Genomic DNA, 72,089 nt, shown 5'->3' on the forward strand with positions numbered 1-72,089 from the left:
GCCACGACTTGCAAGGTTAGTGGGCCGCGGTGACACACTATACAGCATTAGCTGGGAGATCGCCGAAAAAAACCCGTTTGGGGCTTTGATAGGGAGTTGCAGGATTACGCTAATTATTTATGTACACCAACACGCTCCGGCGTACATGATTGTTTATGTAGGCAGACATGCTCCGGCATTGCCCCAAGTTTATGTACGTGTTGCCGTGAAGACTGAACATTGGTTGGGGACCCGCCGGGCCGGCGAGGGCGGTGGGCCGTCCCGGGGGATCTCTAGAGGCGAGTTAGCTACGTACGTGAAAGGCCTTATATATCCTTTCCGCCACTGAACAGGGACTGGGGGTGCCGCTTGTACATCTACACTTGTCTCTGGGAGCCGTTCTGGCTTCTGCCCACGGGGCATGAACCGGTAAGCCTGTCCACTTGAGTTTTTTTGGGCGATTGTGTACGTACGTTGGAGCCCGTCTGTCTACATAAGTTTTTGTGGCAATTAGTTATGTACGTCGGAGCCCGTCTGTCTACATAAGTTTTTGTGGCAATTAATTGTGTACGTCGGAGCCCGTCTGTCTACATAAGTTTTTGTGGCAATTAGTTATGTACGTCGGAGCTCGTCAGTCTACATAAGTTTTTGTGGCAATTAGTTATGTACGTCGGAGCCCGTCTGTCAACATACGTTTTGCGGTGATTGTGTATGTACGTGAAGGAAATGCTGTGCCAGAACCCGCTTTACATACACTACTACCGTGGTAAACTCATGGCTCGTGTAATTACGCTTTTCACAATCATTTCTCACACATAAGTACAGGTATATAAGAAACGCACGTGATTTTACTCTGCACAGCCTTTCTTTATTACTTATATAGCCTGCCACATTTATTTGTTTGTTTATTTTACCGGTTTTTAACACCGTGCTCAAGAATTTTCATCTATTTGACCATGGTTAGGTTCATTGCTGAAGGAGAAAACCAGAAGAAACGGAGAAACTTGCCACTTAGCTCGCCAATTACAAGTATACCTGACAAATATCCTTACGTGCAGTCGGAGTCAAACTACCGAGAGCTGGATTACAACACAACTATACCGCCTGTTGTAAACTTAAATCTAAATATGTTTTACCTGATTTCAGGAAAATTCGTCCAAATCTCACCCTTCGTTCCAAAGAGTGTTTACATATCTGTCATGTTATTCGATGTCTGCTACGTTAATAGTCAAAGGTGAGAAATGAAAGTGAAAGCATTTCCTAACAGTCAGTGCTCAGAAATGATACGAACACGTCTACCACTCTAGTCTCTATAGACGGATCGCTGCGGGGTCTCAGGGGTGAAAAGCATGGGGTTTCAACCCTCCCTTTGAAGCACAAACTTACAATTCCGAGCTCTTCTGCCTGGGCCCACGGTAAACAGAATAGGCCTTTCTCTTTTATAAAACATAATTTTATTCTCGATGTAGGCATAGCCCAGGGTACTTTCCACGTGATGTCCAGGATGATATCATACCCGTCATTATCGACTATATGCATGTGGATTTCGGCAGTTTGATCGGAGTCAGTATATTTGAATTACTTCCCAGCTTCACTGAATGACAATACTGTAATTAGACACTTAACATACAGGTGATTTTTTAATTGTAACTCAACGCTGTGGTGTTGCATATAGCTGACGTAGGAAAGCTAAAATATGAAGTAAGGTTCATCAGATATGCAACTGGAGATTATGCGTAAAAATACTTTCATATAGTTTTTTTTAAGATTTTTTTTTAAGAAGGAATTCAGAAGTTTAAATTGTATGGTGAGCTTTACGAGCCATTCTGAAAGTATCCAAGTGAAATATTCTTTAGTACGGCGTAAAACACCAATCAAATAAATAAATAAAATATATGTAATGTGTCCAGCTTTCTTCAACACGTCAGTTCAGTTGTGCACCACATCGACATGCTCTACATATTATATATAGGCCTATATCGTAACATGTATTGTGTATTGTAAGGATCTTTTCTGGATACAACTCTTGCGAACTTACATGTTACATAATACATGTTATTAGAAGCTTACGACAAACGTGTAACAAATTTTTTATTCTGTCGTGTACACATGTAGACCCCAGGAGAAATATCTTTGACAAATTGCCATGCTGTCTGTTATGAAACGTTTGGAAGAACTATGTTTTCCAAATTTATAATTCATTTTTTTAAATTATAGAAGACATAGGTGTGTCATATTTATTATCCAGTCTTTAATGGAAATTACACAGATTTGTCATCACGTCTTTTATAGAGGTTACGCAATATTGTCATCACGTCTTTCATAGAGGTTATACAATATTGTCATCATGTCTTTTATAGAAGTTACAAAAATTTGTCATCACGTCTCCTATAGAGGTTACACATTATTGTCATCACGTCTTTTATAGAGGTTACACAATATTGTCATTACGTCTGTTATAGAGGTTACACAAATTTGTCATCACGTCTCTTATAGAGGTTACACAATATTGTCATCACGTCTCTTATAGAGGTTACACAATATTGTCATCACTTCTTTTATAGAGGTTACACAATATTGTCATCACGCCTCTTATAGAGGTTACACAATATTGTTATAGAGGTTACACAATATTGTCATCACGTCTTTTAGACGTTACACAATAGTCATCACGTCTTTTATATAGGTTACACAATATTGTCATCACTTCTTTCATAGAGGTTACACAAATCTTATCTTATTCAAGACATCATGAAACCGAACAAATGAAACCATATTGGTCAAGCTTTGCCTCTTCGAATTAACTGTCGTTGTCAGTACTGTGGCATACACATCTAGTGTAGTACAAGTGTCGTAAAGCATACCTGATGATAACCCTGGCAGACCAATGACTCATGCATTTGAAAAATACGCGCTTAAGATATTTTCCCACAATTAAGTGTATAAGATTCATGCATGATTCCACTTCCCAAAGCTTATCTTTATTACCTAGCTGTTATATTTATTTTTAAAATTTATTAATTAATCAATTAATTCATTCATTTATTTACTTACTGGTTATTGTTTAACACCGCGCTCACTTCTCACTTGTATGCCTGCGTTCGGCTTTATGGACGGAGGAAACCAGAGTGGCCCCTGGAGCAAATTAACTAGTAAAGGCCATTGCCAGGTGCCAGACGAATCTACTATCTTTCAGCCACATTCGAAAGAGCGAGAACTAAATTCGAACAAACCTAGTCTGTTGTAAAATTAAATTTAAAAATGTTTTTACCAGATTCCAGGAGATTTGGTCCAAAGCTCACCTGTTCGGTCCAACAAATGTCTGTATCTGCCAAGTCATCCAATGTGTGATCCAATGTTTGGGCGTTACCTATAGAGCTGTGACCGGTAATGACGAGAATAGGACTTTCTGAACCAAAACATTCATTTGCCCAGAGTGTATATGTTCTATGTGAAACCCAATATGGCATCAGACAAGTCCTGTATATACATAGTCAGCTAGTCTGTCTAAACCAGACCGTCCTAACCTACCAGTACCCTAGTTAGTTGAGTAGACTTACGGCTAAGCTCATCTTCATAAGGAGAGTAACAATCGGCCATGACATGTGTGATGCTATTTTAAGCAAACTCTTCATTTATACATGCACAGAGGTGGTCGGTGTTCGAATTGTGCACAGTTACTTGATTCCACATTTGGTAACGCGGCTGCATGGCAACAATTAAATATTGAAAACATGTTTAAATCATGTTAATACTATTTTACAAAAAAACTGTATTTAATGTCAGTTTTGACATTTAGGTCAGTTTTGTGATTTAAACTAATTTTAAGTGCTGCAGCGTCTGAATTCCTATTCCGTCTTGGCTTTTGGATCTAATCATTCAAGTGTTCTGTTTACTCGTTTCAACATGTTTGCGCAGCGATATGGCTTATATCAGGTATGACATACCGCGCGCGCTCGTGTAATACGATTCCAGGGCTGATATATATATGTAGTACACAATATGACAAATTCGAAACACACTATTATTGTAAACTCTATGTAAAATACAAAATGACAAATTTGTTAAACATTTTTTGATGTTATAATAACAGAATACTATGTTCAATCTGGGACTTCTGTTAGTGAAAATGTCAAAAAGTTTGAAAAAATACTTATTCAGATACAGCTTTTTTATGCTGTTAGTGGTGCATCATTGTACAGACAGACGAAACAACAATAAGTTGTGATATAGGTGATACATTTAATATGCGAGAAAATAGAAAAAATGGGAAGAAGAAACCAGGCATAATATGACTGCTAGAAAACCAGACACACAATAATAAGTTTACCTCCATCACATTACCAGATACAAACAAGCCGATTTCATCGCACCAATAAGCCGAAGCTGTGCAACAGAAATAGCGTACATTCAGTTTGGCGAATCAAGCCTATGTACAATCTATAGTCTTTGGATTCGATCATATCAAACAGTACAAAGCACATAGTAAATATCCCCTCACCTTATCAGCTATAATACCTTCAGTTCAGGTTTAATATGATTGGTTGAAATCAAAAACAAGAAAATATACCTCTGGACAGGTATCTGTGCTCAAACATTTGTTGTTGTTGTTGTGGTCATACCCTTAAAGCGTTATTTTATGCAAAAGATGCTTTCGTCATAAATTTTCACCCAGTAAAACAAAAGTAGTACATTTACACAAACTGTATACTTCTACCTTAACACCGGTACGTGTACATTTACATATACACAACAGTCTCGTATATGTACACTCAGATTCATGCAAATGAAGAAATAGACAGGTAACGAGAACACGAATAAATGTACTGATTCCACGTCATCTTAGAAATAAATGTACTGGTTCCATGTCATCTTAGTAACAAATGTATTGGTTCCACGTCACCTTAGTAACAAATGTACTGGTTCCACGTCATCTTAGTAACAAATGTTCTGGTTCCGCGTCATCTTAGTAACAAATGTACTGGTTCCATGTCATCTTAGTAATTCAAAACAGAAGTTGAGCATCACCAGTCAGCCAGTTTAAACCATACCTGAACAAATTTTTACCTATTTTTGAATGAGTATGATAAAACAGAAGTATATCTCTCTGAAATTTTTAATTAGTAAATTGTCTTATGTCCATAAAACCGAAAGAGAAAAACAACAGTATTGTGGCAGAAGCCCCCCCCCCCCCCCCCCCCAAAACCCCTTAAGTTTACATTTGGTTATGTTTACTTTAGTTTTGACTGATTTATTTCTTTCTTTATTTATATGATTAGTGTTTTAAGGCGTACTCAAGAATACTTCGCTTTTGAGTCACCGCTTCTTGTAATACGATATGTTTTGTGATACAGGTAATTAAGAAAAGTGACAAAATCATTGATATGAAATGATTGCTACAATCAATATAACCCTAGTGTAAATTATAAATGGAGAAAAATAGAAGAGAAATATCTAACACATGCACAAATGAGGCAACTGGACGGATTTACAACTGGAAAAAGAGACTAACTTAAAACAAAAACAAAAACTAACTTACACATGTGTACACACATACTGATGACTTTGGAGAATCTTTCTTTATGGCAACGATAGATTTGTCAAATGACATTGAAATTAAAAATGAAATAGACATTATTTGATCACCTGAGACAACTGCTACATCTTCATGTCACGTACGAACATGTCATGCAATGGCAATGAAACCCTGCAAAAAGTTTTCCATTCAATAAACATCCCTAGCAGTAACACAGTAACAAAAGGACACAGAAATACACAAACTAGGTACAGCACTGTCGCACTTTTAATACACGTAAGATGACAACCGATAAACTTTAAAACCACTCCGTACAACTCACCACATCTACTAGTACATCACAATACAATACCAGTGCTAGACAAAAGTTTTTGATACACCAGGAAAAAGGCAGCACTGTGATACTATAATGGAGGACACCAGGACGGAATTGATCACGTGTGACAAAATTAATAGGTACACTTCCCAACAGGTCACCTGTACTAACTACCTCGGGTCTAGATCCTTGAATATGGCCCTGTCCTTACCTTAAGAAAATAAATCCAGTAGGCCCAGCGAATCTTTAATTTTTACATTTTTTATTAGCCTTATTTTGGAGAAAAAAAAAAGGATGTTTGATATTTAGAGAAAAACATGGAAGATATCTCATTTTCTTCTTGTGTCTTTACGGTTGCAGTCAGGTGTTGTACCTAACCCTGTAATAACCTCCACTTTCTAGATATAAAATCCAACACTGTTTGGGTTTATCTTAATCGGTAATATGATCCTGACACTTTGAGCAATCCACCCAATACCTCTGCCAGAAACAGACCACTGTGGATGAAAACAATGGGGAAGGAAGGGGAAGGAAGGGAATGGGGTGGCCTGAGGGTCAGGATAGGGTAAGAGTATTTACCCACGATCAAAAATAAGTCTCCACAGATTGAATCAGACAGAGGACTTATTTTATCACTGATGAATCATCAAAACGCCATTCAAACTTTAGAAATTAACATCACAAATTGACCAATGAGTTCAAATTATGACTTTCTCGCCTCATTAGGTCTGTAGTTTACAAAGAGAATGAAAAGGCGTGTGCATGAGCTATCATGACAAACCATTCCTTTAGCCACTGCACTGTCTGGGTAGTCAAAGGTGTGCAAATACTGCAAGGCTGCGTTGTGAAATAAGGAACCACAGTGGTGACATCTGGTGGAAAGGGGAAAGTACTCATGCTTTAACGTTCCTCAAATGGTTTCTGGTTAAAACATTGAACATGAATTTTGGAACATTACAAGTCTTGTTTTCAGGCTGTGACCGTTTGGCAGCTATTGGAGTCATCATAAAAGTCTAGAATCAAAAGTGAAGGAATTTAAAAAAAAGATTCATAGAATGTGTGTTTAAAGCTACATTTACTGGTTGCCAGTAGTCTTCTGTGATCAGACCTCCATAAAGCTGTCAAAACCCTTGTGCGATGTTTCCACTATTAAGTCCCCCGATACACAGTATTGATCATCGCTCCATGGGTGAAAACTCAACTGTGCACAAAGTGTGCTCCTAGTGTTCCCCAATCTAGCCTGAAGGCACCAATGCAAACAGAGATACAATGGAATGCAGTTACATAAAACAGATCCTCTGTATTAAGGTATCTTGCACGGAACAGCAGGTGATAAAATAACTAGGAGCTAAATGGGCAAAATGCTGATTTTTGCAGAAACCCTAAGTTTAGAGTAGTACAGGATATAGAAACCATCACATTTGAAGGCACATTCTGATTACTTTTCGGAAACGAATTTCTCAGCTAAAAGCCATATTTTAACATTTTTTTTAATGGTAAGATCTTATTCAAGGCCTATCTCACCTACTTGTAGGTTAAATTCACTTTGCTTTCACATCCAGTAACATCACATAGTTACGTAACCAAAGAGTATAGTGATGACAGATTCAGAGCACCTATGTCTGTGTGTCTGTGTGTCTGTCTGTGTGTGTGTCTGTCTGTCTGTCTGTATGTATGTATGTATGTATGTATACATGCTTGAGGTTTAAAGTTGTACTTAACAATCTTTCAGTCCCATGACGATGAGAAGGCATTAGGTGTGTGAACATATACTGTGTCTTTTTGTTGTAGGGCGAGTCCATGACACCAATGAGCTGCCCAGAGCAACTATGACATTACTGCAAAACTATGAATGAACCATTCAGATCACTTTGCGTTCTACAAGTCTAGTATACGCCTCCTTAAACAGGAAGTAAAGCACAACACAGATCAAGACTACTATAAAGGTTAGACAGAGATACAGAATCTATTTTTCTACCTGATCAATAATAATGACTTTCTCCATATAAATACAGCTTTGATAGCTCAGCTCATGACTGCAGATTAAACCAATTCATCAATCACGATTTTAATACCAACACAGGCATCTGCACAGTTTTCACAAAACCTCATGTGAAGTCCAGGAAATGAGGTTATCACATTGAGACAACCTCATAAATAATTTGATGTCAATTCTGATTCCCTCGGAATCCATACAAGATGCAAATACCCAAGGGATTTAAAATCCATACATGTTTTCACATATTCTATATATGTATCACTGTATGATCAGTGGCTGTAACAGCTGGTCCACAAATTGCTTCACTTCTTCGAGGATTTTTTTTGGTTCATGTTTGACAAGACCCATTCCATCCCTTCCTGTAATGAGAAAGGCAAACAGGAAATGAATCCATGTAGATTACTGTGTCCACTGGGGAGAATTGTAGTTTGTCACACCTCAGCATTCTTGTTCACATTTTGTTTTGCTTTTTATTTATATATTTTATACTGTACTTAAGAATAATTCACTTGTACAACGGCCCCTAGCACTATGGTTCGCGGACACCTGGGAAACCTACAACCATTCACAGGTTACTATAAGGCCTTCCCTCATATGACTGGAGAGGAATCCAGCCTGAGCAGGACTCACAGCGACCTGCTTGATGAGAGGTTCTAGAGTCATTGTGCTGCGCTAGTACATTAACCCCTAGGCCACAGCGGTCTTAAATATCTTAAGATATTTAATCTTCAAAAATATATTTTGAACAAACTAAAGAAGACATCCCTGCCAATCACAGCATGCAGACCCAGAATTGGCCACCCTAGGTCTTTAGCATACAAGGAAAACGCTCTGCCCATATGACAGATATGACCAGCAACTTGTTGATTTGTTATTTATTATTTAATTACGGTGTTATAGTTGTCAAACGGTCACACGAAAACGGCAAAGACTTATTAATTATTTACATGATTTATTTGATTCTAAAAATTTACCCAAAAAAGAAAAGATAAACTGAGACAGTGTCATATAAATCTAAGTACATTTTAACGGTCACTTTCACGTCCCACAATCAGACTGACCTTGACCCCTTCGGACTGCGTGGCCGAGCACGGCTGTATCTGCCACTTCCTGTCACTGATATGCTCTAGCTTCAGACCCTCTGCAATCTCATTGGCTGTTGCAGCACCCAGCAGGTCTTGTTTATTAGCATACACCAACAATGGAACACCTGCCAGCTTTTCCTCGTCTAAAAGTTCCGATAATTCCTGAAAACATTTGGAATATATCGTGTATAATTATTTTTAATAATAAGTATTTATTCCTTAAAGTGCAGTTTTTCTACAAGCATTATGTACTGCAAGAGAGGAGCATTACATAAAAATTAACCTATGTTTTATGTATGTAACGCCATCCTGAGTTGCAATGAAAAAAGACTACTGATACTTGATAGCATGAGAGTTAAAATATCTTATGCTTAAAATGCAATTCATCAACTATCATCCGATATTGTGAGAAAATTTAAAACTTGCACTCACCACACTTGTCTCTTCAAATCGCTTTTGATCTGCACAGTCTATTACATAAATCTGTGAAACAAACCAGTGATCAATATATTCAGGTATTGAAAAGACAATAAAATGAGCAGTTGATTTTATATGCATTTCAAGATGTTTTATGAAAAGTTGCTATTCTTAAATTTCAAGAGTGTAAAACCCTCTGGATTATTAGATTACAATCTTTTTAACATTTACATGTATACACCGGTACATACATATACAATTTATGTATCTGATTGGTGTTTTACACCACATTCAATAATATTTTGCTTATACGACAGCAGCCAGTATTATGGTGGGAGAATTCTGGGGATTTCAAATCATTTGCAATATTTATCTAACTTCAACATACCTAAAGTGAACGCATGTAAACTGTGAAGAAAAGTTGCTTGACATGTTATCAAACACAAACGGTTTTGGTCACAGAGACAGGTATAGGCTCATCCACACCAGTGGATTTGATTTAAAATAATTTTAATGTTTGAAAAGAGTGATGCACTTTATTAAATCTTTGAACTGTATCACCTGTTTTGTACAGTGACACGTTCACAGATAACGCCAGTATTTTATCACCTGTTTTGCACAGTGACACGTTCACAGGTAACGCTGATATTTTATCACCTGTTTTGCATAGTGACACGCTCACAGATAACGCCAGTATTTTATCACCTGTTTGCACAGTGACACATTCACACATAACGCTGATATTTTATCACCTGTTTTGCACAGTGACACGTTCACACATAACGCCGATATTTTATCACCTGTTTTGCACAGTGACACATTCACACATAACGCTGATATTTTATCACCTGTTTTGCATAGTGGCACGCTCACAGATAACGCCAGTATTTTATCACCTGTTTTGCACAGTGACACGTTCACAGATAACGCCGATATTTTATCACCTGTTTTGCACAGTGGCACATTCACACATAACGCTGATATTTTATCACCTGTTTTGCACAGTGACACGTTCACAGATAACGCCGATATTTTATCACCTGTTTTGCACAGTGACACATTCACACATAATGCTGATATTTTATCACCTGTTTTGCACAGTGACACGTTCACAGATAACGCCGATATTTTATGACCTGTTTTTGCACAGTGACACAGATAACGCTGATATTTTATCACCTATTTTGCACGGTGACACATTCACACATAACGCTGATATTTTATCACCTGTTTTGCACAGTGACACAAATAACGCTGATATTCTTGTGAAAGGTAATTACTGTATTTCACCTCAAGTTTTTCTACTGATTTTGCCTGATTCTGATTGATTCATCAACCTTTCAGGGCAGATAAGGTTTTTTGATTAATTTCTAGGCAGAAGAACACGTGTTGGCATAAGTATAATTTTAAGGCCTTTAAGTGCTTCTGAAAGTTCATATTTACAATAATTCTTCAACCTTTTCGCATGTTTTCAAGGTGTTTATTCAGACACATTTTGAAGCCATTATTCTGTGTAGACTGATAAAATTATACTTTTTGTGAAGCTGTGAAATTGGTCAATCAAACCAATGTCTCCAAAATCAAATTATAGATGTGCATAAACTGCACTGAAAGTTGCTCTGTAATATAAAAATGTTTAGCGATTAGGGAACTGCACTTTAGGTGAAATATATGTAGACAATTTGGGCTAGTCTAAAATGAGATTAAAAACTGGATTTGTACTGATTCATTCTTTCTGCAAAAAATACCTGGTATAGCACCTTTAAAGGCAAAAAACCCCACTAAAATGAAGTATATATGACATGAAAGACCTTGAAAACAAGAAGTCTCACTTGCATTTTTCTCCTCATTTTACTTATTTCTCCCACGTGAATTTCATCAAAATGCAATGTCTGAGTCACTCAAGACATCCGATAGCTTCATTTAGGGATACAGTCTAACCCCAGTGACACCAATTCAATCATCTACCCAGGACACCACCTCAAACAGCTACCCAGGACACCACTTCAAACATCTACCCAGGACACCAAATCACACATCCACCCATGACACCACTTCAGACATCTACCCAGGACACCACTTCAAACATCTACCCAGGACACCAAATCACACATCCACCCACAACACCACTCCAAATATCTACCCAGGACACCATTTCAAACATCTACTCAGCACACCACCTCAAACATCCACACAGGACACCACTTCAAACAGCCACCCAGGACACCACTTCAAACATCTACCCAGGACACCACTTCAAACATCTACCCAGGACACCACCTCAAACATCTACCCAGGACACCACCTCAAACATCTACCCAGGACACCACCTCAAACATCCACTCAGGACCCCACTTCAAACATCCACCCAGGACACCACTTCAAACATCTACCCAGGACACCACTTCAAACATCTACCCAGGACACCACCTCAAACATCTACCCAGGACACCACCTCAAATATCCACTCAGGACCCCACTTCAAACATCTACCCATGACACCACTTCAAACATCCACCCAGGACACCACTTCAAACATCTACCTAGGACGCCACTTCAAACATCTACCCAGGACACCACCATGCACAAAGCTCGTGACTCACAAGTACATCTGTATTCTCGTAGTAATTTTTCCAGTAAGGCCTGATCTTCCGCTGTCCTCCAATGTCCCAAACATTGAGCCTGAAGCCTGAAGACTGCACTGTTTTTATATTAAAACCCTGAAATAATCAACAACAAAATTAGAACAAAAACAGCACATAAGAGCACAGAATAAACTCAATCTGGGATTTACATCAAAAAGTTCATTATATGCCTGGCTTAATAAGGTTGTGACCTAATTTACACCAACGGCCGTACGTGGGAAGGTCTTCCAGCAACCTGCGGATGGTTGTGGGTTTGCCCCGGCTCTGCCCAGTTTCCTCTTACCATAATACTGGCCGTCATATAAATAAAATATTCATAAGTACGGCGTAAAACACCAATCAAATAAATAAATAAATAAAAAAGTTAAACCATCATACTGGTGGCCAAATGATCTCGATAATGACTGATTGACAGCCACATGAAACCAGCACATTTGTGTTTTCACGTCTCCTTGCTATGTGTAGGGCATTCAGGTTTAGTACACCCACCATAATCCCATCACTCTTTAATTGGTGGTGTTTATTTTTTTGGTACAACCTACATAAATGTACATACACATATATATATATGCGGGGCTTCAGTGATAGCACATTTGATTTTGGTCACCAGAAATTGACAGCATTACCAATCTCTATAATAAATTAGATCTGATACATATGTTCTAGCAGTTCCCCAAACTAACTATTTGCTGACTAGAACAAGGTTTGAAGGAGCACCAGCTGCAAGCCCATCATGTCTATGTCAAGATAGACATAGATGTTGAAGAGCTGAAATCTAGGTTTTCTGTTTCAGTGAGATAGCACTTCCATTCCCCTTTCCTTCTTACGGTAAGTGGGAAGGTCTGTCCGCAACCTGTGGATGGTCGTGGGTTTCCCCCGGGCCGTGCCCGGTTTCCTCCCACCATAATGCTGGCCGCTGTCTTATAAGTGAAATATTCTTGAGTACGGTGTAAAACACCAATCAAATCAAATCCTTCTTACGAGAGTTAAAAAGTTAAGAGTTAAAAATTAACAAAGGATAACCCAAAACATTATGATTAATATGGGCAGACACTAGTTTGATAGAGCACATTAGTTTACAGTTATAAGTTCTATGTCACACATTCACTGCCTCGTATGTCATATAGTCATATAGTATTTTTATAGTATAATCACAACTCACCTGTGTTGGTGTAATGTGACTGATATCTTCTGAGGCTAGGCTTTTTAACAGGGTTGTTTTTCCGGCATTGTCCAAACCTAAAAGTAGAATTCGCAACTCTCTTTCCTGAGATGACTTCAGCTTTCGTAACAATGCAAGCAGACCCTAAAAATAAAAAAAATAAAAGAAATCTTTGAAAAATACTTGTCTCATGGTCATTTTTCAAGTCAAACACTGAAAGAATTCCATCTTGCTTTACAACAGAAAAGTTCTTTTGAAGATAGAAGACAGAGTTATTGGACTTATTTATTTAATTGTTGTTAAACTCTCTTTTTAGTCTTTACAACTGCCCTGGTTTGTACTATTTCACTGCCATGATATACTGATACAACAACAAAAAAATGGTTAGATTGCAGCTGGGCTACTCTGCAGCTGGTATCTTTAACAACATTAGAAACACGGTGTATACTTGTTCAATCAATCTCAGAATAGTAGTAGCACAGACAGGGACGTAGTCTGGTTCAGACCTGGCAGGTGTGAACATTCAAAATGCAGTATTCATTTGTGATATAGGCAAAACTCTGTCAATGAATAACTCTGAAGTAGTTGCAAAGTTTATGGTTCCCTACTATTTTTGTGTGACCAAATGCCTGTTTCATTCAAAACCTGCATTGCTATGAGGTCAAGTTGAGGTCAAGTCCAGCTTATGCTGGCTTCCTCTTCGGTTTTACGTGGGAAGGTCTGCCAGCAACAAGTGGATGCTCCTGGGTTTCCCATGAGCCCTGCTTGGTCTCCTCTCACCATAATGCTGGCCGCTGTCACATAAGTCACATATTTCTGTGGTGTAAAACACCAATCAAATAAATATATAAATGAAAATCTGCACAGTTCAAAATGAACAACGGAATAAGTCGGTCAATGGGAAACAAACACAAAAAGCTTTACAACTCACACACCATTGGTCTAATATGACATTTAATCCTTAAAGGATTGTTTTTTAGATTTAGCGAGTGGTTCCAGATAAGATTATAGCCTGTTGAAACATTACCTGGCTCATTTGGTGAGCGCGCTAGCGCAGCAAAATGACCCAGAAGCCTCTCACCAATGCAGTTGCTGTGCGTTCAAGTCCAGCTAATGCTGGCTTCCTCTCAGGCTGTAATTGAGAAGGTCTGTCAGCAACCTGCGGATGGCTGTGGGTTTTCCCCGGGTTCTGCCCAGTTTCCTCCCACCATAATGCGCAACGCCGTTGTACAGGTGAAATATTCTTGAGTGCGGGGTAAAACACCAATTAAATAAATAAATACATATTACCGTGAGGGCTTCTAAGAATGTAATAATGACGAAAACAATAGATTTACTGCCCTAGCTGATCTCCAGCTGGCTGCCCATTACAGCAGTGTGGTTCAGCGGATGATGCCACAGATGGCCAACCCAAGTCTGGCTGGCCTAAATAGCCTGGGAATTCGTATGAAAACAATGTCATTTTCGAGAAGGATTCTAGATATACAACAGTAAATATACTGCTTTATCAATTTCAGACCATGGTGAACAACGTTGAAGTAACAATTTATGACACTGACATCTCTGGCCAGACATCAGATTCTGAGTTTTCAGACTCTGAGTTTGATCTTCCAGGCATTTCCAACTGCACTAGCAATATATACGGGCTGGTAAGCTATACCTTTATCCTATGTTACACAGCATATTTCTTGTGTTTATTTTAAGATTTAATATTTATTTACTATTCTTTCTCTCTGTCTGTTTCACAATAAATCTCATTCTATTCCTCCAGGGATTCTAAATTCATACCTATATTTGATGACAACAACCGGTTCATGTTATTGTCAGCCTTCCGAACAGCCTATGCCCATAGGGACATATAACTGTGTACAATATAAATACATGTATTATGTGGACGTTGGCGTTACTGCACAGAGACTTAGTATCTATCAGTTCTCAGTTAAGCTAATAGTATTTTATAACTACTGTGTGCAGGTGCCATTGTGAAAATTCAGCTGTAATCCTCTCAGCTGTAAAATGATGAGAGCAGATAGGGCTGTCCTGGGTGGGTACAAAGTCCTTCCGTCTTGTGCAGTATATCCAAACCTCCCTACGGGCCAAATCCTCTGGAAACTTCAGGGTTCTTCAACAATCATTTTTTACAATCGTTTGCAGAGCAGCAAACCATTTCGTGGAGAAAATTGATGTGCATATTGTCACCTTTGTAGCTTTTTAAGACTGAACTAAATGGTGAAGCTCTGACTGCTCGTTAAGGTTAGCCTTATATGATGTAATTTGGTGGAGACCACCAAATTTTGGCAGAAAAAATGCATAAAACCAGCCTGAATATCTAGTACTTTTAAGAGCCATATTTCCCAGATCAATGTACCTTTTTTAAATATTTCTTACATTCAATTTAATATCTTATTATGAAGAAATAATTAATCTGGACACTAATCCTTTAATGGACTTCTGTCTGGCCTCATTCAGCCACAGGGTAATTCACACTTAGGTAACTCAAAGGAATGTGATGTTCCCCAGAAACAGTTCGCAAATCGATACTGGTATTTACACACCCTAAGAGCTCAAGGCGGCAACTGGTTAAGTTTATTTAAATGACACAACTACATCACTCAAAGATATCCATTGCTTGATTTGAGATTCAACTGACCGTCATAAAAGGTCTACATATTGCACACATAAACATGAAACAACAACAACATGGGCTTTCTGTTAAAATGTGATTGACTCTCATAAATTTTGCATCGTGCTATTTTCTGTTATAATTATTCCAGCATGTACAAGCATAACCACAATTCTGACAGGCGTACAATACATCAACCCACAAAATTACGGTAAAAGACAACGTATTTGCGCTCTAGCTTACCATAGTTTCCGTCGATTTCTGCTTAGCTTTGGAGGTAACCACGGTACGTCGTGACGTCACGCTCACCGGCTTCGACCTTGACACTTTATGCTTATAGCGACCTAGACCCTAATTTACACGTGGTAATGTCAGATAGACGTGTTTACAAATTGGGAATTTGATGACGGCGTTAAAAGCTAGCTAAGCAAAACTTGTGGACTGTTGTTGGAAGGCCAATTGAACAAAGCAAGCACCTGGAAACTTGTGACCTGCAGGTAATATTTGCAATCGATGAATGGAGATAAAATAAAGGTGGATAATTTCTAGATGAAACCAAATTCGCCTAATGGTTCAATCCCGTTACTGTATGTTGGCCTCTCATATGCGCTAATGCAGTGTATATGTAGATATTTAGATAGGGTGAAGTGAACTTCAGTTGTTTAGCACGAATATATTTGGGATGACTGATACATTTGCCAATATTGTGACTTTATATGTCAAGATATTTATGAATAAGGCCATGTACCGGTAATTTACTTATATTTATTTATTTATTCAATTGGTGTTTTACGCTGTACTCAAGAATTTTTACTTATGTAATGACGGCCAGCATTATTGTTGGAAGAAACTGAGCAGAGCCCGGGGGGAAAACAACTCCCGTCCATCTGCAAGGTTGATGGCAGACCTTCCCACGTATAGTCAGAGAGGAAGTGTATAGGTTTTGCATTTTTTTATGTGTAAATGTAGGCCTACCTAATAAATATATTAAACATTTTATTGTTTATGTTGCTATTGAAAAATAGTGCAGGCTGATTGGCTGATATATTGATGCATGATGAACAGTACATGTATGTAAGAGATAGCTAGGTAACACTCCCTGAGGGATGCTATCTACACTTTGATCAGATATGTATATATATATATATATATATATATATATATATATATGTATATGTGAGATTGTGAGGTGGGTGTATTATATTTATGTCCGGTACCCACAGTGTGGCAGATCCAGTATAATCTGGTTTATATACTATATGTTGTGGTCCTCTGGGTCAACTGTCTGTTGCATATATCCAGGTCGTTGATTACACCTACATATGTGCTAAGAATAAACCTGGTATATGTACAGCTATACAAAGTTTGTGGGCTGGTTTAAAGCTGAATAAATGACCAGCGCTCAGTCTGAAAAACAAAAAAAACAAAAATGAAAGACTAAATGTATCAGACAAAGCGGTTGTCAAAGCTGCAGCCGATATGTAGAGATTCCAACTAACATTCAGACTGCATTCAAATTAACATGCCATCAGTCTTATTTTTCAGGGCCACTTTAAACATTAGAGCCAGCAAGGCCACATAACATGTTAAAAACCATGGTTTATTACATCCATATATTCAGACAACCTAATGGTTATTGATGGGTATTATTGATCATTATTGATTATGGATTGATTATCAGCCCCAGGCGTACATGGGAAGATCTGCCAGCAACCTGCAGATGGTCGTGGATTACTGCCTGATTTCCTCCCATCATAATGTTGGCTACCATTGTATAATGTTGATATATGTTCTTGAGTACAGTGTTAAACACCAAGGAAATAAGTAAATAAATGTATTGACTACTACCGTTTGACCTGATATTTCAGGGAGTACGTTAGACATGCAGCACAGAATAGACTTAGATTCCCCGCGATGGGATCAGAGCACATTTGCCGGCCGATTGAGACACTTCTTCTGGATGACCGACCCCCGAACTGCCCTGGTATCTACCTCCAGACTTTACGAGGCTCGCGATCTTGTCCTTAAATACAAGTAAGTATCAGAGTGAAGATTTATCCTTAAATATGAATAGGAAATATGTGTTGTAAAAGTCAGTTTATATTGTGAGTTGTGTGGCACATGTACAAGTCAGTTTAAGTGCCAAGTGTAAGTCTGCTTACGAAATGATCTAAAGTGAAAGTGAACTATTGCAGTGATGAGTAATATGTACTAGTCAGTTTGAGTTGTTAAAGAAAAAGACCTCTAAAAAGCCAAGTAGGCATCACTAAATAGACCACTTAAAACTATGCATAAACATACTTGCATTTATTTTATTAGATTTTTGTGAAAAGAGTAAAAGGCGTTCAAACATTTGAATTGTACGTTGGCCTTTATGGACCATGGTATCAGGAACAGAGGATGTTTTCCAACTCTAGTCACGACTCTGAATGTTAGCATAACTCTTTTTACTATGAGTAAAAGATTACTGAAATAATGTTCCCAAAAGTTCCTTTCCTTCTGGTGATCATCAGGAAAAAAAGGTGATGTGACGTCAGAGTTCTTAGATAAAGTTAGTATGGCTCATACAGCCCACCATTGTATTCAAATATTTGATTGCCTTTGAACACTCCAAAAAAAGTCTGAAAAAATAAATGAAAGTATTTTTACTCATAGTTTTCATTTGTCTGTATGATGAACCTTACTTGATATTTTAGCTTTCATTTACTTTAAGTGACAAATACAAGGAAGATTTTCAGTTAAGTGATCAGTACAGTTTACAAGCGTTACAGTTGTTAAGTGGCAAAATCAGGTAACATTATGATTTAAGTGGTAAGTACAAATCAACTTATGTGAGGTATTTCGTACAGGCCTGAAAATCTGTGAAATCCTTGGAAATCTGAAAAAAATCCTTGAAAAACGAGCTAGGGTCTTTAAAGCCCTTGAAAACTTTCAGAACCCTTAGAACAGGAAAATCTAACCAGTACCAGCCGGTTTACAAGTGCAGATAAACTTTTGAGTTGTTAAACTGAACATAAAGTCAGCCACTACATCTTGATTAATTAATAAAGTAGTATTCCAGAATGTTCTAAAAAACATTTTTAAAAATTCTACACTGCTTATGAACAAAATAAATAGTGAACAATCATCAGTACCAAGCCACTCATTTGGTGATGCCATTTTGTCATGTTATAGCTATCTAAGGTGACGTCACAAAGCCTTGGAGCTTTCCCATACCATCGATAATAAACAATGTGACAATGGAAAAATAAAAAAATAAAAATGCCTGATATCGAACCACAGAGTATCAGCTCTGTTCCATATTCAGAACGCCTGATATCGAACCACAGAGTATTAGCTCTGTTCCATGTTCAGAACGCCTGATATGGAACCACAGAGTATCAGCTCTGTTCCATGTTCAGAATGCCTGATATGGAACCACAGAGTATCAGCTCTGTTCCATGTTCAGAACGCCTGATATAGAACCACAGAGTATCAGCTCTGTTCCATGTTCAGAACGCCTGATATAGAACCACAGAGTATCAGCTCTGTTCCATATTCAGAACGCCTGATATAGAACCACAGAGTATCAGCTCTGTTCCATGTTCAGAACGCCTGATATAGAACCACAGAGTATCAGCTCTGTTCCATGTTCAGAACGCCTGATATAGAACCACAGAGTATCAGCTCTGTTCCATATTCAGAACGCCTGATATAGAACCACAGAGTATCAGCTCTGTTCCATGTTCAGAGGGTCGATCTTTCACTTAGTTTGGCACCCAGTCAGGGCAATGTTCGTGGATGGAGTGTTTTAGCAGTCCTGCTCGTCCTCGTCCTGCATGGGTGTAAGCAGAAGGCCTAGCTGGTTGTATGTGACCGACATCAGCGAATTTACTGAACATATCAGGAGCTCCTGATTTATAACAGACTCCTTCATTCAGATTTTGAGAAGATATTTTCGTAATAAATCTGACTTTCCTAAGGAAAAATAATGCAGTCACAATATTTTTCTTCATGCAATGACTCCCAAGAGGTGGTTTTCTTGCTACCTTACCCTGACAAGTTACTGCAGTCTCGTGCCCAATTTTTCCGCATTGTGATTAGGGCAGCCATTCTCAGTTCCGTGCTCATAAATGCGTGGTCCAAAATGCACCAGTTTAACATTTAAACTAACCACAAAATCTGATTTATTGCATCGATATCTGTGTATCTACTATAGGAAACCACACTGACAATCGAGAGCTAATGGGTTTTTTGACATGACAGCCACTTATCACATGACGTTTTCAATGCTAGTGATTGGCCAGTTCATAACGGCTTCCACAACATGGCTACTCAGAGTGAATTGTCCATCAGTGCCATATCACCAATGCTGAACTTGGGGCTGACATCTTGTCAGCTTTATATAATTTTTCACATATTTTTCTGTGATAACTGTGTTCTATGTCCTTCCTTGTGTGTATATATATTGGCAGACTTTATCTTCACTTTAAGTGAAAAGTGCAGGTTAACTTTTGAGTTATTGAGTAAATTATGTGTTGTGAAGCACAAAGTACAGGACAGCTTATAAGTTGTTATGTACTGAGTGTCGCCTCTTTGATTTTTCTCTGGGATTGTGTTTTGGGGTAAACTAGTGATTTTAAAAAACAGAATTATTTTGTGACCAGATTTTATGATCAGCTGTCATAGAAGGTTTCACTTCTAGGAAATACTAAGTTATCTGCCCCTTTTTCCCCAGAGCAGGTCAGGAGCCTCCAGGCACAACAGAGGAAGAAGTGTGGTATGCCAAAAAACTGTACACATCGGCCTTCCATCCTGACTCAGGGGAATTACAGAATGTGATTGGTCGAATGTCCTTCCAGGTGCCGGGTGGGATGCTGCTGACTGGGTGTATGTTACAGTTCTACAAGTGAGTAGTTTCTGATGTTCCATGAAATAGCCGTGACCAATCCGGTGCAGGATCTTCCTGACAGACATGAGGTGTACGACTTCATTGTCAGGATTAAATGAGGTGTATATTTGGTGTATGCCTCGTATACACCTCAATGTGAGGTATAGATGAGGTGTATATTTGGTGTATGCCTCATGTACATCTCAGTGTGAGGATTAGATGAGGTGTATATTTGGTGTATGCCTTGTGTACACCACAGTGTGAGATATAGATGAGGTGTATATGTGGTGTATGCCTTGTGTACACCTCAGTGTGAGATATAGATGAGGTGTATATGGGGTGCATGCCTTGTGTACACCTCAGTGTGATGTTAAGATGAGGTGTATATGGGGTGGATGACTTGTGTACACCTCAGTGTGATGTTAAGATGAGGTGTATATGGGGTGTATGCCTTGTGTACACCTCAATGTGAGGTTAAGATGACATGTATATGGGGTGGATGACTTGTGTACACCTCAGTGTGAGGTTAAGATTAGGGTGTATATGTGGTTGTATGCCTTGTGTACACCTTAGTCTGAGGTTAAGATGAAGTGTATATGTGGTGTATGCCTTGTGTACACCTCAGTGTGAAATATAGATGAGGTGTATATGGGGTGCATGCCTTGTGTACACCTCAGTGTGATGTTAAGATGAGGTGTATATGGGGTGGATGACTTGTGTACACCTCAGTGTGATGTTAAGATGAGGTGTATATGGGGTGTATGCCTTGTGTACACCTCAATGTGAGGTTAAGATGACATGTATATGGGGTGGATGACTTGTGTACACCTCAGTGTGAGGTTAAGATGAAGTGTGTATGGGGTGTATGCCTTGTGTACACCTCAGTGTGATGTTAGATGAGGTGTATATGGGGTGGATGACTTGTGTACATCTCAGCGTGATGTTAAGATGAGGTGTATATGGGGTGGATGACCTTAGTGTGAGGTTAAGATGAAGTGTATATGGGGTGTATGCCTTGTGTACACCTCAATGTGAGGTTAAGATGACATGTATATGGGGTGGATGACTTGTGTACACCTCAGTGTGAGGTTAAGATGAGGTGTATATGGGGTGTATGCCTTGTGTACACCTCAGTGTGAGGTATAGATGAGGTGTGTATGTGGTGCATGCCTTGTGTATACCTCAGTGTGAGATTAAGATGACGTGTATATGGGGTGGATGACTTGTGTACACCTCATTGTGGGGTTAAGAGGAGGTGTATATGTGGTGTATGCCTTGTGTATACTTCAGTGTGAGGTATAGATGAGGTGCATCTAGAGTGGGTACCTCGTGTGCACCTCAGTGTGAGGTAAAGATGAGGTGGATATGGGGTGGATGCCTCGTGTATACCTCAGTGTGAGGTACAGATGAGGTGGATATTGGGTGGATGCCTTGTGTACACCTCAGTGTGAGGTATAGATGAGGTGTTTACAGCGGCAATATGTCTATACATGTACTTCAGACACAGATTAAAAACTTTAAAAAGTTTATGAATGTGAAACAGTGTAACCCAGATATACCTCAGCAATTTGGAAAAGAATCAACACTAAGAAGATATACCTCAGGTACACCTCAGAAACTTTAAAAGTTAAGACAAGGATAGTCAATGTTCTCCAGGTACACCTTAGCAACTTAAGGGTTTTTTTTTAATAATTAAGTGATGATGTGACACTGAAGTACAGTTATCCACAGGATAATCTCCTCTGTCACACTTTTATGAACATGAATATTCCAGTCATGTCAAAGTTACATGGATACAAACTTTTTGTTTATTTTTTAGAGACATTTAGTCAGCAACGGTACTGGCACCATTATGATTAGTAAACATAATTTATAATTGCTGTTGTTATCCATAGGACTTTTATCTTCATAGCTGCAGAATACCTTTATAACAAGTCAATGTACCAGTTATCTTAATAGCGATTGACTCATTCATTTACAGGACAAATTCTGCTGTGGTGTTCTGGCAGTGGATGAACCAGTCTTTCAATGCTCTTGTCAACTACACAAACAGAAACGCAGAATCTGACCTGACAACAAAGTATGTATAAGTGAAATTTCTCCTTGAAACAGTATTTAAATGATACATGAAGAGGAAGAGAAAGGTTTAAGAAAATAAAGAAAGATATGTGCAACAAAAATCAGAAGCCAATGTTCATTCTTGAGGCTTATTTTATATTTCTTAATAACCCTTCTATTTTATGCAAATTTTCTGTCAGTAGTCAGAAATTTTGTTTGGATAGCTATAAATGTTGCCATTACCACAGATGTTTTTGAACTGACCGCTGGGTGAAAGCCATTTTTATTCCCCAAGAAGAAAGCCAAGGAGTTTTTCTGTTCTTCTATGTGTTACAGCCATATCGTATGCTCTGTATTAATTAAGAAATAAAAACCAAGCAATACTGGTATTCTTTAATGTCAGTAAACATCATTTTACCTAAATTGTCTTGTTGGCGTCTGAACTCAAGCTTAATTAGAATATGTAAAATAGCTTCCTCACCTTTGTTCTGCTTTTTATATGACTTTAATATAAGTTAATATATTATAACTTAATATAAGTTATTGTCCATTTGTCTGTCTGTCTGTCCATAATCATTTTGGCTTTCATTTTAGAATTCTGGAGTTCATTCATTGTTGTCCCAGAACAGAAGCCTATCAAAAATGAGTCACATTTCTTTGAAATTTACGCATTAACACACCTGTTTGCGATGTATTGCTTTTTCATGTTAACACTGTATGGGAAGAACTGCTTCACTGTATAATAAAAGGATTACAGAATCGACACTGATTGGTTGACAGTGAAGATAGGGGTTTCCTGGGTTAAAACCTGCAGCTTTGGCTGTGTTTAAATAAAAGAGCCTTGGCTAAAATTCAGCTCAGGCTTACACTAGCCAATCATAAACGATTCTATATGCCTTTAACAGATTGTAACAAAGCAGTCCTTTGCATTGATTTGCTCATCAAAACTAATTAAGTCTGATGACATTGCCTTGTTATTCACTTTGCCTTGATGGGCACATCTTGGCGGCCTCTGTGAACGAGGGGGTTAGCATCCCGGCATGGCGCAATGACCCAGGAGCCTCTCACCAATGCAGTTGCTGTGAGCTCAAGACCAGCTCATGCTGGCTTCCTCTAAGACTGTACGTGGGAAGGTCTGTCAGCAACCTGCGGATGGCCATGAGTTTTCTCCGGGCTCTACCCGGTTTCCTCGCAACATAATTCTGGCCAAAGTCATATAAGTGAAATATTCATTCTGTCAAATGAGCATGTCTTGATATTCCCCAAACTGCTGTTCAAGTACACGTCTAATATAGTTTGTGTTGTTGGAGACAACCACTATACATAACAAGGTATGTTTTTGTGTTGTTTTGAAATGAAGGAAGATCATGGTGGCTTATGTCAGTGCGACAACCTGTGCTTTGGTGACTGCCTTAGGATTGAAGGGTACGCTGGCCAGGGTAAGTTATACACACCCGTTGCTACTCTACATATTTGACTATTTTTACGAAAGCAAATACATGTTAGATTTACTCCCTGTTCGGGCCTCCGTGGCTCAGTCGGTTAGCGTAATGACCCAGGAGTCTCTCACCAATGCGGTCGCTGTGAGTTCAAGTCCAGCTCATGTTAGCTTCATCTCCGGCCGTGCGTGGGAAGGTTTGTCAGCAACCTGCGGATGGTCGTGGGTTTCCCCCGGGCTCTGCCTGGTTTCCTTCCACCATAATGCTGGCCGCCGTCGTATAAGTGAAATATTCTTGAGTACGACGTGAAACACCAATCAAATAAATAAATAAAAATAAATACTGTTCATGGATGTAGCTTGTACAAGTAATTTGATATTGTATCATAATTTATTCATGTATGAGTCTGCTTGCTTTTCAACGATCCATTACTAACTTTGTTCAGAAAACTGCATCATTTCTACATTACAGTATGCATGTATCTGCTGTGTGAAAAATCTCACTAAGCTTTTCCCCTGGATATTTACAGCGTGCTCCGCCAATGGTGCAGAGATTTGTTCCCTTTGTGGCCGTAGCTTCTGCTAACGTGGTGAACATTCCATTGATGAGACAAAGGTGAGTTTTAACAAGTGTTTTACACCTGCGTACTCGCTGGCGAATCTATCAGCCTCAAACCAGGCGTACATGTAAATGGACTTTGTGAGTAGGAGTTGATTCAGAGAGCTTCCCTGGAAGCAACCTTAACCATCCAGTGAGGTGGTTGTTTTAGGATTTACCCAGGCTTGCAATTTTTGACAATTGCCGATTCAAATGGAAAAGTTGATAGATAAAAGACCAAACTCCACTAACCTGGCTACACTTCCAGTCATCTCAGACCAGTGGACCAGTGCTTATAATTTCGAGCTCTGCAAGGCATGATGTAAGGTTTGATCTTCAAACTCCCATATTGGTTACAGAGCCAGAAGCCCATACTATGACTGACCACAGATATTAATGACTATAGAGATACTGTGATCTACCTTTTGTAGTGAATTAACAGATGGAATCGCTGTCTTTGATGAGAATGGCAACAAGATCACAGAATCCAGGGTAAGTTAATATAAAATAAAAAAAGACCTGCGGCAAAGAGAGTAAAACCAGAGCAAAAGCAGCGTGATTGTGGCAAATTGTCACATTGAATAGTCAGTTTACCTCAGGAGGGGTTTTAGTCCCGACTTTTTATGCATATGCTTAAAAAGTAGTAATGTAAATGAACCCTAGCACCATGGCGTAATAATTTAAACAGAATTCGGTACAAAAATGCAGTGATGTTAGTTGTTAGTTTAATTTATTAAACATCACTGGTCTAGAATTACTCAAAATGCTTTTGTAGTCTTCACGTTTAATATATGAAATTCACAATTATATGAAAACAGTGCAAAGGGGCCAGGCCTTTCTCTGTTTTAATCTCATGAAGTTTGCCACAGTTCTGAATGAAACTCACAACTTGCCATCAATAAACGTCCCAGTCATGAACTGTCAAGAAAGTCGTAAATTTTTTGGAATTTGGAGAAAAGCCTGAAAAAGTCATGAATTTGTCTTTTTCCCTGGGCATGAGCCTCTATGTACTATGATCATGATGTTTTCTTGCGAAATATCAGTGGCAACTCAGGCACCTGTGAATCCAACCTTGCTGTATATTCATAATACCAGGTTATGAAATTCTGAAATTTGTTTTAACCTGTGTGTTTTGTCCTGTTTTCAGTACGCGGCTGTGAAAGGTATCAGCCAGGTGGTGGCTTCTCGTATTGTCATGGCAGCACCGGGAATGAGTGAGTGGCTGCGTAGCTTAGTCACAGCTGTATTTGTCCGGATATATTTGTTCACATCTCTAAATTAGTGATTTCAACTCTTATTTAATACAAGTACATGTTTGTATGTAATGATAACAACAACAACATTTTGATATATGTTATTTTGTGAAACATTTTCACACACTGGTGCTATTAGGTGTAATTACGTATGTGGAATTTTTGTGATTTAAAATCAGTTTAGCCTGCAAGCCCTTTGTGCAAGTAGCCCTGTCTGTCACAGACTTAAACTTGTCATTCACTATTTTGGCGACATCATAAAGTCAGGAAGCTATTACTGCTTCTAAGGCCTTGCTGACAAAAAGTCAGGTTCGTTGAAGATCTCTTGTCTTCAACCAATATGGTGTTCATAACTGTGCATTACACGTGGGAAAGTTTGTTAGTGACTTGCCAAAGGTTGGGGGTTTACCACAGCCACTCCATGTTTCCTTGACCCATAAATCTGACCACCATTGTGTAAGTCAAAGTATGGGAGTTAGGCAGCAATCATATCAGACATATGTCAGCAGTCTTAGCAGGTTCTGCTTACCTCAGCGTTCAAAATTAAGGGCCTCTTTATGAGTGCTCTCATGCAAAACTGCACCCATGTTTGGCCAGTGCATCCAAAAAAGTTAGCCTGTGCAGGGAATTTGTAATTTAGCACACATTTTTTCATTCCAATTCCAGACCTGGTACTTGGCCATGGGCTATGATGAAATAAATTCCAAAATAAACTTCATGACCTGTGATGTTATGTTTTCACCCACCCAATGACATGTTACTTTCAGCACTATTGCCATTTTTAATGGAATACCTGGAGAAGTTCCAGTGGATGCAAAGGATGAAAGCCTTCCATGCCCCGCTACAGGTGCTGCTCTGTGGAGCCTTGTAAGTCTGGCCAACCTTATGGAGTTAAGGACACAAACAAATATTATACCATCCAGCTTAAAGCATGCAATTCTACACTGGCACACTTGTTGATCTCCACTATCATTCTCCTAACCCTTGTCCGGCCGTACGTGGGAAGGTCTGCCAGCAGCCTGCGGATGGTTGTGGGTTTCCCCCGGGTTTTGCCCGGTTTCCAACCACCACAATGCTGGCAGCCATCGTATAAGTGAAATATTGTTGAGTACTGCGTAAAACACCAATCAAATAAATAAATAAATCCTCGCCCTGGTGTGCTGATGGTGTACATGCAGATTTTGTATGATGTATTTCATGATTCACAAGCCCGCATGAACATTCTACCAGTGTTTCATAATCATACCTTAAGTTCACCAGAGGCACACCACTAGCTAGCTAGAGGCCTGCTATTATTCAGAACTAAAAAAAATTTTAAAAAAGTAATTCACTAAAAACCTAAAATCTAAGCGTGGTATGAAGCTAAATTCACCATTAGCTGACTTGTAGGTTTCAAGCACTCTGCTACTTTTAACCTAGCATTTATATGCCAACTGTAGTTAATGGTGAATGATGACTGTACATATACTTGTAGTGACCAACATATCATGGTACAGCTGTTCCCCTTCCATTCCGTATGCACACCACTAATAGCTAGGCTGTCAGTGTATCAGTGTATCAGGGGATGCAGTGATGGACTCAGATCCACCTCGGTCTTCTTTCAGGCTCTGTTTGGTGTTCCTCCAGGTATTACTTAGTTTTCCTCCAGGTTCTGGCTGGTTTTGTCCTGGTTCTGCTTGGTTTTCCACCTGGTTTTGCATGGTTTTCCTCTCAGTTCTCCTTGGTTTCCACCTGGTTCAGCTTGGTTTTCCATTTGGTTCGGCTTGGTTTTCCACCTGGTTCTCCTTGGTTTTCCTCTCAGTTCTCCTTGGTTTCCACCTGGTTCTGATTGGTTTTTCACCTGATTCTGCTTAGTTTTCCTCTCAATTCTGCTTAGTTTTCCACCAGGCTCAAGTTGGTTAACCTCCTCTCTCTGTTTGGTTTTCTGTTGAGTTTTCCTGAATTCTCTGCTTGGTTTTCTTCCCTGTTCTGGTTGGCATTCCCCCAGGGTCTGATGAGTTTTCCTCCATCATCTGCATGGTTTTCATCCCTGTTCTACTTGGTGTTCCTCAAGGTTCTGCTGCATTTTCCTGAATTCTCTGCTTGGTTTTCCTTCCTGTTCTACTTGGCGTTTCTTCAGGGTCTGCTGCATTTTCCTGAATTCTCTGCTTGGTTTTCCTCCCTGTTCTGCTTGGCATTCCTCAAGGGTCTGCTGCATTTTCCTGAATTCTCTGCTTGGTTTTCCTTCCTGTTCTACTTGGCGTTTCTCCAGGGTCTGCTGCATTTTCCTGAATTCTCTGCTTGGTTTTCCTCCCTGTTCTACTTGGTGTTTCTCCAGGGTCTGCTGCATTTTCCTGAATTCTCTGCTTGGTTTTCCTTCCTGTTCTAATTGGCGTTTCTCCAGGGTCTGCTGCATTTTCCTGAATTCTCTGTTTGGTTTTCCTCCCTGTTCTGCTTGACGTTTCTCCAGGGTCTGCTGCATTTTCCTCCTTGGTTTTCCACCCGGTCCTGGTTGCCGTTCCTCCAGGGTCTGCTGCATTTTCCTGAATTCTCTGCTTGGTTTTCTTCCCTCTTCTGCTTGGCGTTCCTCCAGGGTCTGCTGCATTTTCCTGAATTCTCTGTTTGGTTTTCCTCCCTGTTCTGCTTGGCATTCCTCCAGGGTCTGCTGCATTTTCCTCCTTGGTTTTCCTCTCGGTTCTGGTTGCCATTCCTCCAGGGTCTGCTGCATTTTCCTGAATTCTCTGCTTGGTTTTCCTCCCTGTTCTGCTTGGCATTCCTCCAGGGTCTGCTGCATTTTCCTGAATTCTCTGCTTGGTTTTCCTCCCTGTTCTACTTGACGTTTCTCCAGGGTCTGCTGCATTTTCCTGAATTCTCTGCTTGGTTTTCCTCCCTGTTCTACTTGACGTTTCTCCAGGGTCTGCTGCATTTTCCTGAATTCTCTGCTTGGTTTTCCTCCCTGTTCTGGTTGGCATTCCTCCAGGGTCTGCTACATTTTCCTGAATTTTCTGCTTGGTTTTCCTCCCTGTTCTACTTGGTGTTTCTCCAGGGTCTACTGCATTTTCCTGAATTCTCTGCTTGGTTTTCCTTCCTGTTCTACTTGGCGTTTCTCCAGGGTCTGCTGCATTTTTCTGAATTCTCTGTTTGGTTTTCCTCCCTGTTCTGCTTGGCATTCCTCAAGGGTCTGCTGCATTTTCCTGAATTCTCTGCTTGGTTTTCCTCCCTGTTCTACTTGACGTTTCTCCAGGGTCTGCTGCATTTTCCTGAATTCTCTGCTTGGTTTTCCTCCCTGTTCTACTTGACGTTTCTCCAGGGTCTGCTGCATTTTCCTGAATTCTCTGCTTGGTTTTCCTCCCTGTTCTGGTTGGCGTTCCTCCAGGGTCTGCTACATTTTCCTGAATTCTCTGCTTGGTTTTCCTCCCTGTTCTACTTGGTGTTTCTCCAGGGTCTGCTGCATTTTCCTGAATTCTCTGCTTGGTTTTCCTTCCTGTTCTACTTGGCGTTTCTCCAGGGTCTGCTGCATTTTCCTGAATTCTCTGTTTGGTTTTCCTCCCTGTTCTGCTTGGCATTCCTCAAGGGTCTGCTGCATTTTCCTGAATTCTCTGCTTGGTTTTCCTCCCTGTTCTACTTGACGTTTCTCCAGGGTCTGCTGCATTTTCCTGAATTCTCTGCTTGGTTTTCCTCCCTGTTCTACTTGACGTTTCTCCAGGGTCTGCTGCATTTTCCTGAATTCTCTGCTTGGTTTTCCTCCCTGTTCTACTTGGTGTTTCTCCAGGGTCTGCTGCATTTTCCTGAATTCTCTGCTTGGTTTTCCTCCCTGTTCTACTTGACGTTTCTCCAGGGTCTGCTGCATTTTCCTGAATTCTGTGTTTGGTTTTCCTCCCTGTTCTACTTGGTGTTTCTCCAGGGTCTGCTGCATTTTCCTGAATTCTCTGTTTGGTTTTCCTCCCTGTTCTGCTTGGCATTCCTCAAGGGTCTGCTGCATTTTCCTGAATTCTCTGCTTGGTTTTCCTCCCTGTTCTATTTGGTGTTTGGTGTTTCTCCAGGGTCTGCTGCATTTTCCTGAATTCTTTGCTTGGTTTTCTTCCCTGTTCTGCTTGGCATTCCTCAAGGTTCTACTGAGTTTTCCTCCAGGCTCTGCTTGCTTTCCCTCCAGTGGTCGTGTATATTTTGTACCTGGTGAGGTGCCACATACATGTTCATGTATTTGATAAAATAAATTTTCATTTCAGAACAGATTTTTGATAAAATGTATCTAAATGGGTCATTCTTTATTTTTTCTTTCAGTTTGACCTTTATGACACCAACAGCATGTGCACTTTTCCCTCAGCGCTGGTAGGTCGAGTGATGAAGATTTATTCACTGTAATTCCTCAACTATTTCGCATGTTTGCAATGTGTTTGTTCAGGCATATTCTGAGACTGGCCAGTCATTTCAATGCAGTTTTGTCTCTAAAATCGGATTAAAATGTGCATAAATTGCACTAAATTTTCTTAGGCGAATAGGTTGAGGAATTTGAGTACTTTATATAATATCACGGATAAACTATACTCACATGGCCATGTAGTGACCAGATGGACATTTGTTGACCAGACAGTCATGCATTGACAGTATTGACATAAACTGACTGTAGATAGATGTAGATAGATTACAGGAATGTGTTCTTTTATCCAGATGGAATTAACCAGATGGTCATCTGTTTACATTAGACAGATCTACATTGACCACATGTACTTCTGTTGACTCGATGGACATGTATTGATAAGGTAGACAAAATTAACTAGATTGATGTGTTTTATTAGACAGATGTGTATGGATTATCAGATAGATATCTGTTGACCACATGGACATGCATGAACCAGATGGATGTGTTTCATGATACGGTTATGTATTGAACGAATGGATTTGTATGGACCAGTTTGACATGATTAGACAGGCCTGTTTTATTATTTGACCATGTATTGACCCGATGGACTTGTATTGACCAGATGGACTTGTATTGACCAGCTGGACCTGTATTGACCGCATGGAGTTGTATTGACCAGCAGGACTTGTATCGACCACATGGACTTGTATTGACCAGCTGGACTTGTATTGACAAGCTGGATTGGCATTGACCACATGGACTTGTATTGACCAGCTGGACTTGTATTGACCAGATGGACATGTATTGACCATCTGGACTTGTATTGACCAGATGGACATGTATTGAACTGATGGACTTGTATTGAACAGATGGAGGTGTATTGACCAGACGGACCTGTATTGACCACATGGAGTTGTATTGACCAGCAGGACTTGTATTGACAAGCTGGACTTGTATTGACCACATGGACTTGTATTGAACAGATGGACGTGTATTGACAAGATGGAATGTATAGACCAGCTGGACTTGTACTGACCAGATGGACTTGTATTGACCAGATGGACATGTATTGACCAGATGGATTTGTATTGACCAGCAGGACTTGTATTGACCAGATGGACATGTATTGACCACATAGGAAATCAGAACATTATTTCCTATTATCATGCAGTAATTCTGACTTCATATCAACTACATGTAGTTAATTATGAATAATTATGAAATTATGAAGAAATTAACATCACAGTGAACACAACTGTACTGCATCAACAGCAAACCAAACTTCGTTTCAAGTTCATCGCGCTTGCCACTGTCCAGAAAAAATAAAAAAGTTTAGGTTGAAACCAAGACGATTACACCGATAGTAGAGCATTTGAAAATTTATAATAATATTAATAGAAATTGGTGGTAATGTAGAAAGTACATGTACGATGGTAACATGACAAACTGATCTGAGCGCTAGGATGTATATTGAGCAGATGGATATGTGCTGACAGACCAACATCTCTTGCCAGGATGGCCAGAGATCAGTTGAACACATAGGCCTATATATTGACAGAATGACGTGCTGACAGACCAACATCTCTTGCCAGGATGGCCAGAGATCAGTTAAACACATGGGCCTATATATTGACAGACTGACGTGGTCACAGACCAACATCTCTTGCCAGGATGGCCAGAGATCAGTTGAACATGTAGGCCTATATATTGACAGACTGACATGTGCTGACAGATCAACATCTCTTGCCAGGATGGCCAGAGATCAGTTGAACACATAGGCCTATATATTGACAGACTGACATGCCCTGACAGACCAACATCTCTTGCCAGGATGGCCAGAGATCAGTTGAACACATAGGCCTATATATTGACAGACTGACATGTGCTGACAGACCAACATCTCTTGCCAGGATGGCCAGAGATCAGTTGAACACATAGGCCTATATATTGACAGACTGACATGCCCTGACAGACCAACATCTCTTGCCAGGATTGCCAGAGATCAGTTGAACACATTGGCCTATATATTGACAGACTGGCATGTGCTGACAGACCAACATCTCTTGCCAGGATGGCCAGAGATCAGTTGAACACATAGGCCTATATATTGACAGACTGACATGCCCTGACAGACCAACATCTCTTGTCAGGATGGCCAGAGATCAGTTAAACACATAGGCCTATATATTGACAGACTGACATGCCCTGACAGACCAACATCTCTTGCCAGGATGGCCAGAGATCAGTTGAACACATAGGCCTATATATTGACAGACTGACATGCCCTGACAGACCAACATCTCTTGTCAGGATGGCCAGAGATCAGTTGAACACATTGGCCTATATATTGACAGACTGACATGCCCTGACAGACCAACATCTCTTGCCAGGATGGCCAGAGATCAGTTGAACACATTGGCCTATATATTGACAGACTGACATGTGCTGACAGACCAACATCTCTTGCCAGGGTGGCCAGAGATCAGTTGAACACATAGGCCTATATATTGACAGAATGACGTGCTGACAGACCAACATCTCTTGCCAGGATGGCCAGAGATCTCTTGAACACATAGGTCTATATATTGACAGACTGGCATGTGCTGACAGACCAATATCTCTTGCCAGGATGGCCAGAGATCACTTGAACACGTAGGCCTATATATTGACAGACATGACAGGCATGTGCTGACAGACCAACATCTCTTGCCAGGATGGCCAGAGATCACTTGAACACATAGGCCTATATATTGACAGACTGGCATGCTGACAGACCAACATCTCTTGCCAGGATGGCCAGAGATCATTTGAACACGTAGGCCTATTTATTGACAGACTGATAAGATATACATGAATTGATCAGCTGAACTGTTATTGACCACATGTTCAGTTTTTGCTCATGGGCTGTCATGAGTCAGTTTCAAACGTGTTTTGTGTTTGAAACATAGTTAATACAAGTAAAAAGAAATGAATGAAGTTAAGGAGCAATTTAAGTGATATCATTAAGGCTTGAATATCTGTAACTTAAATGTTTATTTAATTCCTAACATTTTGACTAATTCGTGGAAAGTCAAATTATTGAAGTCAAATGCATTTAGATTTTCAATTAAATTTGAAAATTTAATTGACTACAATCAGTTAACAGGAATTCACATTTTATCCATAATTCTCATTTGTTTTTCAGCTCTATCACCACAGATAAACTCAGCATTTTGGACGGAAACAAACTCAGTGCAATCAGAAGCAAATACGGACCAAATACTCCAAAGATATTATACTTTAACAAGGGTCTATGATTTCCAAGCAAAATAAAAGTCAAAGTATTAGCAGAAATCAAACTCTCATCAAACCAGTACATAAACTTTTTATTAATTAATGTTTTAAAATTACATGTACATGTATAACTATATTTATATCATGGTTTAATTTGCATATTCCATTGCATGGGTTTTGAAGTGATTTATTTTAAAATGTTGTCATTTTAAACAAAACAAATAATTTAAAAAATAAATCTCAGGTAATAATTAAGTGAGAGAGAAATATAGGTAATTAGATTAAGTGAGAGAGGAATATAGGTAATTAGATTAAGTGAGAGAGGAATATAGGTAATTAGATTAAGTGAGAGAGGAATATAGGTAATTAGATTAAGTGCATGATTTTATAAAACAGAGTTGTAAATTATTGAATGTATGGTTACTACCTCTAAATGTGGTTACTACCTCTAAATGTGGTTACTACCTCTAAATGTGGTTACTGCCTCTAAATGTATGAATACTAGCATACATGCAATAATACAACCTAGTGGTTAGCCTCTCACCAATACGATTGCTGTGAGGTGAAGTCCTGCTCATGCTGACTTTCTCTGCACTCATACCAGCAACATGCGGGTGGTCATGGACTTTCCACTGGCTCTGTCCAGCACCAGAGTGCTGGCCGCCATAGTATAAGTGAAATATTCCTGAATACAGCATAAAACTTCAATCAAATAAATAAATACTGTTAAATGTACATGTAATAATAATTTTAAAACTTTACTTTAAATCATTTATGTACGTCCTGTAACTTATTCCTGGAGAAATATTCCTGGAGAAAACTTCAAAGTAGATATAAATTTGTAAAAACAACACGATGGATACAGATTTCTGTTACAATCTAAGCTGTTGGAGGAATCAGAGGCTACTTCTTCTGAATTGGAATCATGTGTACATGTTATATCATTGTCAAACGGAAAGTTACATCATTTGAATCATTACCTGAGATCAAGATTTTTTTTCCTTTTTTTAAATTTTTTTTCTTCTACATGTCACAGTTGGTATTTATGCATGGATATAAAAATCTTGTAGCAGAGTATGTGATTGATGAATATTTAAAATGAAATGAAATCCAGTTGAATTTAAAAATTCCTCATACCAGCAATAAGCAACCATTTGTGTGATGATCACAATATAGAGAAAGGGTACATCATACGGTGTGTGAATTCTAATGTACATATGATTGGTACAGATGTTTGATACATAGCCCCCCTTCAGTATTGCCTTGTGTAAATCCTACTTTAATTAAGCATTAAAAAGATTTAAAAGGTCTGTTTTAGGACATTGTGTACATACATTGTATATAGACAGTTTATATCAAAATAAAGTACGTGAATTTGTTGAACTGCAAATAGGTAATTTCAGAATGTGGACATCTGGTTGTAATCCAGTACTATGTTACATGTAGGAAATGTGTATTTTAATTCAGGATGCAGTGTATAATCTGATTACTGAAGCCTACAGCACCTCTCCATGTGATATCAGTGTCTCTTATCTCACATCAAGACATTGACTTGCTTTAATGAAACTTCATGATGTGAGTTCAATACCAGCTTAGGACAGAATTGTTTTTAGATTTACTTGGCTCCAGTATCCCTATTCTTTAAATTCACTAAACAGTTAACTGCACTCATATTGCTGTTAAGGTGGGTGGTCTTACCTGTAGTTGGTTGGGGTCATTGTTTGGACAGACAAACCAGTGTAACACCGTTCTAGTGGCACCCAAATGTAATATGGTCATACCAATTATCACTTATTGCATATATTGTCAGGGAGAGTTGTATTTTGACATCAATCCCATGTTCAGTGAATATTAAAACATCTTAGAATTTGCCTCTAATATACCAAGGCGATATAAGTTAAGGCAAGCTAAAATATGATGCGAGGTTCGTCATACAGACAACTGAAAACTATGTGTAAAATACTTTCATTTTATTTTTTCAGATTTTTTTTGAAAGGCAATCAAATATTTATTACCATGGTGGGCTTTATGAGCCATACTGTCGGTATCTAGGAACTCTAATGTCACATCACCTTTTTTTTTTCCTGATCTTCACCAGAAGGAAGGAATTTTTGGAAAACATTGTTTTAGTAATCTTTCACTCATGGGTGAAAGGAGTTATTTTAGCTTTCAGTGTCGTGAATAGAGTTGGATAAACTTCATGTGACGTACAAGCTCCTAGCCTCTGATAGTATGGTCCATAAAGCCCACCTCAGAATTCAAGTGTTTGAATGCCTTCAACTCTTTAGATAAAAATCAAAAAAAATAAATAAATAAATGAAAGTATATTTAAGCATAGTATTATGTGGCCTATTTATTGATGCTTACTTCGATGTTTAGAGGTTTTTTCCTGTAAACTTTGTTGTAAGTCATCAGGCTTCTGCACATGTGCATGCCTCATTCTGTCTGTGATTTGTGTGCTGTCTGATTGTGTTTTCTGTTGTCAATAAACAAAATCAAACTGCTGATTACATCAAAAGTCTGGGCTGCTTAAATTCAGTTTCAACTCTTTAATTTTGTTTCAGGTTTTATCTTTAAGACCCTTGTAATGTCCAGTATAGTTTTTTGTTATATGTCCAACTTAAACATGTATTGCAAGTTAATGAGTAACTATACTGTTAGCAGGAAATCTGGTTAGCAGGAGTCATATTTTTACCTGTAAAGACTGTTGAATTTTTCCTCTTGACACTCCTACCAAACACAAGGGGCACTTGTGGTACTGGTTGGAGAGGTGTCAACATACTGTGACTGGTGTCTTCAGCTTGATGTTCCAGTGAGGCAGCACTATAAACTCAAACTGACTAAGAACACATAAGTGTCAGGTACATGAATGAAATTAGTCTGAAATGTTAACACACATCCCAAACAAACAAATACCGGATGACAATTTTAACTGGATATCTTTAAGGAAGAGGAAACTCCGTAAATCACTAAAGTTTTATCGCTGACTGATTGGTTAAGTTGCGCAAAGATTGACTTCATGCCCACATTTTTGCTTATTTATTTACTTAACTTAGCTCTGAGATCACTTGGCCATGTTCCCAGCTAAATTAGCTTCCACATTAACCTGAAAGCGAAGTTGGGAAGAATGAAACAGATCTCAGATCTACATGTACATCTGACTGTTCCGTAACACCATACTCAAGAATTTTTCACTTAGACGATGTTGGTCAGTTTTATAGGTGGAGGAAACTACCGGCCCAATGGAAAACCACCAACATTAGACAAGTCATACAAACTTTCCCACATTTAACCTACAGATACGCCTACCATATTGGTGGAACGCAAGTTGTCTTCAACAAATGTTAGATATGCAAGCAGCCAGATGAGTGTCCAATTGCTTATTATCACCAAGGCCTCGCAAACAGTAAGAGCAGTTGAATCTACAAATTCCCTGTCCATTACTCGTCTTTAACCCACGCCTCATGTGTTCCACAGATCTTATCCTCCCACCTCCCTGTCACTGAAATTTTCTACAAACTGACTGAATGAGCATTTTAACCGACTTATAATATATGGCTAACATAAATATCTCTTGCTAAATAGAATGAGCATTTCCTCATAATTAGATCAAAGTTTTAATTGCTTCTGAGGAAGCACATATGCCCTTTACACATGAGTTCCAAGGTTCAAATCCAGCTCATACTGATTTAGTCAGAGCTTTACGTCCAGGACACACAATAGCCATAAAATTTGATTTTTGAAAGGCGTTTTCATGTTTGCTTAGAACATGAGAGGATACAGTACTGTAAAAGTTTTAGTTTCAAAACAGAAAACAATATTTTTTGACGCTTATTTGCTTCTGAAAATGCACTTTTGAAGGCGAAATTTTTAGGTCATTCAGAGTATTTCTAGTACCTGAAGTTGGATAGTGGTTTCTAGTAAGTTTCCCCCACCCAGAAAACTGATCACTTAGGGGAAAAGTTGTACGGTATTTGATAAATAAATTCAACCGAATTAAAAAATTTAAGGTACTTTAATAGACATCTTAAAAGTGTGCATCTTTGTTTTTGTGTCCTCTTTAACATCAAACTTTGACTTGTTTCACAAGTACAAAAAGTTGTCCTTGTAAAAGGCCTAGTCACAAGGCTGATTAGAACTTGTTGCATTCCTTCATATTTCTTTAATACCACCAATTTTCCCCTTTTTCTGCCACAACAACTTGCTCGCCATATTGATAGAATACATTTGTGGTTTTCAGTGAATGTAACTCTGAGCAAATAGTCCTCTTAGCTCAGTTGACTACTTACCTTAACCGAGGTTCATTAATGAAAAGCGAGAGCAAGGAGAATTTACAGAATGTGTCCGAGACCAGGGTTGAACCAAAACTCCTGTCCCTCTCATGGTAAGGATCTGAGCACCTGGCTCCGGGATCACGAAGCGATCTTTGACTTGCGTTCTAATTCCCATCCACTTTAGAATTGTTATTCCTTAAGTAACAAGGTCCAAATATTGCTTGAAAACGTATATTCTGAGTTACATGTAGTTACCGATATTGTAAAACAAATGTCAGTTAAAATACCGGTCCCAGTAACGGAAAGTAGCATAAGAAGTTGAATGATTAAAACTTTGACTTAAGTCTGAGATCGCCTCGTGATCCCTGAGAGTGAAACACTGAGCTACAGGCCTACATCCTGCTTCCAGAATCGCCTAGAGGAAACCTTTAAACTTCCCGAGCACATACGAGAAAGCACAGAATGACACAATGACTGAGAAGTTTGTGTGCAGAACATGCGCAATGTTACATGCTGTTTATTCTACACAGCACTGGGGAGCTGTACATTCACAACAACAACTACAACACCTACAGTTTTGTACACATAAAGCGAGTTGTGATCCAATTTTATACAACAGTTAATTCACATTATGACATTATCATCATCATCATCATATATAATACAGAATATCGTCATATACATCACTGAATACCAGATTGTCTGCCAAAACCATGCATTGTAGCCTGTCACAATTAAGGAAAGCCGTCAAAAATGTCTATACATTTCACAGTACGTGATTATCTATAGCGTAGTACTTATTTCCCCGATATTTTCCTCGATAGCTTATTGCTGGAGGAAACCAAGGTTTAACTAGGGAAACCTAGTCTAACTAGGGTAACACACTGCAATGAACGGGACCTAACATTTTGGTCAATATACCACTGATACTTCAAACTGTAAACTCAATTTCATGTCCCCTTCCTTGTAGCGTACATCATATACAAAATTTGCCGAAAGGCCTGGACCATGCATGCCACACAATACAATATTATGGCATTTTTATCCCTTGTAGTAGCTTGTTTGCTACCTGATTGGTCAGTCACAGTTCCATCATCACTCGTATCTCGTGTCCTACCCATCCGATATGGCAGCAAAACCCTGTTTCCACACACCCGATACAGTAGTTCCTATGGGAGCACACGAAAAGTGACGTGTTGACTGCTATCAATTTCCACACTCACCATGTGAATACTTCGAATCCCCCCAAAAACCACACATAATAACTATTATTATTGTACACCATCCACGTTTGCCTCTCTTTTTAATGTTGTGGCTCTAAGCTCGCAAGTTGGTTCCCGCTTTGATGCCACGCAAACACAGAAGTCGTTCACATTGGCTCATATCCATCCAATAACCTATAAATATCATATATGCATGTTATATGGTTTTAACTGAAAGATAATTACCAGCCTATATACTAACACAGTTTTGGGCCTTTGCTAACCAGTTTCAGGGTAATTACAGCCAATTTGTAGTACCAGTGCTTTATGTCTTCTAGCTGGTGAATTCTGGTGTAAGAATATTAAAACTTGACAGCTGTATGTCACAAGCATGAGATAATGTCAGCATTCCATATGACATAACAACTTTCTGCCCATTTGGAATCAATGTTTACTTTGATCAAAATCATGTCAACTGTCCTTGTACACTGTGACCATGGGAAGATTGTCAAACAATGTTGGATAAGAGGGGAAAATCTTCATACAATGCAGGCTCTACACTGGTACATGTAATTATCTATTTAGTTGTTATATAATGCTAAGCTCAAGAGCATTTCACTTGTATTCCAGCCCTCAGGATTATGGGTGAAGGAAACTAGAGAGTTTGGAATAAATGCTCATAAAAATCAAATAAGCAAACTGCTCATAAAAGGTTTTTAAAAATGTGCTTTTTTACTATGTCTACATTTTGTTCTTCATTTGTGAACTTGTACCAGTCTAATCTTTGGGGAATCAATTTTGATTGGTAGAAGTATTTACATACATAGCATTCCTGGTACAAGTCAACCTCAGCATATACTGACATGTATGATGCCCTATTATGTCCTGGACCCTACGAATTTCAGGTCTGAACTGCCTCTCTACAGGCTTACGAAGGGCACCAAGTGGCCAAATGTCATTTTAACTCTGACTACACTTGCAAAGACTGACTCTAAGTAATGTATCTCTTTTCACATTCTACACTTGCAAAGACTGACTCTAAGTAATGTATCTCTTTTCACATTCTACGTAATCTACCTTTTTTTCTGTGATGGTGCACAACTAATTTAGTAAACTGCTAAGATCCAGTTTACATACCCTCAGACATTCCATGCCATTGAGTCTTTGCCATTTCCAAGACAGAGATTCTGTCATCTGTAAGTATTGCAACAAAGATGATATTAATAAAGCAGGCCAGTTTGGGATTTAGCAGTCATTGTTATTCTGACAAAAAGGAAACTTTTCACACATATTTTATGTCGTGGACTTTTTTTACATCTGTGATATAATTATTTCACTCAACAGATTTCATCTATACATCATGTACAGTTAACATGTCTCGAGGCTCTTTGAGTCTACTTAGGGTGAAAAGGCTCAGAAAATTGTCAATTGTTAACCCACAAGTTTTCTTTTATTGCAATGATGTAAATTTTCCCCTTCTTTTGAACCAACAAATATTGCAATTAAAATGCTTCCGTATGTATACACACAAGTGCTATTTTATCTGTCCTGCTCTGATCTTTGGACGATTAGTGCGTTTATTTAGGATTATACAGGCTCTCTACTCTACAAGTGCTCCTGTTGTGTTTCTATGCACATCTTCCATGCAAAATAACATGTCCACACTATGACCTTCTTGTGTCATTATGATGCAACGAGTAGCTATAAATCACCTACATAGCTGATCATTATGAACACCCTTTTTTTTTTGATTACGATATAATAATAATCGCACTGATTTGATTCTCATTAGGGTTTTGTTAGTTGCAAAGAACATCAATGAAAAATAACGAACATTAATCAAAAACAGAAATTAACATACTTCGTTATACTTTTTTTCACAATACATACATGTATATGTAAGAAGGAATTAAATACAAAAGGTTCGAATTTTCAATTTTTGGCCATAGATAAATGAAATATGCGTAAACGTGTTTACACGTACAGGTGCATTGTACATGCAACTATCTGCTAACAGCGCATCATAAAGCAAATAATAAAAACTCTAAAGATAACCTAACATATACATCAGATATACATATCATTCAATAATACATTATGATTCATATATCATTGGTTTTGTACTACAGGTACAGACTTAAACATATTACTGCAACCAAATTATTCCGGGATCGCATTAAATTATCCTCAAAATTATAATTATATTATAGATAATCAAATCATTCTACAACTCATATATATACATAGTGTATCAGACTCACTTCCCTAATTTGTTTGATATCGAATGGAATTATTGCACTCATTTACATTACACATCACATTGCAGATGTCTGTTTTTGATGGTCTCAAACAAAGATGAAATATTTGAACCATACATCTGTGAAATACTGAAGGGTATGCTTCTGTTCCCCATCACCTGATTTCTGTGGGTAGGATTTTTACCGTAACATCGATCGTATTTGACACAAATGTTTGTAAAGCATAAACATCGTAACACCTGTCTCAAAACTCTCTACTGAGATCTCACAGGTCACTTCACCTGAATCAATGACTGCATTTGCCCTAAAAATGATCAAAAGTGCAATTAAAAGAGGCAAATAAACTTCATAAAAGATTACTTCTGGTGCTGAATTTTACATCTGTCCTGTAGGTCATCAACCTACACCTTCCAAACAAACCTCAAAACAACTTTCTAAGATCAACGGAACACTCCGAACTGGAAAGAAGTCATGGACGAAATTTTAGGTCAACTACCATAGAATATAAGATGGAACGTACAAGACTAGAGCATAGGGAGTAAAACTAAAACAGTAATAACACCAGGACAGCCAGCAGGTAAATGGTCAAAGGTATTCGGCTTCCTGTATGCTTATTTGGCCTCCATTACGACTTCCTATCACTTAGGCTCTGTTGGGGTTTTATTCTAATAAAGCTAGTGCAGAATGAACAGATGCTATCTTTGTAAACAAAACCGGGTTCAGTTGTTCCCTTTCCTGTGTCAGGCACATGTAAAATACTCTGACCACATGGTCTAGCCATGATGTCAGTCTACTACATTGTACATCTGTTAATATGCTGAAATGGTGAAGTAGGTACATTCAAGCTGTGTCCTAGGTCAATATGCCATTTCTTACCCAATATTCTTTCATTCTATTTTACTACATCGAGGCAAGTTACCTTGAGGTTATGGCAAAGTCATCTTCATGATCATATATAGCCGCCAGTTTAATTCTTCAGTAAACGTAAGTAATAAGGTTACCAATATCTTGACAGATATACAATTGTACTTTTCCTAAGGGTAGGCCTACATACATGTATGATGTGTGTGCTTGTGCTATCACAACAAAGACGTGGGTGTTATCTCGAGAGATATCCATTCTATAAACAAGATGAATAAAATCAGACTTTTTTTCTGAGCCTGGAGCTGCTCAGCTCAACCCACATCCTCATGGATGTCAATATCATCCCCTCCAATGCCATATCATGTAAAAAGCCTATACTGAATCACAACATTGTGTCGTCTTACATGTACATGCTGGTGCAACAGTAGATATTAGGGATCTGAACACAAAGCACAAGGAACATTAAATTATCTCATGTATATACAGGGAGATTTGGACATTTGAGACACCATTAAAATCATCCAAAGCCCTGCTACACACGGTAATCAACTATCATGGCAACACTGTCTAAAAATATATGATAACCTATGTTTGTGTTGCCAGATGAACCTTGGCCCTATTTCAAAGCATGACAATCTGATATACGTGTATATTGTTCACTGGTATGTGTTATAAATGTGGTTAGGCAGATCAAATAAGATATCACGGTGTTCTAAATAGTGATATGTAACTTCACGCATAAATAGATAAATATTGTGATTATTACAATATAATAATATGGGTGTCTCGGGGTGGCCATTCGTCAAATCAGGACATTTCTACTCAGTACTGATACAAACTGTAAACTTCACATGTACATGTACAGTATGCATATCTGCTCCAGTTCATACAGCCAATATGTTCTTAATTGTACAGCTGTCATTTTAAAGGAAGATAACTAACTGCCAGACTTGTAGCAAAGGGAAGCAACTCCTCACATGGGGGGTGGGGATGGGGAAACAACTTGGATATATCATACTGCCCTACAAAGGGTAATAGCAACAACCCAAAGGCCTGGATTATATTTAAATATTTTTTGTTTACCTTCATTTTGTGTAATGAAGTCCACCACTTCAGTTGTCAAAAGTTTATATAATACAGACAATACAAATCCACTGAAGCAACTCTCCACAAGTACCTGTACATTTTATACAGGTGAGCTTATTTGATTGGTGTTCTACGTCATAGTCAAGCTTGCTCTACAAACAAAAGTGCAGGAAATATTCAGAGCAAACTGGAAGTGTGTTGTTGGTGTAGTACAGCTACTACAGATATTGAATTACAACATGTATGTAGTGTAACTACATTATTTTGTGATAATAGTTCTGCATTCATATCTAGTCTACAATACAAATGTTCACAGGTAGTGGACATTTGTGTATTGAGTCGAGCTGATTAGGTTTGGATTGTACAAATACATTTGTAAACAATCAAGATGTTGAACACTGCTTACTTTTTCTTTACATATATCTGAACTGTTATATGCTGAGCTACTTTTAACTTACATGACAGGCAGTCAGTTTTTATGGGTGGAAATCACCTCCTCCTCACCCAATTATCGACTGGCTTCTACCCTTAAGAATATAAAGTAGTACATGCCAGCCTCTGATGATATAGCTACATGGACTGCTATGCAAATTCACCTCACTGGAAAGGCAGAAACATTCACTGAGAAGACAACAAATATTTTTGAATTAACCAATCAGAGACTAGCATACATGGGTTTGGGTGGGTATCATAAATATCATAAATATGCACACAGATATTCTTACTGGTTTGATTGGTCGTCTACACCTGATGTTCTCCTTTCATACACAGCCACATCAGACAAGTAAAACATGCACTGAGTCTTTGTGAGGACTTGCAAAACCGATATGCAAGGTTTCTGTTCACATTTTGCATCAAAATAATTGTTAGCTGTCTCTGACACTTTAATTCATGAACAAGAACTGAATCCATACGGCACAAGCAACAAGTCATTTTTTCTCCAGGCCATAAGTAAAGTCAAGTCAGTCTGGTGTGAGTGATGATTAAAGAATTTACAGGTCGCAAATGGATGAAGATAGTTAGCCGAGTTTACCTTCGTTAATACACCCCTATATATCTAGGTATTACCCCAGCTCAGTAGCACGTGTACCGTCAACGTCTGGTTCTCTACAACCTCACAGGAGTCAGGAGTGATAAAGACACCAACATTAACATCCAAGGGGTGGGGGTGGGGGTGTTGTGGGGATTACCTATCATGTTACAGTATATAATAACAACCATACAATCATATACCCCATACCATGTAAATAAACAGTGTGTATACATATATATGTATATATACAGGAATCACTGCATCAGCTATGCTCAGTCTTAAAACAAGAACAGCACTAACTGAACGCAACCATTAAGCCAGAAATGACACAGAACTGTTCACGTCCAAGGCCAGAAATCTTCAGGTTGATCCTCAGAAATCATGATGGTCTGTCCAAGGTCAAGGGTTATGAATCTTGGGTCAAGGTCATCCATCAGTTGCAGGTCAAGGTGTTTCATCAAAGGTGTAGACATCCACCACATGCCAAGGTCATTCTCAATAAAACAAGGTCATCCAAGCTAATTCCTCCCCAGAAACAGATGGTTTGTGAATCCTCAGAACTGAGTAAAAACAGGTAAATGCTCCCTGTATAGTACACAGTAGTACAGTGTATCGGTAAAGCATGAAGTCACTGTCACTCTGACAACATTTATATCAGCACTGAGGAAAAGAAAGTATGCCAGCATGTAAAATATGCTGAGGAAGAGCTCAAAGGCAGGGGTCACAAGGGTCAAAGGCCAGGGGTCACAAAAGGATGAAGTTCCCACAAGCTGAAGCCAGGTCCAGGTGTTGGGTTCATACAGGTGTAGAGGACCACCCAGATTTGGGATCACACAGGTGAAGTCCTAAGGTGTTCAAGAACCACAGGATATGTAGACAAGACAAGCCCGCTGACCTCAACTGCCCTCTGACCCCAGCCTCTCTTTCGTTTCCTTCTTGGATGTGGCCGCCTCTTTGATGGATGACAGAGTCTTTTGGAACCATGTGTTCTTTGATGTTTGTATTTCTGAAAGGGCTGCATTCAGCTGGTGCGTCTGGTCCTGGAGCTTACACTCGGACTCAACCAGCGCCAGTTTGGTCTGCGCTAACTCCAGCTCCAAATCCCTCACCCTCTTCTCCAGTTCCCCCAGGGTGGGGTTTTCATCAGCCTCGTTGGTTGTGGAACTGATCAGTTTGATGCGTCCCTCCACACTGAACAGTTTGGAGCAGAGCTCGCAGGACTTTACCTGGTCCTGTGTAAGAAAAATCACCGACGGTTAACACTGATGAACATTTTTTCCTCTGTCTATCTTTTTAGGTCATACTTCATAATATTTCCCACATAAGAATTCTATATAGGAAAACTGTAACTGACAGGTTCTCCATCATTGTGTTATGAGAAAAACTGCCATTTTCAGTCCATGCTAATGTTTTAAGGACAAAGCTGTGGTGTCAGAAAATCCAAGATGGCCGACAGCAGCCATACTGGATTACACAGTGATTAAAATGAATCTCAACCATCCCTTCACTGACCTCAAGCTACTGTGTAATTATTGTTATGAGCTTGATACACTGAAAACAGTAAAAGATCTCGATTACAAGAACTGTTGGACAAGAAATCCAAAATAAAATGGATTATAGATCAAAAGTCAATTTAACTGTCTTTCTGTTTTCATGAACTGTACAGGCTTTCTAGAAGAGCTAGAGGCTGGGAGGGACAAGTATCTCCCTCAGTGACAGTGGTTACCTTGACTTTCTGGAGCTCCTCCCTGGCCGCTGTCTGTTGTTTCTCCAGCCTCTCACTCAGCTGGGAACATATCTGTTTGTAGTCTGCTATGATAGCTCCGTTACGACTGTTTTCTGTTTCTGCTCGATCCAGCTCACGCCGACACATCTCCTTCAGCTGAAAGTTGTTAACAGATTGGTAACAAGCAGTTGATTTTGTTGTAATCCAGATTGATAAAACACAAAAGATGGAAAAATCAAAAAAAAATCTCTGACATACCCTAATTCCTTAAGCTTTTCACACATGAAAGACCAACTTTCATTGCAATTTATCCACATTTTAAATTTGATCTTAGAGAAAAAACTACATTGGTTGAATTGGCCGGTGGTGGCAAAAAGTATAATTTTATCAGTGAACAGAGAATAATGCCTTTAGAATATGTCTGAATAAACACCTTGAAAATATGTGAAAAGTTTGAAGAACTACAGTACCCATAAATGTACCTACAGGTGTGTCTCTGATCTCTACCTCGCCTATCCAAGACACGATCTATTCATTTTTGCATTTATTTACCTGATGGTTGTTTTACCATCAGGTAAATAAAGAGGAATTTTTCACTGGCACTCAGTTTTGCAGGTGGAGGAACCTTTGCCAAGTTACTGACTTAGATGTACTTACTTTAACACACTTGACCACACACCATATTGGTGGAAAACAAGTGGTCTTCAACCAACGTCAGTCAACACAAACACTACTGCCACCACGTTCCATGAGTAACAAAGTAAGAACAGAATTCCCTGGCCAGGACTGAATGTTTGTCCCAGCGATAGAAATACGAGCCTCTTAACCACTTGGCCAGTGTTCCAGTTTCTAAAACTGGGCCAGCTCTGATGTACCTGGGCAGATTCTAACTCCAGTCTCCTCTTTTCTTCTTCCGTGTCCACAAGAGTACTGTTAGACTGACGCAGTTCCTTATCTAAAGCTTCACTTTTATCTGTCAACTGAAAAACAACACACATTATTTACAGTACAGAAACATTTCAATTTCAAGTGAGTAGTGAGTTTAATTTATTCTGTTAAGTATAAAGTATAAAAACTTTCACATTTTCAAATGTAACAACAAGAAAAGAACAATATCTGGACATTTCAGGCCTTATCAGGTCTTGTTGACGTCTCACTGACCTCTAACCATATCTGGTCTATTTCACTCCTCCCTCAGCTCTGACCTTACCTGATCTATTTCACTCCTCAGGCTTAGTTTACAGGTGACCAGCTCATGAGCCAAATCGTCATTCTCCTGTTCCAGTCTCATGTTCGCTTCTATCAGCTTCTTGTTTTCTCTCTGCAAGTGCAACAACAACAGTAGTATGATCAATGAATGAATGAACGATTATGGATGAACAAATGGCATGCTGTAGACCAGTAAACTGTTTCAACAGCGAATCATGTCAGAGTGATATTACAGCAGTTCCTTTGACCACCACAACAACCTTAATGGGACACAGAGTTCACGACTGATTGGCTGACAGTGGAGATTGGGTTTCTTGCATTAAATCTTGAAACCTACATGTAGGTCACGCTTGAATAAATGTATCATACCCAAAATTCGACTTAGGCAAGGCATAACCTGGGGAATTGCTTATCTCTCGCAACAGCCAATCAGAATTGATTCTGATTCCCTTTATGAAATGCAGATTGAGTATTCAAATCACCCTTTCAAACATTTCTCCTCTACATTAAACGGACCATGACACACAGTTTTGTTCATTTCCATGGGAGTATCCTGATGTAAAGTAATAATATACTTTTTCATATGTAATAATACACGTTTTCAACAAATGAAAATTTTATTTAAATTTTGATTTCAAGTAAAGGCTACAACCAACTGCTTTGTGAACAAGATTCAGAGCTAACACTGAGCAGTGGCTTTCTGAAACTAAGACTACTGTACTTCGCCTAAAGTTTCGCACGTTTCAAATGACACACTGGCTTGACTATGAATGATTCGTTCACCTTAAATTGAAACTGAAGATTTTTGTGAAAATTAAATAATTTATTATCAGAAAAAAACTTCAGTATTGCAATCAAAAGTGTCATTTTAAAGCCTCCATGTGCTCCTCAAAGTTTTCCAGATAGTGTACTTCAGGTGAAATACTGTACAGCACAGTGAAGTTTTTTATATACAAAACCAGGTCCTGTTATTGACATGGAGCATATATCATCACTATAAACCTGGATCCACAGTCTCAAAATTCTCTTACATTTCTTTGTAAATGATGTAGGGTTTAAAAAGGCAACTAGATTTACAAGAAAAAGGACAAAACTTTGATTTACGAAAATTTGTGAATGTGGGCCCTGTGTCTGCTGACTTACCTCATATCTCTCGAGGGGGTCCTCCTCTTGTTCCTTGATCAAAATGAACTCCTTCTCGTACTTCTTCAGCTTCTTAGCACTGATCTGTAATTTTGACATTGTACAGGAATTCAATGGACAATGATGAGTAAAAGACGAAGAGAAAAGACATTTTTGCTGATACAAGAACTAAGAGATAAAAGTAGCATTTCAACTCTACACAGGAATGTTTTTTCAAATGTTGGTAACGCGAATGTTTTCATCAAGAATCTGAGATTAGTCCTGATGGAGAAAGACTGTGCTCATATGCAAGAATCTTTATGCGAGATGAAATCATCTACAGATAACCAACCCTCACAAAGTGACTGACGACAACAACAAGAAACCTGGGGTACAGATCTGTACTTTCAATGACTTTTGTTGTCCTGCAAACACTGTGCAGGGTTTATGCGGGTTCCTTGTTCATCACTGGCACTCACGCACATTTACCAGGAGTGGGACGTATTGCACGTAGGTTTCAAATGGTAAATGCTTTGTGTGATTTAAAAAAAACTAATGACACATATACATTTCGCCACAAAAAGGTTCAAAAGGCTGGACAACACAAATAATGCAACAAAAGTAACTGTTAAAAAGCCAAAATTACCAACTCACATTTATTTGATTGGTGCTTTTACGCCGCACTTAAGCACATTTCACTTACACGACAGCGGCCAAGATTATTATGAGAGGAAATCCATGACCATCCGCATGTTGTTGGCAGACCTTCCCACGTATCACCGTAGAGAAAGCCAGCATGAGTTAGACTTGAACACACTGCAATGCATTGGCAATAGGCTTCTTGCGCCACACTGAAGTGGTAACCAGCTAGGCCAGGGAGGTTTCCCAACTCACACGTACCATATGTGCAACATGCAAAACCGAGGTTAGTGATGCATTCTTAAGTTTAGTGTAGCCTTACAATTTTTCTGTCCAAATTAATTCTCCAGGTACCAAGCTGAAGTACTTCATTACTTCTGAATGTAATCATCCAATCTGACTGCATACCTTCATGCCTGCTGCTGTCTGCACCAGCTCCTTGGCTGCGTCATCCGATCTGTACCTCTTGGGCAGATGAACACGGAAATATTTCAGGACCCCCTCAAAATCCAGAGCTAACAGGTCCTTCCTCGCATGCTGGAATATGAAACCACACGCACATGTACTTTATTTATTTAACTGAAGTTTAATAGGCCTGCTCTGAAATAATTACCCTTGTTACAATACACCAACTATGACATAACACAAGATTAGTTTTTGAGGCATGAAACTACTAGAGGTGGGACCTGGCCTATTAAAGCAAGCAGTGTGTAGGTCATGCCACAACTGGGACTAATATAACAGATAAACATCAGATATTAGCCCTAGGTCACAAAAGTCACAAATATTTTATGGACAATAGAATGTAAAAAAAAAAAGCATGACATCAGTCTTTGCATGTGAGTGTGTGTGTGTATCTGTGTGAATATATATATTTATATATATACATATATATATAACATCTGACAGAGTTCACCAAAGCTGTCTATTGTATTTAATCTGAGAATAATACAAAATATTATCCGTTATATTAGTCCAGGGTCAGCTTTTTTAAATTATCTCCGAATGGATTAAAAAAATGTATAATGTTTAATCGTTATTTAAACAGGTTTACAATTAAAAGCTGTCTGAAAGCTAGGTCTTCAACAAGTTTATGCCATTTTAACTTCGATATTAGCCATTAGCCAATTTGCAGACATCCCACTTAAATCGACAGTGACTCCAAAGGAGGTTATTTGGTGCTGCTATGTTCTGTGCTTAAGACCTTTTCACTCATATGATGCCAGTTTAAACCAGAGCCTATGATACCTGAGAAACCTTTCAACTTGGAGCCAAAACTGAACCAGTGAGAGCTGGATTTGAGTTTACAACCTTTTAGATATGGGTTCAATGTGCAGCGACAAGAACATGGAAAAAGGAAGCTTGGCGTCATAAACACAATACAAGATATGTACTTGTCAGTAAGGGATTAATCCTGAGAGCGATTAAAGCGTGTCTGATGCTAGAAAGTTTAATAAGGTGAGGGCAGGGTAGTGTTTCTATACATTACCTTCAAAAGTGCCATGGCAACATTGAATATCACGTCTTTACCCTGAAAACAAAGAAAACCGAGATGAAATGTGATGCACTACACACACACATGTATCATCCATACTTCACAGCTGAACTACAAATGAACATCCATCGGTTGTCAAAAAACAGAGCTCAAACAGATTCAGTTATCACTCAGCTTGTTATCTTCATCAATTATGACGGTGGCCGATGTGCCAGCAGATTGGCTTGGTAGTGGGAGAAACCTAATGAACATTTGGAGTTCCATCAAAGATTGCAATGTAAGAGGAAAATAGATTGGCAGTGAAAGACAGAGATCTACGGATGTCTCGCATGTTATGATTTATGCCCAGTTTCCACTAGATATTTTAAATGATCTAAAATTTTGTTCATGACAAAGTTGCTCATTTTTCCAGATTTTGGGAGTTCTATTGATTTTAGAAAGGTTTGGAAATTAGGATGAAATTCTACTGGGAAAATGTAAATTTTAGCACCGGAAATAATATCTCGTGACATTTATTTGCCTCCAAAAATGCTCTCTTGTGGTTGAATTTTTAGGTCATTTAGGGCATCAAGCAATGCTGCAACTGGCCATCATTTGACGGTCAAAACATCATCTGATAAAAAATTAACATTAGTTTACATAGGCAAGACAATTTTCCTAGAGATATCAAATTATGTAAGTCGAGAGAAGTTCTTGTTTAATTAATATCTGTATCACTAAACTTTACAACTTTTGGCCTTGGATATGCATATCATTAACTTTTCTCTGAACAAATTGTCAAAATGTACTGTATAACAGACCATTAAGACAAAACAAGATAAGCTTGATTAACTCATTCAGAAAACAAACCTTGATAAAATACCCAATTACAGAATAACTTTCAGGTTTCAAAATGTTGATATTTCTGAGTGATTGCCTTGACAAAAATTTCGGTCATCCACAATAATTTAAAGGTGTGAAATATATTGAGCCCATTACTGCTTTGAAAGTGAAAGTGGACAAAGTACAACAATCCCCCACTTATGTGTCTGAAATTATGAATGATTTCATGGTACAATAACATCTTTTTGATGACGTGCGCTCAACTTGATTTAAAAATGAGCAAATGACCTAAAGTGTTGACCTCTGCCTTTAATTCAGGCACAAGATGCCCGGGTGTTAGATGTAAAGTGAAAGTCTCACCTCACTGAGGTACAGGTCAAGGATGTGGAACACCATATGCAGTGGGAACTTGGCTGTGAAGAGGGTGAGGAACCACTGGGAGGCAAACATGTGTGCTTCCAGGCTCATCTCCACAAAGTGTTCAAACAAGTCAGGCAGGTGGTCCTGTAATACAACACACACTTCCTAAGTGTTTATTTATTCTCTTCATCTACTGCAATTCTTCAACCTTTTTGCATGTTTGCAAGGTATTGTTTCAATCCTATTCTGACAGCATTATTCAATGAAGACTGATAAAACTGTACTTTTTGTAAAGCCCTGAAACTGGTCAACTTAACCAATGTACTTTTGTCACCAAAAAGAGTTCATAAATTTGCATAAATTGCACAGAAACTTGCTCTTTCACAGGTGAAAAGGTTGAGGAAGTAGGGCAGGTGAGATTGTGCACATGTGTGTCAAAACAACAATTTACTTATAAATAAAGTAACAATAAATAAAGGAGCCAAGGCATCACCACGCAAATGTGGTACCTTTCACAAAGCTATTCAGACTCTCTTGCAGGGATCCTTGTCAAGGTTAACGAGCCAGCAAGTGGGTGGAATGCTGGTGAAACATTTTTTTACAATCAGATGATGAGCCTTAAGCAGTATATATAACAATTTGATTACCTCAATGCGATTTTTCGCATTTTCTAGAAAAACAGTAGGCACAGAATCAAATTAATTGGTAAGAACCACTGTGGTGTAATCACTCAAGTAATCTTATTTATTTGATTGGAGTTCAATGCCATACGGAAAAAATTCACCTGTACAACAGTGCTCAGGTTCTAGCTAAAGGTACAAGGGAATGGGGGGGTGGGGGGGGGGAGCTGAAAAGTTCTTCAATTACTCAGACATAATGATCTTACGACTTTTAGCTTCCTTTATATATTGACAAGGAGGCACTCAACTGGTAACCCATACAACAAGTAGGCGGAACAACTCATAGTACATCAGGCTACTAACTGTTCTCCTAGTAATAGGTGTGCCTCGCCTAAATTACTGGCTGCACTTTTACCTGGCAAAACTCCTACGGCATAGCCACTCTCTTTGTCAAAGTCTGCTGGTCTGAACTGATGAAATCATTTGAACTTACATGCCTATTTCAAGCTGTTTACACCTACATGTAAGCTATGATACTGACCTGCATCAACCTCTCTAGCTGGTAAAACTTCAAATGTAGCTCCTCAAAGTCAGACTTGAAGAGATCCCTCAGACCATAATCAAACATGATCTTTACAAGCACTGAAAACGCCTGCTCCTCTGGCATCTGCGAACAAAAAAACAGGTATATACGTGTAAGTGCTCATTAAGCCAAATCTTCACATTTTATTTTTTTATCTCCTTTTTTGGGCGAGAGAGGGGGATGAGGATGGGGATATATGATTTTTTAATACATTTTAAGTTAAGAAAATCTTAATAATAGAATGTTTCACAAATAAAGCCACAGATTTAAAAACAGTTTCAGTGCAAATAACTCAGAAAAAACAACCAAAATCTCCTGAGGATTTTCTTACCATACAAGAAAAATACTAAATCTATTCAACTAGTAGAGCAAATAACTCTATCTTGTTAGCATATAATCATCTATTCCTTCACATCTTACCTTGGAGGTTACAAAAGAAAATATAGCCCCACTGTCTTGTAATGAATCAGTCAGCCTAAGCCCAGATTTTTAAAGGTACCTACTGACCAGTTAGTAGAGGTCGATCATAGTTATAATACGAAAGACCAAACAATGAGATTACTTACATGTAGCAGTAGGGCAGCAGCTAGGAAGGACAACCCCTGACAGTAGCCTATTTCCTCATCATAAACAGAGTAGGCCTGCAAAATGGACAGAGTAATGTTCTGTTACATTAAAAGCACTTAATAAAACAGAGCGAACTACTTTGCAAGCAACAATTATGAGAAATAATTCGGTACATTTGTTATTTACTTGTACTAATGACTTATGATAACAGTGGTAAAGAACATATAACAGCTACTCGAAAAACTGAAAAAAGAAATGCCTCTGCCAAACTGTTCATGTATCTGTACATGTATATATGTGTGCTTGGGGTTTTATGTCCTACTTAACAATTTTTCAGGACCACAAGGAGTCATTAGGTGTGCGTGCATATAATATGTCTTCTTGTGGCAGGGCAAGTCCATACCATCAAAGTGTTGCCACCACTAAAGCCAAAAACACACCAACCATTATACTGATACTGGGCCATCCAGTTAAGTTTCCTTGTTCTAACCTCTCACTGCTGAATGCCATGTGAGGCGGCAGCAAGTATCATTTTTAAAGTCTTTGGTATGAAAAGACACCCGCTCCAGGTATGATAATGGGGTCTCCTAACTTGGAGGCGGACGCTCTAACCAACAATGAAGTATGATGTCAAAGACACCAGATATGACACCCCACCCAGGCACATTATACTGACAGCAGGCCAACCAGTCATGTTTTCTTGCTCTAACCTCTCAAAGCTGAGTGCCCAGCAAGGCAGCAGAAAGTACCAATTTTTAAAACCTTTGGTATGACCCGACCCAGGTGTGATAATGGGGTCTCCCGACTTGGAGGCGAATGCTCTAACCGACAATGAAGTATCATGTCAAAGTCACCAGATATGACTCCCCACCCATGCACATTATACTGACTTGCAGCAGCAAGTACCATTTTTAAAACCTTTGGTATGACCCGACCCAGGTGTGATAATGGGGTCTCCCGACTTGGAGGCTGATGCTCTAACCAATACTCCATTGAAGCAGTCACCTGCAAAACTGTAGACTCTTGCTCCACACCCAACTTACTGATCTTGTACAATGAATCATGACCCGCACCCATCCTACTGATCTTGTACAATGACTCTTGCTCCACACCCGCCTTACTGATCTTGTACATTGACTCTTGCTCCACACCCACCTTACTGATTTTGTACAATGACCTGCTCCGTACAATGACTTGCTCCACACCCACCTTATTGACCTTGTACAATGACTCTTGCCTCACACCCACCTTACTGATCTTGTACAATGACCCTTGCTCCACACCCACCTTACTGCTCTTGTACAGTGACTATTGCCCCACACCCACCTTATTGATCTTGTACAATGACTCTTGCCCCACACCCACTTTACTGATCTTGTACAGTGACTTGCTCCCACCCACCTTATTGATCTTGTACAATGACTCTTGCCTCACACCCACCTTACTGATCTTGTACAGTGACTCTTGCCACACACCCACCTTACTGATCTTGTACAATGACTCTTGCTCCACACCCACCTGACTGATCTTGTACAATGACTCTTGTGCCACACTCATCTTACTGATCTTGTACAATGACTCTTGCCCCACACCCATCTTAATGATCTTGTACAGTGACTTGCTCCACACCCACCTTACTGATTTTGGTACAATGTCTCTTGCCTCACACCCACCTTACTGATCTTGTACAATGACTATTGCCCCATACCCACCTTACTGATCTTGTACAATGACTCTTGCTCAACACCCACCTGACTGATCTTGTACAATGACTCTTGCCCAACACCCACCTTACTGATCTTGTACAATGACTACTGCCCCATACCCACCTTACTGATCTTGTACAATGACTCTTGCCCCACACCACCAGTGTCCTTGAAAAAATCATGTGCCGGGAATGTTCTGTTGATGTCACGAGATATTGTCTGCTCATTTGGAGATTCCTGTCAACATGACATAATAATAAAATGCAGGTTATAAAGTTCGAAAACTTTTATCTATTTGATGTGTTATGAAAACAATGCATCCTTAAGACGTACATATACCTTTAAGAAATTTGATATTGCCATTAGAGACTCTATTCACTTACATTTTAATGTAAATGTAGTTGTGAAGTTAAAGGAGGGAAACCTCAACACATTACAAAATACCCATACAACTGTCTGGACGCAAGGCTGCTGAGAAGTCACTAAGAGCGGATTCCAAAATGTGGCCTCATGAGAATGAGTGGTCTCTAGCCACAACTCTTAAATAACTTGGCCAGAGGAGCCATTATAAGCTGATTCCAAAACATCGCCTCTTTGTTTCATTTATTTATTTGATTGGTGTTTTACACCCAACTCCAGAATATTTCACTTTTCACCGGGGGAAACCCACGACTATCGGCAGCTTGCTGGAAAACTTTCCAACGTACGACCGGAGTGAAAGCCAGCATCTTTATTTGAAGGTAAGTAGTCACCTGCCAAAACTCCTTAAACAGCTTGACCAGGGTTCTCACAAAGAGCCGATTCCAAGACCAGGTATCCTTGGTCAAGAACAAGTGGTCTCCAGCCACAACAGTTTACACAACTTGGTCATGAGTTTGAAACCGCTACCATCCAGACTAACCTTGCCAATAAGGACTCTATAGGCATCCATCAGTTCTGTGTTGTTAGCACAGTTAGTGAGGAGCTGCCAAACCTCTCCTCGCAGAGCCTCGGGAATACCCTTCCTGCAGAGGCCTGTGACCTGTTTGGGGCGCTGGGCGAGGTTCTGGTGCCAGCGGGTCAGCACATCTCGCCATGCCTCCAGCAGGTTGTCGTCTGTAACCTCTTTACTAACTGAGCCAGACCCACTCAACAGAGGTTCATCGCCATCTGAAAACAGGAGACTGAGTTATATTGACAGTCTGCAGACAAGGACAAGTTCTTCCCAGATATGTGACAAGGTACTATAAAACAAAGAGTACAGTTTTAAGGGAAATAAACAAAGAAAAGCTCACCCTCCGCCCCACCCCCACCCCAAAAAAAATTACATTTTTTGAGCATGTACATTTTATATTTCTTAACAGCCCCTCTATTTCAAGTATATTTTCTGTCTATGGTCAGAAATATTTGTAAATGATGTGATTAATAAAGATGCTGGAAATGCAGGATCGGCTTAGCGTCCCCAATTCGGAGGGGTTATGCTTTACCTGATTCTGGGTCCTCCATATCCACAGGTGTCTGAATTTCCTCAGGTAATGTTTTGGCTGAGGGGATGTTCAGTGTGAGTTTCTTCCTCTTGTCTATGTCGGTCTGACTCTGTACATTCATCACCTCAAACTCCTGCTCTCCCACACGGCTACTCTCAATCTGATAACATACAACATCTCTAAACGTTAAGGCATTCTCACTATCCCTAATTTTTAGGCAAATAGCAGGTCATTTTAGCCCATCAAAATTTTTTTCTAAAGTTTCCTCAAAGCAGAAAGAAACCATTCAAAAAATGTAGCTAACCATTTCAGCCCTGAAAATTTGAAACATCTACTTAACCAGAAAAAATGTTACTTGAAATCTACCTTGTGAAACATTTAATTCCTTTATTGCTTATGAAATTCAAGTACATTTAGATTACTGGACAAGTTTTACCTTACACTGGACACTGCCAGTCATATTCCATTGAGTGGTTGACAACAGTTACCATATGTGTAAGGTAAATACTGTAATAATTCAAATTCAACTACATGAAGACTGCCAGCCTTACATGTGTTTGTTGCTCAACATTCGCTTTGTGAACATATTACTGGCCATAAACGCAGTTTTGAATGCAGGTAAACATTGCTGCCTATAAAAGACGACGCTTCATGACGTCTCTCATTTGATTTACATAAGATGTGATGAATATACATTATATGTCAGGCAAGAAATGCCTCCTTCTTTATTCAAGTCAACTGAAAAGTCGTCTTTGAACCATTGCTTTTGAACGGTCATTAGGTTCACTGTTGGACGTGGTATGTCACTCCATCTCAGAAAGAGAAATTGCACGAGGAAAGCAGCGAACCACATTTCCTCATGCCTCCTTGTTTGTCCGCAGTTATGCCATTATAACCATATACACACCCTTCAACGCAATGGGCAGAGGTATATGACTGGGTTTGAACTGCATTTCTTACCATGCTCTAAGTGTTTCGGTTGGATTGTCGGAAAAACTCCCACATTTATTTAAACAGTCTGACATCCATCAGTCAGTAGACATATAACTTGTTGCACCTGCTTTATTTCGCTTTCAATTTTCTAACCAGACATGATAACTTATCACTTTTTTTTTGCTTTAGCCTGTTTTTTTTTTCCTCTGGCATTTTGCACGAATGGGAAATCATCTGTCCGTCTTTAAATCTGCTTTCATCTGAGCAAACCAGATAACCGCTGGTGCCAATTTTTGAGGGCTGCATGGACACCTATTTTTTCAATAGGTTTCAATTAGACCACACCGTCTAAAATTTTTGTTCACAGGTAGACTGAATCATGAATGTCATTGCAGGGTATAAAAAGAAAAATACAACTGAACATCTTCTAACTCAGGAAAATGTGAGCTATTCAAGCAATTTTTCATGTTAGATACATATGTAACTGATAAGAAGAGCCTTGAAAAATACACAAATCATAAAAAACTTAATATAATTTTATCCCATTTTAGAATTCAGCATTGATTCACCCGAAAAACACAAAATACAAAATGGCTAATCAAATTTATACTTTCACTTTCAGTATCCCACAGAATGACCTATCCATACCTGCTTGAGTGTAACATGGAAAATCTCGTAGTGAGGTTTCTTGGTGAAGTACCAGAACCTCTCTGTCTGGGGGTAGATCTTAGCCTTGGTCTCGATGGCAAACCTCACAGGCTCCTGTATCCCATTCAACACCAAGTCAATAGCCACTGTCATAAACACACGCGTGTCTGCAAGAGGATAATACATTATGTGTAGCCTCACTATAAGGCGTCTCGATATAGTGCTGATATAACATGAGCGAAATCTTGTCCCCCAAAAATCTGTGATGTGTTTCCATGTGACAAGGCCTAGATTTACAATGAGAACAGCTAAAACTGCAAACAAATACAAATTTTTCAACAAGAAATATATGTAAATAACGCATCATCATTCGCTTCATTTGTCACTGTTAGTGTGTCACACAGGTGTTACTTGATATTTCAAGTTTAATCTTCTGAATATCACGTAAGTAGAAGGATTTTTCTGTGAATAATGGAAGAGGTTGTAACTGGTACATTTCCTAGGGAGCAAGTTTTATTTCAAACGCACATGTGATGTTTGTTGTTGCCGCATTACTTCCATGTGTGAGTGGCTTCCTCAGCAATACAGAACACATTTTGCTCACTCTGACAGGCCTACCTCATAAAGGGATTAATATCTGTACACTTTCAGTCAAAGAAAAAAAGTTTAATCAGATCACTGAATGGCTATAAAGCGAGAAGTGAAACTGCAGGGGGTAAGATTTTGCCTACCCCCAATGCTGATATGTGAGAGTTGAGATGAAATCAAAACGTTTGAAAACGGCATCTTAATTTTTCCTCTTTCCTTAATTTAATACATTGATTTTGCATGACATACCTCAAAATAGTGAACATTATTTCTTCATTTACTTTGTAGTCAGTAGCTATAACGTGGTCACGTGACCGAGTTGACAGTTGTCTGTGGTCCACCATTTTGAACCTGAGGCCTATAATTTCCATGAGTTACTTCTTATACGAGCAGACACGGACGAAGCCAGTACCAAATACATTATATCCTTTTTTATTTCAAAAAAGTAGGTGGACAAAACTACACTAATTGAATTCAGCTTGTGAATTCAGCTTGTGGAAATGTTTAACATGCACAGAATTATGCGATATTACACTAGCTTTGCGGAAAAAAGATTTGTAGGATGGTGCCCAGATACTTGTGTTCCATACATGAATTGTGTACCGTAGAACACTACACGTAGCTGAATCCTCAGGTTTCATAAATCTCACACAGTTATGGTAAACTAAATAAGACAGCTTTTGACACAGCACATTTTGCATCCATAAACCTTAGTTCTATGTCAAAATCATGAATTGTGAGACAGACTGTGGGCTATATTCTGGATCCCAAGGTCATTTCATCATAACGCAAGGTAGCCTATAAGACGCTCAGGAACCTGTCCCCAAAGTGGCGTGCTACAGTGAGGCTGTATATATAATATTATTCTATAGAGGATATAGCACAGTGAAGGTTGAATATCATGAATATTGCTTGGCTGTGAGGTGCAAATGGCAGTGAATGTTATCATGTGAATTACCTTTTTTATCACACTTTTATCAGCCAAGTAAATCCTGACATTTCACAAATCCTGAAAATGATGGGTGTGGTCACTGCATCACAGTAATCTGCACAGTTGATGAATGAGGTTAGATTTGGAAATATGTTTGCTCTCCCTCTCTTCAGGTCAGCAACAGTTTCACTCTGTCACTCATGACATCTCTGACATCAGTCACAGACGCCAGCGCTGGGGAACTAGATGTGTCATCCTCAATGATCAAGGACGTGTTGTTTGAATGCTAATTGACATGTAGGGGTCAATTTCACATTGCATATCAGGTTCTATCAGAGAACAGTAATGCTTCTGAAAGGAGGATTCTCTCTCGCAGTTCACAAGTTTGAATTTATTGCCTCTGAAGAGCTAAACCAAGGAAAAAAAGGCATCTGAGCCAAGTTGGTAACCAGTACTTGACCCTGTATGTTGTTAAAGCAGAGGAGGTAACAAGGGTGAAGGTTTGAACAGAGACAGACTGGACTGCTGGGCCAGTGAGATCCATGCTCTACCTGACAGATTTGACACATACCTTTGGGTGTTTCTGCGTTAAGAACAGCAAAGCTTGGTTCTGTTGGGTCCCAGTGGCCCGAGATCACATAAGACTTCCCGTCACTTCCTACGCCCATGGATTCCTGACAAAAACAAGTATATGATTAGACACTAACCACATGTCAATCCATCTGATAAAGGGAGCTATAAGTGAATCATTGTGCATTTTTTGTGGTCGAATACCTTTTTTTTTAAAAGCAAAATAATTATAAACTCTGAACTGAGGAAGTAAGTCAAAGGTCCGTCGTGCTGATCACAATCTAATCTGGTCTACAGGACCAGAGCTCTACTGAAAGTCACGTCAAATTGTATCTGTCAGTAAATTAACCTTTACTGATACTAACACATTTCTGAAGAATGTAGTTCGAATTAAGTGACCCGACAAGGACATAGTCCGGTTCAAAAACAGCCTCATGTTTTTTGACGAAGGTTGTTTTATCCGATAGATATTCTGAAATCCATATAAAGGGGAGATAATCAGATGTGAGCTTGCTTCAAAACAAAAACATTCATCTGTCAGCAGTATCGCGTTACTGACATTTCTGAGTACAAAGTATCATAGTGCTAATCTTTCTAATACAAATTAAAAACATTTCTCAGGCGGACTGGCCCTTACAGCATTACACGTGGTTCAATTTTTGTTCCCTAGCCACAGTACATCCACACGTGTTACTTGGGCTCTTAACCCTGAACTTGGTCATTATGTATCAAACAGAGATGTTGTCTTGACTTCCATTCATTACCCTAGCAGCACGCAGTGTTATGCAGCTAAAAACAAAACATAGTCGAAACACAGTCAATCTAAAGTGCGTGGAAGTGACCTCATAGATGGCGCTGTTTGTAGTTGTTCCGACATTATGTATGCCTGGTCGGTTTGTCAGTGAAAAGATCTAGCAGCATCACGTAAGCATAGTATCATAGCAGAATCATAAGAATTTCCCATTCAGAGCAGAAATGAGAAATTTATTCCATTGTGGATAAAGACTAAGGCAGGAAATCCACTGAAGCAACAATATTATTATACATTTCTACTGTTTTGTCTGTCTGCGGTCCACATTTAAAATCTCCCTGAAACCCAGGAAAAGCATTGTTCGGCACAAAGTTTTAAATGTCAGGCATAAATTGGTAGTGGACACATTGTTGTGTGAAATAGTTATCTGCAAGCTTGGAAGACCCCATTTTACTGAATTTCAATAGATTTTACTTTTAATAATGTCCCGTAGAAAAACTCTGATCCTCACCATTTCTATGAGTTGCATGTCTCCATCTTTAACATTCCTCCCTGGTGATACCAGCAGACCAAAACATCTACAAGACAAATACTTAAACTATAGCAGAGAATTCACCAAACATAGCAGGACCTCCTGATTGACAAGAGACTCCTTGCAGATTTCGGGACAATATTTTCGTAATAAATCTGACTTTACTAACAAGAAATGATTCACCGCCACAATAATTTTCTTCAAGCAATGACTCTTCAAGTACTGGAGCTGAAACGTCTTTTTCTACTTACAAGAACTCTATTGATCTCTTATTAACAGTTCTCAACAATAAGACAGCCTATATTTAGTCAGAAGAGTACAATTAGACAACAAATCGGCCTTAACTAGTTTTGAACCTCACCTTTCAATAAGCAGCTCCTGAGGTCCGGACTGCTGGACTGTGATCATAATCTTCTTATCAAAGTTACACCTGAACTTGAACACGTTCTTGTCTTTGGGGCAGGTGGTGAAGTTCCCCTTCCCATCATCCTCCTTGAACTCCATCATGACGGTAAAGACGTTGGACTGCTCAGAGTCCTGGGGCGTCTGGGGGGGCTGCAGTTCCTGCACAGAGCGCAGCTTACGCCGGAATGTTGTCCCAAAACAATACAGTATCTTCCCCACCTGCAACGGTAAGACCAGATTGCTTATTTCACACAAATTACCTTATTGGGATAAATAACATCAATAAACACAAGAAAATTCCCTGTTAAAGGCTGAGATAATTTATGTACACACAATGTATGCACAAAGCTAACAAAGGACACAAAGTTTACTAACTTAACCACTCTCATCATAAAAGTGAAAAATTCTTGAGTACAGCATTAAAAACCAATCAACTACATAAACACACGTATATATAAAGAGCTGGACATAATAAAGCTTACTAAACCCACCACACCTTGGCAAATACAGGAGGACATGTCTAGTTAATGTGAGTCTCAAGCATGTCAAGACAAACTGGTGTAACAACAGCCTGGTGCACCGTGGAGAGGAGCTAAATTGGGCTGATGTAACAATAGCCCGGTGCACCGTGGACCGGAGCTAAATTGGGCTGATGTATAGTCAGAAAAGATTAATACCCTAAGGCAAAGATTCACATGCAATATCAATTACAAGAAGTTATGAAATATCCACATTATCCAAGGGTTGATCAGCCATATTAATGAGAATGCCCTCCTAGCGATAGCTCATGAATATCTGTTAACAGGTGTAAATCAATTACATACGGATCCACGAATGAGCACATCAACAACTGATCTCCTTGAATACAATGTAGCTATTACCTCTGCATTTATAATAACCTACCTGAATAATTATCAATGACGGCGGCATGCTTGGATAGTTTAAAAGCACATGTGCATGCACGCTTAGAATTACCATATATTATAATACAGAACATTAAGTACTGTATACATGTCTCAGCCATTTTGCATGTTTACTGGGAGCAATTGGGGGACTATTTTGAAAACTTTGTTTAGCTGTACACTCTGATGATAAACCACATTTTGCCCAGCTGATTAATGGGCAAATTAACAGGTTAAACAAGTTAAGAATTTAAACTTATTAAATGTAAATCTATGTTCAAAAATAATCTATGTTAAATAATAAAATTGATACTATTCTGATTTTATTTTACTTATAAGTATTTTTAATCAACAGAAAATGTTTAATATGGTTTATGAGGTTTACTTGCCTTCACAAATTACTGTCATGTCCAAAGGAAAGTGAAACAAGGGGAGAAACAGAACAATTTCCTAGCAAATATTAAACACGTATATTGTTGGAGGTTAGTTGTTGAACTTGATGGTCACTGTAGAGCACTCAAAAGCAGAAATGCTAGGAAACTAACAAATTTGACCTGCTGTATATCATGTATGATTTATTTATTTATTTACCTGATTGGTGTTTTACGTCATACTCAAGAATATTTCCCTTATACAATGGCGACCAGCATTCAGGTGGGAGGAAACCGGGCAGAGCCATGGGGAAAACCACAACCATCCACAGGTTGCCGCCAGACCTTCCCATCTGCGGCTGGAGAGGAAGCCAGCATGAGATGGACTCACAGCGACCACATTGATGAGAGGCTAGTGGCACAGTGTTGGAATACTAACCCCCTCTGCCCCTCATCATGCAGGAACATGATACTAAAGGGCAGAGGAAGACTCGGCAGTCAAAAATAGTGATGCTTAAAAAGACTAAAACTAACTTACATGTTTGTGAAGATTTTGGGTGAGGGGTGACGATGTTCCATGCCTATTGTGGTCATGCACGTAACATGCAAAACCAAGGAATGATATACTATACATTGCTTACTGCTTCTGCCAAATCACATCGGAAGACATGGCACTGAAAGATGGTGGTGTCTGCTGTTTCACCATGGCTACAGGTGAACGCAAAGCAGCGCTTTTCCTCGCTCTCAACTGGTCCGCGGACGCAAAGTAAAATGCGGTGAATCTTGTACGTTGATATGTCCGTCTGCGTTCCTGGGTCTATCAACCTGTAAACATTCAAGGCCACAGCTTGTTAACCTCAAACACAAGTACAGATTTGTGTATATGCAAATGAGCTCGTACAAATCATATGCACCCCATGACCTTTCATGGTTGACACTCACTGTACTGAATGAACTCAATCAACATTGTGATTTTACCATTTTCCCTGTTGACGTCAGAGTCTTACAAGATTCTGGGAGTCACCTGTTCAACAGGGAATACAATGATAAAGCCAGTTTAATAATTAATAGAAGTCTTATGTGAATACAAAGCTAAGGGGATGCAAGTTTGGTTCGGGTTTAACATACTGGTTAATAATACATATACATTAAAAATAGCAGGAAAAAATGTCTACATTTTCTAACACTTGGTCCTCCTATTAAGCACCTTGAAAAAATAAGACCATAAAATAATCTGAGAAAACAATATGGCCTCATTTATCATAACTTTATGGCACATTAGGTGTAACTTTGAGGGGGTTTGATTATTTCTGGGTATGACCAGGTGTCACTCAAAGTCCACATACTCAGTCCACCAACAAAAAATATGCTTTTGGAATCTGACTAAAAACATGGTCTATAATTAACAATGGGCGAAAAAACTTGATAATCTCAGGCCAAGCTAAGCTGAATAACAGACACCAATAAAACAATCAGCTGTCTAATTACGGGAACGCTGTATGATCAAAGGTAACAACAAACTGAAGATGATCAGTGTATAGTGTTTACAATGTTACGCCTCACTGCACTCATACATGTGGAAGGTACATTAGTCTCACAGTTTCTCCTCTGTCATTGATTTCTCTGAATAACTCAAACCATGCAATGAGACTTCACCAGTTATTAAGTTTAAGAGCTGTTCGCATTAATCATATTAATTATACAGATGAGTAATGCTGCTGACTGCAGATTTAAGTACAATAAGCAACTGTAGACAATTTTTAGTATGCATGCAGCAAACACTGAGACTAATCCCACTGAGCGAGAGTACCGAACAACTTTGCACATGAAAGAAAGGCCTAATTGAAGTTAGATTTTATGTATTTCGTTGTACCAAAATACATGTAGCTATGTCGCCTTGAAAATTCAAATATGTGTAAATTTCAGCCATATATTGCCTAGTTGTCTTATCAGGCCTTGTTCACACATGCAGGGGCTTTGATGGGTAGATAATATCCCATATGCATAACCAGCTCTGGCTGACCAGGCTGATAGGGCTTTGGATTTGCATCAGTGAAGGCCTTGGATTTGCATCATTGAGGGCCTTGGATTTGCATCATTGAGGGCATTGAAATTGCATCTGTTGCTTTTTACTGTTATACACACTACTTTGCACTGTACGCTGCACTTTTTTTTTTTGGATACAAAGAATCCGTAAATCATAAATACATAGCAACATCACATTGAATATGCTTAGTGGACAAGGCTCTGCTTCTACTGAGTTATGCAGGTCAACACGCAGATTTAATGTGGCAGCAAGATTCACCTGGTTCTGCCCGACTGACCATAGAGTTGCTCAAGACAGATGGTTATGTGATTAGCATTACATGTTAAAATGGTGGTTGATCTCAAATCTTCTGTGATGGCAGTCCGTCTTTAAACACTGAACGTAGGGAAAGCAACGTGGCTTTCATGGCTCCATTTACTCAGCTGTCTTTTTGGCCATCTTGTTCGTGAAAATCACAGCTGACTACTTTGGCTTGTCACTGGTCCAACCACTCACGATCGAAGGCAAATACTATGCGTATATGATTCAAAAGTATTTTTTATCCAAAAATTTGAGTATTTTTACCAGAAAAACATAGAATTGAGTTTTTCCACTCCAATATTCAGTTTTTAACTGAATTTTACCACCAAATACAGGGGTTTAAAGTCAACGTGTATGAAGCACTGTACAGTGTGCTGGTATTCTTCTATCCTGACAGCCATAATGCACATGATATGTAGTTGAATTTCTTGAGTATGGTAAAAAATACTCTTACAGAAAAATACACAAATTAAGTACATTTATGACAGTTTTCTCTCAGACATTGCCCGTTTTCTTCCAATTGTAAATGCCGTAAAAGCACATGTAACTGAAATATTCATGGGTATTCATATTCACACAAAACAATTTTTATACTGCTTCTGACTTACCAGTTCACTACACACTTTGAGCTGTAGCAAAAAATTACTTGTACTGTCAAACTTGAAGCATTATTTTATTTTCCAGATAGGGTTGGGGGTACAATCAAAAAACTAGATGCACAAATATTTTTTTCTTAACTACGTACGTGTACGTATATGTACACATACTTTTACAAGATACGGTGCAGTAACAGGTAAGGTGCAGTAACAGGTAAGTTACAGTAACAGGTAAGGTGCAGTAATAGGTAAGGTGCAGTAACAGGTAAGGTGCAGTAATAGGTAAGGTACAGTAATAGGTAAGGTGAAGTAATAGGTAAGGTACAGTAACAGGTAAGGTGCAGTAACAGGTAAGGTGCAGTAACAGGTAAGGTACAGTAACAGGTAAGGTGCAGTAACAGGTAAGGTGCAGTAACAGGTAAGGTACAGTAACAGGTAAGTTACAGTAACAGGTAAGGTGCAGTAATAGGTAAGGTGCAGTAACAGGTAAGGTGCAGTAATAGGTAAGGTACAGTAATAGGTAAGGTGAAGTAATAGGTAAGGTACAGTAACAGGTAAGGTGCAGTAACAGGTAAGGTGCAGTAACAGGTAAGGTACAGTAACAGGTAAGGTGCAGTAACAGGTAAGGTGCAGTAACAGGTAAGGTACAGTAACAGGTAAGGTGCAGTAACAGGTAAGGTGCAGTAACAGGTAAGGTGCAGAAACAGGTAAGGTGCAGTAACAGGTAAGGTGCAGTAACAGGTGAGGTGCAGTAATAGGTAAGGTACGGTAATAGGTAAGGTGCAGTAATAGGTAAGGTGCTGTAATAAGTAAGGTGCAGTAACAGGTAAGGTGCAGTAACAGGTAAGGCTCTCACTTTTCATCACCTTTGAGCCTTTTTGTAAAAAAAACAACTTCACCACATTTACAAATGTGTCTCTAATTATATGATTCATTTCTGACTCTAATCCATAAATAGAAATTTTGTCCAACTTTTTCTTGTGTAATACTGTTTTATGGGGTTCAATATAGATATTATCCACTGTTACAAGACTATCCAGTCTGAATACCAAGTCAGCCTTGAACAATGCCTGGATTTTTATCTTTCTATCAATCTGTAATATTATCAGAAAGGATTACATTTACATGCCCTGAGGACACAAGTCATTCAATCCATATTTAATTAAGTTACATTAGGCTGCGTCGAATGAATGTCCTTTGAGTTCACTACCTCGGAGAGACCGTTGTACACGGAAACTGATCCTGATCATTTTACATGGGATATTTTCATTTTTGTACAAGCTGTAAAGTGTGAATGCTGTAATTCTACAATATTTTCGCATGTTTGCAAGGTGTTTATTCAAACATATTCTGAAGGGATTTATGTTCTGTGTTGACTGATAAAATTGTATTTTTTGTGAAACCCCAAAACTGGCCAATCTAACAGATGTAGTATTATCTACAAAATCATATTAAAAATCTGCATAAATTGCACTGAAAGTTGCTCTTTCATATATGAAAAGGTTGAGGAGTTATGGTATGTGCATAAAACCTTCCACTTTTCCCACTGCAGTATAATTACCCAGTAGCTTATCTAGTGCATATTTTATACAGACACATTTGGATGCACTACAATTAGACAGTGTTTAAGTGAAAGATGGAAAGCTTTCTACCTTTACAAGAACAATAGCTACATGTATGGTTTTCTTAAATACATTAATAGCTTGGCCAACTGCAGCTTGAAAAAAACTGGGCCACACATCAAACTAGTTATTTAAGATGTTGATGTACAGTTAAGTTAATAACATGTGTTTTGAACAGCCTGAAATTTGTTTTTTATTATCACATACATGTAGTTGAGTGGAGGAAAACCAAGCAGGGCCCAGAAGAAAATATATAGCCAGGGTCATATCTAGAAAAACATTCTGATCCCAAACTTTGTGAATGAAGAAATTTCAAAAATGCAACTCAAAATGATGCTTTCTAAGAGCTTTTAAGTCAGTGAATGAAAGAAATTTGTATGTAACTTATGTTTCTATTGGTAAATCCTCATATTTTTGTTTAATTTGCTTGCTTGTTTTAATAAGGCTTGTTTAGCTTGCGCAACGAACAGTTTTGGAGCCAAATCGTTTTCCAAAACTGAAATGACTCTAGACATGGCCATGATAGCACCTGCCTTGTTATTTGAACAAGTCACCAAGGATTAGCCTTCTTAGGAGGCCAACTGCAGCAAAAACCCAAGCTGTGAACAACAGCTTTGAGAGGGGTTGTTGTCACATCCTCCATATTTTTAAAATAATCTGTAAAGGATTTCTTCCTACATTCTTTCAGCACTGTATTCACTCCACTTTAGGATGCTCTACAGTATTTTATGTTGCCATGGAGCAAAGCAACAGAGAAAACCATATAATCTCACCGTTAAGTAAAACCACTAATTCTGTACAAAGGTTGTCATTTTTCCATTTATTTGATTATTTATTATTTATTTGATAATTCTCGCGAATGTTACACCTGTACCATGGCAGTTAATTTTCAGGATGGAGGAAACCAGAGTACCTGGTGTAAATCACCTATATCTAGCAAGTTAATAACAAACGTCCCTAACCTGTAACATGCACATAAGAACAGCATAATTGTGCAAGAATGTGCGAACGGTTACATCAGCACAGTCAACTGCTTATTGCCACAATGTCCCACAAACAGTGCAAGTTAATCCACAAATTCCCTGTCCGAGACCTAGTTTGAACCCATGCCTCATATGACCAAGCTTTTCATCCACTCTGCCATAACTCAATGACCAGGTCAGTAATTTTGATCATGTCTTACCTGACTATTCCCGCTGATGTATTAGGGATTGACAAAGTAACAGGAATGGACATTTGTGACTGTTCATTCAACACTGCCATGTTACGATATATCTCCTTCTCACTCCTCGGAGCATTCACGGTGGCACAACCAACGTAAGTAACTCCATCAAACAACGTAAACTCGTCCCCTGGAGAGGTTGGCAGAGACGTAGAACGTCCTCTGTCTGTAACACGGGAAATGAACACTGATCACTGATACTTTAAATGAATATATCTAATATTATTAAAGAACACTATAAATCCTTATGAACAGATTTTCACAACATAAAAAGAATAGAATCCTTCTTTGCTGTTGTTACATACTACATGATTCAACATGGATAACTTATGTGCTGAAAAGTAAAAGTAAAAAGCTTCAATAACCTTGCAATCATACTTACAGTTGTCATGGTTAATAAGACACACCTGCACTTACAGACGAGGTCGACGTTAAAAACACTTTCGTTGAGCATAACCTAATTCTATCACAAAGGAGAAGGTCAGTCTGAAGGAATATTTGTTCGTTTTATTCTTATTCAGGCTGATTAATGATAAAGATAAGGGTTTTAAAAAAATTAACATTGAAAGGGAAATAAACAAAAAAATCAAATTGAACGTATCAACATCACTATACTATTTTTCACTTAGGGCCCTTTTTTAGAGGATGAGTTAAGTAACACCTAGCACACATATTTTTAATCATGGCCGAAATGTAGCTAAAAGCATGCAAATGGCAAAGTAACTGATAAAATTACATGTACAAGACACTGTGGATGTTCCATATGCGTGATGTCAGAATTAAACTATTACAGATTTGCCAAAGAACAATTATTGTTTCCTAATATTATGCTAAGAAATGCCATATAAATTTCATGTAATAAGAAAATCTCAACTTACTTGAGCCATCAGCGCCACTGTTCTTAACAGCCATTGTCAAAACATCGGCTGATTGGCTGGAGCTAATCACATGACTAGGTTTCTCTGTTAGCTCGGAGGCAGACATGTCGACCGAACTTGTACTGCTCTTTACAAGGTCACTAGGGCTTTCATCACTGATTTCTACACCAATGTCATTTATATCACCCGTGATTCTCAATTTTGGCTCTCCATTTATCATAACAAAATCTTCCCCCGTAGATGATGAATCAATGGAGCTTCGGCTGAGTGCATCTTCCATTTCAGTATCTGGATGACTTCATCACCCTGGTGTTCTTTGAACAGATGTCGATGGTCAGCGCATTTAATAAAAATCTACTTTAGATGCGATGGAACTGAAATAAAGGTGAACAAAACATAATAAAATAAATAAGAACTATTTCTTCATTCATCTCAGTGGCACCCAACGTGCAGGTGGCTATGCTTTCTGAAGACAAGTTACTTTAAAATGCCGTATGAGACTGTAACATGTGTCCAACCTGACATAACAATACTAAGTTTCTAATAAATAGTAAGTCAGGGAAACTTCCCACATCTCTTTAAGAATCTAACACTTATCTGCTCTTTATCAGATGACAGAGATTACATGTAGGTCAGTGGGGGTTGAACAATGTAAATCCATTCCGCAACTCTACCACATTTGTTTGTTTGTTTTGTTTTGTTCTGTTTTTTTTTTAGTGAGAAAAAACAATTTAGTTAAATCATATGTTAAGTTTCCAAACCCTACAAAGCATGGCATTTGACTTGAGCAGAAACCTAGTTGTAGGATTTTGCAAATATGAGTAGCAGATTATGGGAAGGTCTCTCATGACAACTGAATGTGCATCCACAACAGCTGCATCTCTCGATTATCATTTACTTTTTTACACTCACCCTCCAACATATTCAAAGATAAAACATCATCAGGTTCTAGGATTATGGTTTAATGCCAAGTTGGTAATATTTCAGCCATATTATGGCAAACCAGGTAGTTTGCAAAGTGCAGACACGCATAAGGAAATAGGAAAGATAAATAATCCACAAGGAAATAAAAGGCTTTCCTGCAATCTGTCACCTCAGTAGCAAAATCCTGTACCTCTCAAGAGATTCCTACTTGTTTTGTTCATGTACTTCATAAGACCCAACCACAACCATCTCTACTGCCCCATTCCCTCTTGGGACAAAGGCATATGTCCTGCTTTACATCCCTTCCAATACAAAATTTGTCTGAGAGTGAACCAAACAAATCGAAACTTGGATAAAACCAGTCCAGTGGAATTCTATCTGCTGCTTCTACTTCAAATTTAAAAGTACAAACTCAATAAATTATAATTTAAATTCACCTTTGATTTTAATGTCAAAATCTTACTTACTGTCTTTCCAGTAATTAAAGAGAACAGCAGGCTAAGACAATAATCTAAATTGTTTATTGTTTGGATCTTTGGCTGAGTGGATCTTCCATATTAATGTCTAGATGACTTCATACCTTTGCATTGTTTTCATTAGTGCAGATGCATTTTTAACAAATAGTTGCTGAGAATACTAATCAGAGTTAAATCTACCATTAGGCTGACACTTGAGTCTTCCACTCTAGGTGGAAATAAATATGTTTTGACTCATAACTATGCGTATGTAAGGGTAGCTGCACAATGGTACAGAATCATTAAGGCACAGAACTAAAACTTAACGAGATAAGGTCACCATTTGTTTTATGGTGACTTTATAGGCACCCCCACCCCCCACCTCCTCTGCGCCCACATGCATACACAAAACAGTGAGAACAGAAACTAACTTATACTGCAAAGTGAGTTCAAACAGATCCACTTTCTAGCTTTATGACCTCAATCTTGAACAAAGAATAGAAGGGGTGGCTTTGAGTGACCACCCCTATGTTTATCAAAGTCAGTGACACTGGGCTGTTTTTTCGACACGATGTACTTAACATTTAATCACGACAGTGTCAAGAAAACATTAGTTCCACGAATTTTTGGGACTCTGACCTCAGGTCTTCAAGTATCGAGCTTATCATTCGTCATGAAAAGTGGTGTTGTGTTGTTGTTGTTATGTCTAAACACCAACCTGTCAAGTGAAACCCATTGTTGTTGTTGTAACATCAAAACAATTGAGTTTTAAATTGATTCTTTGTTTA

General features: G+C 38.8%; 3 protein-coding genes across 3 annotated transcripts in view; 1 reads left to right on the plus strand and 2 right to left on the minus strand.

Annotated features, from left to right (window-relative positions):
• Window positions 1-7,492: 7,492 nt before the first annotated feature.
• On the minus strand, window positions 7,493-16,157 carry LOC135480130 (ADP-ribosylation factor-like protein 3). The gene is made up of 6 exons (XM_064759892.1): window positions 16,006-16,157; window positions 13,140-13,283; window positions 11,936-12,052; window positions 9,348-9,398; window positions 8,892-9,077; window positions 7,493-8,189 (listed from the first exon to the last, which is right to left on the minus strand). The coding sequence occupies exons 1-6, from the start codon at window positions 16,006-16,008 to the stop codon at window positions 8,133-8,135; spliced, it is 558 nt and encodes a 185-aa protein (XP_064615962.1). The 5' UTR covers window positions 16,009-16,157; the 3' UTR covers window positions 7,493-8,132.
• Window positions 16,158-17,401: 1,244 nt separating this feature from the next.
• Window positions 17,402-33,617, plus strand: LOC135480437 (sideroflexin-2-like). The gene is made up of 11 exons (XM_064760271.1): window positions 17,402-17,405; window positions 17,631-17,796; window positions 20,480-20,650; window positions 22,614-22,712; window positions 24,051-24,129; window positions 24,659-24,744; window positions 25,158-25,218; window positions 25,874-25,940; window positions 26,747-26,846; window positions 30,243-30,290; window positions 33,506-33,617. The coding sequence occupies exons 1-11, from the start codon at window positions 17,402-17,404 to the stop codon at window positions 33,615-33,617; spliced, it is 993 nt and encodes a 330-aa protein (XP_064616341.1).
• A 10,966-nt stretch (window positions 33,618-44,583) lies between these two features.
• The window catches only part of LOC135480223 (rab GTPase-activating protein 1-like), a 27,669-nt gene continuing 163 nt past the window's right edge, over window positions 44,584-72,089 (minus strand). Inside the window, exons 2-21 of the mRNA XM_064759998.1 lie at window positions 69,923-70,296; window positions 69,006-69,210; window positions 63,899-64,082; window positions 61,941-62,203; window positions 61,559-61,625; window positions 60,298-60,400; window positions 58,208-58,374; window positions 56,627-56,786; window positions 56,062-56,309; window positions 55,284-55,397; window positions 53,454-53,528; window positions 52,846-52,971; window positions 51,685-51,828; window positions 50,497-50,538; window positions 49,416-49,544; window positions 48,390-48,473; window positions 47,248-47,358; window positions 46,913-47,017; window positions 46,038-46,193; window positions 44,584-45,543 (exon numbers count right to left, since the gene is read on the minus strand). Of these exons, the coding sequence (XP_064616068.1) occupies window positions 45,208-45,543; window positions 46,038-46,193; window positions 46,913-47,017; window positions 47,248-47,358; window positions 48,390-48,473; window positions 49,416-49,544; window positions 50,497-50,538; window positions 51,685-51,828; window positions 52,846-52,971; window positions 53,454-53,528; window positions 55,284-55,397; window positions 56,062-56,309; window positions 56,627-56,786; window positions 58,208-58,374; window positions 60,298-60,400; window positions 61,559-61,625; window positions 61,941-62,203; window positions 63,899-64,082; window positions 69,006-69,210; window positions 69,923-70,202 (3,099 nt within the window). The 5' untranslated portion in view covers window positions 70,203-70,296 and the 3' untranslated portion in view covers window positions 44,584-45,207. The remainder of the gene's footprint in view (window positions 45,544-46,037; window positions 46,194-46,912; window positions 47,018-47,247; window positions 47,359-48,389; window positions 48,474-49,415; window positions 49,545-50,496; window positions 50,539-51,684; window positions 51,829-52,845; window positions 52,972-53,453; window positions 53,529-55,283; window positions 55,398-56,061; window positions 56,310-56,626; window positions 56,787-58,207; window positions 58,375-60,297; window positions 60,401-61,558; window positions 61,626-61,940; window positions 62,204-63,898; window positions 64,083-69,005; window positions 69,211-69,922; window positions 70,297-72,089) is intronic.

This window comes from Liolophura sinensis, chromosome 13 (assembly GCF_032854445.1).
Source record: "Liolophura sinensis isolate JHLJ2023 chromosome 13, CUHK_Ljap_v2, whole genome shotgun sequence".
NCBI lineage: Eukaryota > Metazoa > Mollusca > Polyplacophora > Chitonida > Chitonidae > Liolophura > Liolophura sinensis.

Excerpts from the sequence above, each read along its gene's own strand:
- LOC135480130 (XM_064759892.1), bottom strand. Across the intron at positions 9,399-11,935 it reads ACGAGAATACAGATGTACTT|ATTTATGTAATAGACTGTGC; the intron begins GTGAGTCACGAG and ends TTTGTTTCACAG. Across the intron at positions 8,190-8,891 it reads CGCAGTCCGAAGGGGTCAAG|GAAGGGATGGAATGGGTCTT; the intron begins GTCAGTCTGATT and ends TTCTCATTACAG.
- LOC135480437 (XM_064760271.1), top strand. Across the intron at positions 17,797-20,479 it reads GATCTTGTCCTTAAATACAA|AGCAGGTCAGGAGCCTCCAG; the intron begins GTAAGTATCAGA and ends CTTTTTCCCCAG. Across the intron at positions 22,713-24,050 it reads GAATCTGACCTGACAACAAA|GAAGATCATGGTGGCTTATG; the intron begins GTATGTATAAGT and ends TTTGAAATGAAG.